This window comes from Bubalus bubalis, chromosome 5 (genome assembly GCF_019923935.1).
Source record: "Bubalus bubalis isolate 160015118507 breed Murrah chromosome 5, NDDB_SH_1, whole genome shotgun sequence".
NCBI classification, from domain to species: Eukaryota; Metazoa; Chordata; class Mammalia; order Artiodactyla; family Bovidae; genus Bubalus; species Bubalus bubalis.
The window spans coordinates 94,581,708-94,653,796 of NC_059161.1; the positions used below are offsets into that span (position 1 = coordinate 94,581,708).

The following is a 72,089-nucleotide window of genomic DNA, read 5'->3' on the forward strand; positions in this document are numbered from 1 at the left end:
AGAGGAACTCAAAAACCTCTTGATGAAAGTGAAAGAGGAGAGTGAAAAAGTTGGCTTAAAGCTCAACATTCAGAAAATAAAGATCATGGCATCCAGTCCCACCACTTCATGGGAAATAGATGGGGAAACAGTGGAAACAGTGTCAGACTTTATTTTTCTGGACTCCAAAATCACTACAGATGGTGACTGCAGCCATGAAATTAAAAGACGCTTACTCCTTGGAAGGAAAGTTATGACCAACCTAGATAGCATATTCAAAAGCAGAGACATTACTTTGCCAACAAAGGTTCGTCTAGTCAAGGCTATGGTTTTTCCTGTGGTCATGTATGGATGTGAGAATTGGACTGTGAAGAAGGCTGAGTGCCGAAGAATTGATGCTTTTGAACTGTGGTGTTGGAGAAGACTCTTGAGAGTCCCTTGGACTGCAAGGAGATCCAACCAGTCCATTCTGAAGGAGATCAGCCCTGGGATTTCTTTGGAAGGAATGATGCTAAAGCTGAAACTCCAGTACTTTGGCCACCTCATGCGAAGAGTTGACTCATTGGAAAAGACCCTGATGCTGGGAGGGATTGGGGGCAGGAGGAGAAGGGGATGACAGAGGATGAGATGGCTGGATGGCATCACCGACTCGATGGATGTGAGTCTGGGTGAACTCCGGGAGTTGGTGATGGACAAGGAGGCCTGGCGTGCTGCGATTCATGGGGTCGCAAAGAGTCGGACACGACTGATTGACTGATCTGACTTCAAGAGTAAATATTTACCAGGTAGCTAACATGTGACAAACACTGAAAAATTGAAGAGTACATTCATGACACAGAAGTCATAAAGAGAAATATTCCATGACTCAGAGAATTTAGTTTTACTTACTCACAGTCAAGCCATAAAGAGGAAGCCTGACCTTTTCTTCCTGCATCTATATCATAATGTTGGCACACATTAGATACTCAATAAATACCAAGTGGTTAACCAAATGAAGTAGAATATTTTAATAAAATTAATAGCTACCAGTTTTACATAGAACTTATTCGATGTAACAAATGGCTATGTGCTTTTTTAAGATAATCTTTTAAACCATTATAATAATGTATTTTTGTTGTTTAGTTGCTAAGCCATGTCCAAGTCTTTTGAAACCCCATGGACTGTAGGCCACCAGGCCCCTCTGTCCATGGGGTTTCCCAGGCAAGAATACTGGAGTGGGCTGCCATTTCCTTCTCTAGGGGATCTTCCCAACCCAGAGATTGAACTTATGTTTCCTTCACCACAGGCAGATTCTTTACCACTGAGCCACCAGGGAAGTCCCATAGTAACAACACCATTTTGTTATTAGTGTCTTCATTTTTCCAGATGACACACAGAAGCTCAGAGGAATTATTGTAACTGAGGTCACATTGATATTAGTACTGTTAACAGGTTTGAAGTAAAATGACTTGTTCTTAACCATGCATGATTGTTTCTTAATTTGAGAGAATTCATAGAGTTTCAATATATGCAGTGCTCAAGGCTATGGCAGCCCCCTCCAGTACTCTTGCCTGGAAAATCCCATGGGCGGAGGAGCCTGGTAGGCTGCAGTCCATGGGGTCACGAAGAGTCGGACACGACTGAGCAACTTCACTTTCACTTTTCACTTTCATGCATTGGAGAAGGAAATGGCAACCCACTCCAGTGTTCCTGCCTGGAGAATCCCAGGGATGGGGGAGCCTGGTGGGCTGCCGTCTTTGGGGTCACACAGAGTCAGACACGACTGAAGCGACTTAGCAGCAGTAGCAGCAGCAGCAAGGTCTGTTTATTTCCTTTGCATTAATTCATTTTCTTTAAAAATTTTTTTTAATTTATTTATTAATTGAAGGATAATTGCTTTACAATATTGTGATGGATTTTTGCTATACATCAACATGAATCAGCCATAGGTATATACATGTGTCCCCCCAAATCCTGAACCCCCACCTCCCACCTCTCTCCTTACCCTATCCCTTTGGGTTGACCCAGAGCATGGGTTTTGAGTGCCCTGCTTCAAGCATCAAACTTACACTGGGCATCTACTTTACATATGGTAATACCCATGTCTCAGTGTTCTTCTCTCAAATCATCCTACCCTTACCTCCACCCAGTGAGTCCAAAATTCTGTTCTTTATATCTGTGTCTCCTTTGCTTAGCAAAAATTTATTGAGTGCCCACTATATTGCTAGACTCTAGCTAATTCCTGTAGATATTTCAGTGAACAAAACACAGCACATCCCTTTACCCTGTATTTATTAAGTTTATAGTCTTCTCTTCTTCTTTATGGCAGCAACCAACTTACCTCTCCTTCTTTTCTTTTTTGGTGGCTCAGAGGTTAAAGCGTCTGCCTGCAATGCAGGAGACCAGGATTTGATCCCTGGGTTGGGAAGATCCCCTGGAGAAGGAAATGGCAACCCACTTCAGTATTCTTGCCTGGAGAATCCCATGGATGGAGGAGACTGGTGGGCTACAGTCCACAGGGTCGCAAAGAGTCAGACACAACTGAACGACTTCACTCATACTTCATTGCAGTATTTCTCTTCACAAGCACCTACTTTTCATCCTGATATGAATGTCACTAGCTGAGCTCTTGTTCTTTCTTATGCCACAAATACCTCATTTCCATCCTGTGCGTCTTCACTATTTCATGTAAGTTGATTGAAGTATTTTAATTATAAATTTGGTAATTGTAGTCAGTTCCACTGTTCACTGTTGCCACGCCTGCTAGCTCTCTGGCCAGAGATAGTTGTCATTAGTTGTCCTTCTTTAAATACATCATTCATAGTCATGAGGCAAGAGAAAGTCCTAAGTTCCAAATCCCCTGGGTATTTATGGGGAGAATTTCCAGGGTACTGAAATAGCATTATTTATTTAAAATGTGCATCATATTCTGAACCATATTCTACTTCTAAGAATCTGTCTTAAGGAAGATATCTCTTAGAGGAACACAAACAGCATTTGCTTTGTGGTTGTTATTGCTTTCTGTGGTCCACCTAGAAATCTTCGCCTTGCCATAGGTCATCTCATGCTTTCTACTAAAATTTTATGTCTGGCATTTCCACTTAGATGTCTGATCCATCTTAATTTAATTTAGTATACCTGTGAGAAAGTAAGAAGTTTTTTCCCCCTTCTTTTTGTAATGATAACCCATTCTTTAGCATCTATTATCAAAAATATTTTACTTTCAATTTGAGTTGATTGATGCCTTTGAGCAAATTACAAGTGTGGATCTGTTTATTGATTCTCTATTTGGTTGCAGTTTTATCTATTTAATAATTGTATACAAGTGCAAAGCTATCCTGATTACTGTAGCTTCATAGAAAAGCTGAAGTCAAATAGTATTTGTCCTAGAGCTTTATTATTCTTTTTTCATCTGTTTGGTCGATTCTGTTATTTGCATTTCCCTTCTCATATTAGATTTAGTTTATCAATTCCTATTAAAAATCCAGCAGTGATTATTATTGAGATTCCATCAAACCTATAGATTAATTACGGGTAATTTTCCATATTAGTAATATTTAGCTTTCTACTCCATGAGCACTTTCTGTCTGTCCTTTTATTTGGGTCTAATTTAGCAAAGCAGTATTTTGTATTTTTCGGTGTAATAATTTCCTCCTCCTTTGTTAAATTTATTTCACTGTACTTTACACATTTTGAAGCCATCTTGAATGTAAAAAAAAAATTTTTTTCCAACTGTTTGTTGTTTTTGGTGTGTAGAATACAATTGATCTTTTAAAAATGAACTTTCATTCTGGATCTTTGTAAATTGGCTTATTAATTTTAGGAATTTCTTTGTTAATTTTTAGGACTTTCTATGTAAACAATCATGTCTGAGATTAAGGATGGTACTAACACATCCCTTCTCATCCATATACTTTCATTACTTTTTCTGTTTGGTTCCCCCTCATTATGTAAAATACAAAGGATGAGGGAAAACCAAAACAACCCAAATGTTCATCAACCAGTGAACAGAAAAATAACTTATGATATATTCGTATAATACAATGCTACTTAGCAATAAAAAGAAATGAACGGTTGATACCTACAACACTATGCTTAAATCTCAAAAGCCTTTAGGTCCCTTGAAAGAAGTCAGAAAAATGAATACATAATGTATAAATTTAACTATGTAACATCCTGGAAAATGCAAATTCATCTCTAGTGAAAGAAATCAGATCAGTATTTGCCTGATGATGGAAGGAATTGTAGACAGAGGAAAGCAGGATGCAGGAAATACAAGGGTTGTAAGAAACTTTTCAAGGATGGGTGTATGATATACTTATTTTTTCGACTGAGGTGATGGTTTCCACTGGTATCATCAGATTTTTTTCAAATTTTATACTTCAAATGTAATTCCACCAGGGAAGCCCAATTTATTATAAATGAATTATAAATAATTATGACTGTAAAAATACTAAAAATGAATTGTGTGAAAATTAAAATTTTTCTACTGAACAATTTTTGGGCAAAAAGAAAATGTAAGTTGTTAAAAACATTATAATGCCTTTGTAAATAAAGGTTTATAGTACAGGTTGTTGATTAGACAGACTAATGCAATAAAATGACAAATTCAGAAATAGATACAAGCATATTTAGAAATACAGTATGTGACAAATTTGATATCTCAGTCACTAGATAAAAATATAATTTTAATCATTGTTGTTAGGACAACTGAATAGCCATTTGAAAAAAAATGCAATTATATCCATTCCTTATATTATACACAACTATAAGCTCCAAGTGAATCATAATTCAAAGTGAATCCATTAAAATAGTTCATATATCAATTTTACTCAGTGCTATTTCTGAGTAATACACTATGAGATAGGCTATCATTTAACTATTGTCTATTAATGTACATCATGGGTGTTTTCAATTTTTGACTATCATATATTAAACTTTTATAAACACTCATGTACACGCTTTTGTGTTTACATAAGTCTGTTTCTCTGGGATGTCCAGGAGTTCAGTTACTGTGTTGTTTGATAGCTATTAATCAATTTTAAAGCTAATATGAAGGTTAAAGACAAAAGTGGCTAAATATAACTATAATTACAACAATTAGTAAAGGTGTGTGCATGTTTAGTCACTAAGTCACGTCTGACTCTTTGCAACCCCATGGACTGTAGCCTGCCAGGCTTCTCTGGGATTTCCCAGGCAAGGATACTAGAGTGGGTTGCCATTTTCTTCTCTAATTAGTAAAGGTATACACAAAATAAAAAGGAAATAAAAGGTGACATAAAAGATAAAATGTGAGAAGGAGACTAAAAGTGTGCAGTTTTAGAATGTGGTTCAAACCTAACTTATTATCAACTTAAACCTTTTTACATATACAATTGATATAAGTGAGCCTCATGGTGACCACAAAGTAAAAATCTATAGTTAATACACATAAATAATGAGAATTGGATCTAAATGCAACACGAAAGAAAGGCATCAAACCACAAGGAAAGAGAGCAGAGAAAAAGGAACAGAGAATAACTACAAAACAACCTCCAAACAATCAAATGTCAGTAGGTATATACCTATACATATTTACTTTACATAGAAGTAACTAAATGCTTCAATGGATAAATAAAAAGTGGCTTAATGGATAAAACTACAAAACCCATTACATGCTGCCCGTGGAAAACTTCAGCTCTAAGGATATACACAGACTGAAAGTGAAGGGGTAGATAAAAACAGTCCATGCAAAAGGAAACCAGAAGCAAGCTTGGGGGAGCTATAAAATATCAGAAAGCAGACTTTAAAAAAAAAAAAAAACTGCAAAGAGATGCCATTTGGGCATTATATGAAAGGTCAGTCCAACAAGATATACCATGAATCTAATCATTAGAAAACATAAGACAAATGCAAAATTGGGAATAGTTTATTAAGAAACAAAGAGAGAAATTCTTCAAAATGCCATGAAAGCCAAAGAACAGTTATGGAATGTCTAGATTAAAGGAAACCAAAAAGACATGTCAGCTAAATGCAACAACTGACCCCAGATGGATCATTTAGAGGGAAAATTCTATGAAGAAAATGACTAGTTCAAGTGGTAAATTGGAAAATGGATAATAAATTAGATTAAGTCTGTATTAGTGTTAAATTTACTGAGGTTGATGAAAGTCCTTGATTATATAGAGAAATATCACTACTAATAAAATGTACAGTGAAATAATGACTAAAGGGGCATGATATATATATATATATTATCCTCAAATATCTCCTGTCTATCTCTCTCTTTCTGTCTATAGATCAAATTATAAAACAGATGGGTTAAATGCTGATGGTAGATAAATCTAAGCAAAGGACATTCAAGTATTTTGTATTATTCTTTTTCCCCTGTGACTTTCCTGCATGTTTGAAGTTATTCTCAAATTTTAAAGGTAAGCTTTTTTTGCTTTACAGGTCTCAGTCTTGCCATCCTCATCTATAAAATGGGGATCATACTATTATCATTTACCTCATAATATTGCTGTGAAGATGAAAAATATTAAAAAATTCAAAATGCTTAGAAAGTGCCTGGTAAGTAAAAAAGCACTCAGTAAATATTAGTTTTCGTTGTGTGTTTGCTGTGGTGGTGGCAGCGTGGTGGTCATTATCATTATCATTCCTATCATCACTGTGAGAGTCCAAAGCTCGGGAATCAGGAGACTTCATGCAGATCAGCCTGGTGCTGAGTACCCTGATTCTCATTTCTGCTTTTCTCTCCTGTGTTGCACATCTTGATGCGAGTTTGGTCTAATATTGCTAGGGCAGACTCTAAATTGAGGGAAGAGAATTCCAGCCTTTCATTCCTTTTTGCAGATAGAGGGCATGGTGAGCAATATATATTCAAGGGCAAGTTCCGTTCTGGCTTTATGGATGCATTGGTTCTAGAATCTGAAATCAAGGAGAATAGCTCCAAGTTCAGCAATGACACCTTTTATATCATTTAGAGATTAGACCCTTGGAAAGCTCCTTTGTGTCTCATAAGCCTTGTGCAATTTATTGGCAATTTAAAAAAATCTGTAATTTACGGTTTACAGTTAACCCTTTATGGTTTAAAAATATTTACATGTGCACTTTAAGTAACTAGCTCAGAGCACAAGACTTTCCCCATACTTGGCATTGGATTAGTGTTTAAAATAAAACCTAAAGTTTTCTTTAGGTTTGGAGTTGGATTGGAACTCAGAATCTGCCTCTAGTCAGAAACATTAACACTCATGACATAGAATCCCTGAGTTTGAAAGTACTTTATTAGTTTAAACCATCATGATTTGGTTTTTTACAAATCCAAGTCTGCATCTGATAGGTCTCTGTGCGATAAATATTTTGAATTGCCTTCTAGGTAAGAGCCTAATCCTGCTTAGGGAAACAATCTGGAAAGTGGTTTTTTGAGTGTTTTTTTTTTTTTTTTTTGCTTTTTAAACTTTTTTTTAAAAAAGTTTTTTTAACGTGTGAACTCATCCATTAGACTTTACGCTCAAGACACGGGAGCTTAAAGGGGAAAACAAAAATCAACTCTAAAATGTTGAATAGAGATATCTTTTTTTGTTATTAATCTCAGTGTTTATGAGGAAAGAACCCGTCTCTATTTAAGACTTGATCCCGTCTCCTTTATTTGATTGATTGTTAAATCTATTGATGAGTGAGTAGTTCATCCAGCATCCCCAGCAGCAAGGTCAGTGGAGTGATTCCTCAAGCCGGCAGGGGAGGATGGGGTCCTGGTAGAGGAGCCTCCTCCCTGCAGGAGCATTTTGAGTATGCAGAACACAGTGGCTCAGCCTGGAGCTGGCAGTTAGTGCTCACACACACACACACACACACGCAGCAGCGCTTTCCCCTTAAGTGAGGCGGCGTTAGTAACTGCAGTCCCGGCATCCTAGGCTGGGGACCAGCGGCTACTGGCTGGTCTGTTAGAGGACCCTGGAGCCCAGTTTCCGAGGGACCCGGTGACACGCCGCTGTCACAACTAGTGACAGGCAGCTATTTCTTCCCTGCTGCTTCCCCAGCTCCTGGCAAGAGGACACCCTCTTCCAAAAGCCAGGCAGCCTGGGGAGGAGGCTGCTCCCTGCAGAAGGTAAGCCCGCTTCCTAGTCATCTCTCCTAATGTGCCAGCGACCTCACCACCGCGTTCAGGTAGGCGCTTGCAATTTCTTCTTTTACGTAAGGAAAACGTTCTCAATCACAGCATTTACTCTGAGACTTTTTCACTAGGGGAAGCAGCACGGTAAAGGCTTGATAGTTCAGGAGTGGTTTTGCTGATTAAAGTTTGGATGCAGATGGTAACTCTACTGTCTCCCCACCCTTGCAGGATATTCTGCAAATATGGAACTCAATGTAGATTGAGCACGTGAGCATTTCTCACCTTTTGAGTTAGTTGACTATTGTTATGCAACTTTGCATGTGTGATTTAAAAACCTTTATTCGCATCTCCGGCTGTGATAAACATACCTCAGTCTTCAAAAATAAAAGCCAAGTGATTCAAACTCTTCCCTGGCATTTAACATTCAGTGATGTAGACAGGAGTGAAAGTTGCTGAATCACAGAAGTTTAATATTCATGCAAATTGCTGTATTTGTGAGAGAAAGGCAGCAAGCAAATGTCTTTTCATCTTTCTGAGCTCTTATACATATTGGGGTAATGTGGCTTTGAAGCCCAGAGTTTTGGGTTGAGATAAATCTGTCTGTTGTGATAAGCTGGGGAAATTAATTATTTGACAAGGTAAAGAATTAACTGGAGGAGATTTCTTCTCCTAAAATGAGCTCAGGTTCTAGGAGTGCATTCTAAACCTAACAGATCTATCTTTGTAAAACTTTAAACCGGACTGTGGTATCTTGATTTGAATACCCTCGTCTTAGTGATATTCATCTGTAGGTTATTGATCTTAACATTTCTTGACTTGTTTTGTTAGCCAAAATTCTTAACAAAAAAAAACTAACAGAAAAATTTCAACATTTTAACATCTCCATCCCTTAATATTCATTTTACTAGTTTCATGCACATCATCCCACAGGAAGTTTTGTGAGAGAATATTAGCCATAATTTAGGCAACTGAGTTGAAACAACCATAAGGAAAATGTTTTTTAGGAGACAGGCATCCTATATGCAAATCAGGCTCACAATACCTCTGAGTTATCATTGAATTCAAAAGTGAGGTTTGAAAGGAGTTTGTGTATAAGCAGAAAATTAGAGAATGTGAGGTTTTGTGACTGTTTTCACAGCGCTTTGTATTCTGCACTTATAAAAGTTTGTCTCTGTTTTATTACCCTCTGGAAAGTGCTGCTAAGCTACCTCATGTCTTGATGTCCTGTCTGTCTTGATGTGGATGACCTCATTTTTTATATGGGAGCATGGCGCGTGACTTTAGGCAGACCTAAGTTTATGCTTGAAAGTAAAGATCACATGTGGGCTCAGGAATTTTCAAGCTTGGCTAGCCAGATACTTTCCTTTGATAATCCTTTGAGAAAAATCCGAACTAACAAACCACTCCACAAAACAAAAACACACCCCCCTCCCCAAACCCAAAGCCTACCAAGCAAAAGCACGCAAAACACGTTTGAGACTATCTGCTGCTTCTTTTGAAGGCAGAGGGGAAACAGAGTCACCTTCTTCACCTGTCATTAATGTTTAAGGCAACTGATTCCTCTGAAGTGCTCAACAGAGATTTTTAGTTTGTGACAAATACTTAAATATCTTTCCTGTCATTGTTTTCGGTTCCCATAATATTGATGGCGTTTACATTGACTACTCTTAAAGAAATTTGGGAAATTAGATCCTACAAGGTGCTATCAAGTAACAAACGCACCAGGAAAGCAGGACTTTACTTTTGCTACTTCACAGTTGGACTCATATTCAAACTTGGAATAAACCTGTCATGTTACTTTTCCCATGCTGCTTATGGCAGTGGATGGCTCAGCCCAAGGTATTGCTATTACCCTAGTAAAGTCAGGCGATCAGAAGCAGCAAGGGTGTGAAGGACACATATATATACATTTTTTTCAGGTCATGTGAGTGGTGTGTCCTTGGAATGGAATCTTGGAGGGAGGAAGAGAACACTCTCTTTTTGTTTTTCTTTTGCCAGCGATGCCCAATTCAACAAGCAACGTAAGAGATCCAAAGATGGAATCTTAACCAGGCCTTCTGAGAAGGTGAAAGGTAATTTAAATCAGTTGTTGAGATATCTTTTTTCATTCTTGGTTTCCCCCAGCCCACCTCCTTTCTCACATAGCCTTGTGAGGCAGGTAAAGAGCTAGCCAGTTGCTTGCACATTATGGATCACCATTCAGAGCTGTCTCTGCTGAGAGGGAATCAATTTCATTTTATTTGGAGCCAGAGGTGATGATCCTCTGTCACTGCCTCCTCCTCGTCACGAAGCTTCTTAATTTTAAAACACTTTTTTCCTCCTCTGTATCTGATAGCCTTTCCTGGGTAGCCTGGTGAATCAGTGTCTTGGGAGATTTTCAAAACTAAAGGCCAGATGAACACCAGAGATTAATTCAAAGAAGCAGGTGAGTGTTCAGTGCTGCCACACCCCGTGCCTTGCGTTCTCGGCAGTCAGTGTGGAACGGTGGCTGGTGCTGTCCACAGGCATTTCTAAACATGCATGATGACTTTGCAGCCCTATGCTGACCAAGGCAAAATAAAGAGAAGGGAAAAGAAATACAAGCAAAACTTATAAGCGTTCACGAAATGCAAACAGGTGCTAAATAGCAAGAAAACCACATAGTTATATGTACAAGCTGATTTTCTCCAAATTGCCTTGGATTATACACTAGCTTGAACAATGGCATATTGTATGCACCCTTCAGGGCTGCACGGAGTGATAGCTGTAAATTAGAACGAGGAGAAGAAAATGCTCTACAGTTTCAATATTGAATAGAATTAGGATCCAGATGGTAAAGCTTTTTATAGCAATACATTGGATGGTGTTACAAGCTACTGTGGCTACTGTCCTATTATATTCTCTCTGCTAAAATGCTGTTCGATGGAGAAATTCATTGCAAAGAGCCATCTTGCAAAGCTAGGAAAGTGAATTTCCTCTCCATGTTAAATTTCCTATCTTGGCTTATTTTTATTTCCCCAATTCTTAACTTTTCTTCCACTCATATTTCAAATACAATTAAAAGTAAATAATGTGATTTTTTTAAACTTTAAAGTGGTACTTTTCGTTCTCTCTCTCACTCCTTTTTTCCTGCTGGGTATCTTCCTCAGAGTTTGAATGTATTTGAAAATATCTGGACATGGGTGTAGACTAGTTATTAGGTTTCCATCTGGCTTTCTAAATGTCTCTAGTCTAAGAACAACTCTTCCAATTACTCTGTTATGTAAAGTTAATTCCGATGGAAATTTATGGGGGGGGGAGTAGCCCAGATTATTTCCTTGTCAAGACTTTAATTTTGCTTTGAAGAGATCCTTTTTTTCTCCTTTCTATTCTCTCTAGTGAGAATCTCATTGCCTCTAACCTCCGGGGGCCACAGAGAAATCTCTGCTGAGACATAAATACAGAGAGTGAGCCACCTAGTGGTGATGAGAAGTAATTTTGATATTAGCCAAGCCTTCCAAATTGATGGACAGGGTATTGCTAATTTTCTATTATGTTGCAAAAGGGTGTTGGTTTTGTGAAAGCTTCCTTTAATAGTATTTTCTGCTTCTAAATCAGTCGTCCACTTATAATACAATTTTATTCACTTTATGCTTGATTCTTCTAACCTGATGTGACCTATATATATATATATATATATATATATATATATATATATCTTTTGCCTTACATTTTTGCTTCTTATATGCATATATCTTAAAAATGTACTTATGTTATTTTTCTTATATTTATTAATGCATACATTATACATGTTGAAGTATATTGATACTTGAATAAAGAAAATGCTTTATAAAGAAGCAATAAAATGACATGTTTCTGTAGGGTATTTACATTGCATTTTGAATAGCTTGTATATAAAAATAGGTTAATATATCAACACATTTATGCTTGAGAAAACATTCTTATATCTTTGAATATAAACATAGGAAGAGGATAAAAGACAAATATATATACATTTCAATGTATGCCACTGTTTTATATCAAAATAGGGCTATTAGGTGTCATTTCCTATAACTTTTTAAGACGCATCTAGCCGGTCAGTTATAAAGGCTACCACAGCCCATGCTTTATTTCCTTAGTCCTTTTTAGTTTAGCTCTTAGCCTTCTCTGTACTTTAGATCAGCACTGGCATTAGTATAGGAGGCCTACATGTTAGCCGGAAACAATTCTTTGGATAGGTTGTGACTGAGGGTTTGCCTTCAGGAAATGGAATTCTTCAAATATATACAGGAATGTGAAGGTACTATGCAAATAAGTATTGCTGCTGCTGCTGCTAAGTCACCTCAGTCGTGTCCGACTCTGTGCGACCCCGTAGACGGCAGTCCACCAGGCTCCCCTGTCCCTGGGATTCTCCAGGCAAGAACACTGGAGTGGGTTGCCATTGCCTTCTCCAAAGCATCAAAGTGAAAAGTGAAAGTGAACGCGCTCAGTTGTGTCCGACTCTGTGCGACCCCATAGACGGCAGCCCACCAGGCTCCCCCATCCATAGGATTTTCCGGGCAAGAGTACTGGAGTAGGGTGCCCTTGCCTTCTCCGGCAAATAAGTATTACAGGTGATTATTTTCAATTTGGAAGAACTGGGAACAGGTAGGGGAGATCTTGCTAAACTAGCATTTGTCTTAACTGCATTCTATTCTGAGTGAAAAGACAAAAAATCCAAGAAGTCCAATGATGGGTAATTAGATTAAAACTGTCAATTACAATTGAACAATGATGCTATCTAGAGAACATCTTGGTTACGATCAAGTGTGTGCATTTGCTTTCTAGGTCTTGAATCCCGTCTCCTAGGCAGTCCCCCGTCTTACCCATTCTGTTCTTTAACGTATTTACTGGGACACTCAGCTGGTATTAACTAATAACTCTCTGTGTGTATTCTTTTAAAACAAATAGCAGAAAGATATTGTTTTGAGAATTTTCCTTCTAAGGAAGTTATCTATAGCTTGAAGGAAGAATACAAACATAAGTTAATGATTCCTGATTTAATTTCAAGAAGTTATCAAGTAATGCTCCACTTGTTTGAAACCCAAATCCATATGTCTTATTCTATTTATTGTCCTTGAAGTATAATCAAGTAGAACAAAATGATTCCATTCATCAAGAGTCAACTCCTAAGTCATTGTGAGGAAATATAAAAAGTATATTAAAAGAGTTTAATGACCTTGAATATTCAAACCTCCAGAAAATTTCCACTAAATTAGGTATTCCTGTAAGTTATTTAAAAATGTGTGATTTATCTATGACTTTTCATTTGAGGTTTCCCCTGTGATGCATCAGTGATGGGAAGTGCAGTCTTGTGATTTCTCAGGCCAACATTCCTCTCCTTGTAACTCTCTAGACTAGAGCTCGGTGATACGTGTTAGGGCATGCACACAATACTGTAATCATTTTAACATATTTCAAGATGATGGATAGTAAGCAACATGAGTATTCACTCATAAAAAAATAGAGAAAAAGGAATAAAGAACTCATTATTTGAGTTTAGGATATGACTTTAGGATATGATGGAGAAGGAAATGGCAACCCACTCCAGTATCCTTGCCTGGAAAATCTCATGGACAGAGGAGCCCGGTGGGCTGCAGTCGATGGGGTCGCGAAGAAGCCAGGCACAACTGAGCGACTAACAACCCTTGGATATGAAGCATCCCAATGAAAGCACCCCCCAAACATACGCTTTCTCTGGTCTCTCCTTCCCATCCTCCCTCCCTCCTTTCTTCTTTCCTGTTTTCTATTTTCTCCTATCAACCCAAGATACTTATTTAACCTCCTAGTTTTCCATTTAAGGATCTAAAAGTCCTCAGCCAGCATCTGCTGTCTGCATTGTGATGTGTTTGGTTAATAATTTTCCACAGTGTCCTTTAAATGTATGTAAATTAGACTTTTGATGATTCTCTGCATAAATCACACCAGGTTAAAAAAAAATCAACGTGTTTAAGCAGCAGGATATTTTTGGACCTTCTTCAGTTGCTTCAGAGACTGAGGACGTCTCAGTGCTACCGCCTTCCCGTATATGCCTTCAGGGGCAGACGGCCTGCGCTTTTTTCCAAGAGCATATTCTTCCGTTTACTCCCTACTTTAATAAAAAAATTATTATATTTCTGTTGTGTCAGTTGAAGCTGTGACTGAGCTGGTGTGGCAATGTAAACTTTCTATTTTTCTAGGCTGCTTTTCCAAGGTAATGTTTATTTACGAATAGGTTTATATATTTTCTTTTATAATAATATTTAGTGGCATCATTATTATTTAATTAGAAACAATAATTCATAAAACCATCCCACTCTTCTCTCTATGCAGTGATCCAAAATGCATCCTTAAATGTGTACAGAGCATTCTCAAAGTGATTGTAAACTGTCTTATTGAAAACTCAAGTAATAAGATGGTGCTTAATAATTCTAAATAAATGTGTCATTTAGAACAACTTAACTGTCTTACATATTGTGGTTAAAAAGATTGTCAGACCATTTTATCCTGTTATCTTTTCAAATACCCGACAACACTGACTACATCTTCTATGCATGGTTTTCCTTAATTTGGGGCTGAAAATTTCCAATCCATATTTTTTCATCATAATGACTACTTTTTGTTCTTTTGTTCCTCCCCTATTATCACTGTTTTCTGCCTCCTTTATTATGCTCCTTGACTGTAATAACAATGTAAAAAACCACATTTTCCTTACACAAAAGAAAATCATATGCCCAATGCTACTTCACACTCTGGGCTTTTAATTTACAGGGATTGGATTGAAAATGGTTGCTGGGTAAATCCAAATAACAGTCCTGACTGTAGAGGGCGGAGATTTTGTGTTAACAGCACTCTTAGCAGGCTCAGTCAGACCTGCTGAATCTGATGACTGATCCTGTCCTTGATTCAGAGGATTGACCAAGAATACCCAAGGAATACTGAGTCTGTAGCTCAGGACTTGAGAAATAAAGTTAATCAGCCAAGGAGAATTGGAAATGCCATACCACTTTACAGACTCACCAACTTGGGTGTATCTCCATTTTCAGACTTCAGATGAGTGTCATCTTGTGCACAAGAATGATAGTTTCATGTCATTTTATCTGATTTCATTGACCTACTACTACTACTACCAAGTTGCTTCAGTCGTGTCCGACTCTTTGCGACCCCACAGACAGCAGCCCACCAGGCTCCCCCGTCCCTGGGATTCTCCAGGCAAGAACACTGGAGTGGGTTGCCATGTCCTTCTCCAATGCATGAAAGTGAAAAGTGAAAGTGAAGTCGCTCAGTCGTGTCCGACTCCTAGCAACCCCATGGACTGCAGCCTACCAGTCTCCCCCGTCCATGGGACTCTCCAGGTAAGAGTACTGGAGTGGGGTGCCATTGCCTTCTCCGTTCATTGACCACTTGGCCTTTTTATCCAAATTTTCCTATGCTCACACAGATTTCACAGTTGTAGTAAAGTGTAACTGATGTGTCTCAGATCATCTGGGCTACCTTTACTTTTGGTTTTGATTCAATAAATGAGTATATCCTTTAACCACATATTTAGGTTAAAAGAAAAACCACTGAGATGAACATTAAAAGGACACAGTCTCCCACCTGAAGTGTGACATCAGCCACTTTCATTTACCTTTAAAATAGATAGGGGGATAAATTAAAAAAAAATAAAAGATTTAAGTAGCAGTCACAATTTTGTCTTTGTTAACATCTCCAAGAAAAGTCACTTTTTAACATTTAGAATCCTTTCTGTATTTTGACTTTTTAATGTGTATAGCCATTTAATGTGTAATGTGTTTAGCCATTTAATATATGCAAAACTTTCACAAATATTTTATGAGTTACATCTTTTCCCCTCTACAAATTTCTTGAGGTTAACAACTATTTCCCATAGAACAGTATTACCACAAATCTTTATCATGATAAAAATTACCTGACATGCTTTAAAAAAGCAGTAGCTTTCCTATAACTGCCCACAGAAATTATTCTCATTTAGGGTTTCTAGAATGGCATACCAAAATTAGTATTTTTAGCTAATAATTTGTATAATCCCAATTGTGAAAGATTGGCAGACATTGACAGAGACCTGTGTGTGTTCCACTGTGCCTTGCATATGATGCTGCTGCTGCTAAGTCGCTTCAGTCGTGTCTGACTCTGTGTGACCCCAGAGACGGCAGCCCACCAGGCTCCCCTGTCCCTGGGACTCTCCAGGCAAGAACACTGGAGTGGGTTGCCATTTCCTTCTCCAATGCATGAAAGTGAAAAGTGAAAGTGAAGTCGCTCAGTTGTGTCCAACTCTTAGCGACCCCAAGGACTGCAGCCTACCAGGCTCCTCCGTCCATGGGATTTTCCATGCAAGAGTACTGGAGTGGGATGCCACTGCCTTCTCCAGTGCCTTGCATATAGTAGGCACTTAAAAACTTAACTAAATGATACCTAATTAGCTCTTTCCCAATGATGCCTTTTTAAACCTTGAATCAGTGATCCAACCTAATTAGCTTAGCCACTTTGCCCAGTATCATCAATGAGTATAATAAGTGAGTCTTCTATATTTTCTGCATTTTTACCTAAAGTGTTGAACAGGATGGAGTTCAACAACCTGCCAGAAGTCTCCCTCTAGTTTGGCACTGAAGCAATGATTCACGTTAACTGTGGTCTGTGCTTAAACTTTAAAGCCATCTAACGATACATCCTCTGTTCTACATGCTTTCATTCTATTAGTAAGGATCTGCCTCAATTGAGACTTACTGTCTTTAAAATAACACCTAAGGCGATCTGATTAAAAAGAAATTTTGTTGACACAATTTCTTATAAACCCATGTAGGCTTCTAATAATCACTATTTTTTTTTAATCTTTACAAAGTCTGCATAATAATCCATTATAGAATTGTGTTGTAGAGTTGGTGATAAACTTACAAATTCACTTTTCCTCATCTTCAGTCTTCAGGAAACTCTCCTGTTCTCTGAGATTTTTGAATAATTACCAACAGCAGTTTTATTGTCATAGCTGGTGAGCATCATGCTTACTATATGTTCCCATAATGGAAAAGAATCTGAAAAGAAAAAAAAAAATATGTACTACATCTCTACCTCTTATTGGTATATATCCAAGATGGACTACAAATGTGTTACTGTATTGTATATTGAGTAGTTTCTAAAAATATGTTATTTCATTTCTCCCTGTGGCTATTCCCTGGGGACAAGAGAGGAGATCTTTAGGTTGATAAATATTTGATTTGTTCTCAGTTGTACTTTCAGTTTGCTTTAGGGAGGGAAGACTCAGGACGTTGGAGGAAAGCATCAAGGGAATTTGAGTCACTGTTACATAGACTAAGACGTTGAATATTACTTGACTATGTAAAAACAAACCATTTTCTCTAAATCTGTCTCCTAGTATAAGTATTTCCTTCTCTTACAGCTCAAAATCACACAGTAAAACAGTCAGCTGAACATGTTTTCATAAGCTCTGGGGAGGATATAGTAAATTTGGCTTGTATTAAATTTACTCATTAGGGAATGTTGAAAGGCCACCAGTATCCTGACTTTGGTGGCCACAGAGGGATTTCTTTCTCTTAATCCAATAAGAGAGTTCTAATTAGGAGCCTTTACTCAGGGAAGGGAAGGAGAAAAGGTGCAAAAGGTTCTGTATGATTACGACCTAAGGACTGTTTCATAGGAGCAGAGGGTGAGTGTATCAGGGAAGTGTCTTTGGCTTCCTTTTATTGTCCTGTTGCTGGGTTGTGCATAATTTAAAACTCTTGCTTGGCTAGGCTTTTGTAGAGGAAAAAGCATTGAGTAAAATAGATGAGAGTTTAGGGGGGAAGAAGAAAATCTTAAGCTTAGAGAAAATATCTAAGATTGTGATTCAAGAATTCAGTACCTGATTGCCTTCCCTGCAGGAGCAGAAGAAATTGAGATCAGGGTCAGATTTCAGGGGTCTCGTGGATGTTCAGAACAAAGTGCTCACACAGCATCCTGAGTCACAGGATGTGAATCACTGGGCTAATATGACGTCTGAAGGACGGCCTTGGAAAGAGGTAATACAGAGAGTCTACAAGGAATTCGTAGGACTGCGTCACACAGCCTTGGTACTCAAGTTATTTTTAAAAAATGCCTGTAAGAATAAAGAGCACAATGCCCCGCCTTCCATTTTTTCCCAGTTCACTGCATCTCCCCTCTGTCGCCATGGTTGCCATGTGAACTCCTGCCCAGTCAAACGTGGCAGCGCAGAAAAAATCAGCAGAGGGAGGGCCAGTGTTTTCGGTTGTTTGGTTTGAACTCTACCTTTTTTGGTGGCAGATTCCGTGGTTAGCCTTTCATGAGTGTTGTCTAAATTTGTCTTCAAACCAGTCCCAGGAGATGAGGTCTGTGATTCGTTCCTTCTCAGATATGAGGAAATTGAAACCCTGGGACGTTATGAAAGGATCACAGAAATTTTAACTGGGAGACCTTGGCTTCATTGATAATTGGTAATATATTTAGGACCAGAATCTGTATATTCCTTTATCCTTTGATCTACCCCCAGCTCACCATTTTCTAGCTAATACTATAGCAAGTGCAACTAAGTGAATGCCTACTTCTAGACTACTAGATCCTTTTCCTGGGGCCTTTGAAAAGTGACAGAGTGTGGTGTTTGATTTCAAAAACCGGGTTTGTATCAAAATTTCTGTGTTCCAAATGAGTCACCTTAAGTAAGTTACTTAAGCTCTTAACTACTTAACATAATACAGTATTAAAATGGTATAATATTGTCTTCCTGATGAAGCTGATGCGACGATTGATTGTGTCCACATAGATATATAAAGCACTTAGCATGGTTCTGGACACATAGTGAGTACTTTCTGTTGGGATAATTTTGTCCTGTTTCCATCTCAATAAATGAAAAAAAAAATCTCATAGCTTCCAGACTTTTGCTTTTTACTTTCTGTTGTGTTTCATATAAGTTTTTATTCTATTAGAGCAGATGACAAAGATGTGTTTTCCAATTCTGCCTGCAATCCTAGGGCTGTGGAGAAGACTACAGCATGGTCCCTAAGCTCAGGAGCTTGAACAAGTGATAAAATACTTCGAAAACGTTTGGCGGGTGTTATAGCAAAGCTGAAACTCCAGTACTTTGGCCACCTCATGTGAAGAGTTGACTCATTCAAAAAGACTCTGATGCTGGGAGGGATTGGGGGCAGGAGGAGAAGGGGACGACAGAGGATGAGATGGCTGGATGGTATCACTGACCCCGATGGATGTGAGTCTGAGTGAACTCCGGGAGTTGGTGATGGACAGGGAGGCCTGGCGTGCTGCGATTCATGGGGTCGAGAAGAGTTGGACACGACTGAGCGACTGATCTGATCTGATCTGATCTGATAGCAACTAAGATACCATGGCAGTAATTACCCATTCTGCTGGAAGACATTTGCACAAAAGTTGCAACTTTTGACCTTGATTTTGATGGAGAAATTCACAATGTCAGAAATGTGAATGAATAAATGAATAGTGTTCCGGGCCCTAGGACCAATGCAACATTTATGGAGATATGAGAACAAATAATTTTGTTTTTTGTTTTCTTTTTTTTTTTTGATCTTGTTTTGTTTTTGAGAATAGGTAGGAAATAAATGCAGGGCAAAGATGGATGTGAGCAAGGATATGATATTGCAAGAGGCAAACAAGTGCCAAAATGGAGCGAAATTTTTATCTCATACTAAGAAGGTTTTAGTGAATTTTTAAGCCAGAGAGGGACATAGTGCTCAAAGGTATCAAAAAGCAATAATGCACTGTGGCAACATTAATTGCAAGGATGGCAAAGATGCCAATCTTCCAAAAAACATCATCTTTCTAAAATTAAAAATAATTGGATTTCATCTTATTGGAAAGAATAAAATGTTACCGTTCTTTCTGTGGCTACAGTTGTGATTCTCCATATATGCTCCTAGGGGTTCTCTGTGGGGAAAGAGACATTAAGGGAAGAATAATTTTGAACTGACGAAGAGTCAGATTCCTCCAAGGAGGTGTTACAAAATTCATCATTATGGTTACTAAGAGCCAGTGTGTGCAAGTGATAAATTATTCTATCCTTTTTCAATAGTAGATTACACTAATAACATTCCAACTTTATTTAGAGTCTGAAAATTGGTTCTGTGGGTAGTGGGGCTCACTACCTCCCATGGCTATCCTGTTGTCTGTGGCATCATTTTTAAACAATTATTAAAATTAAAGTAATATAATATAAAAATGTAATATATTCCAGATGACTTGAGGCTACAAAAGTAATAGAGGAGAATAAAAAATAGTTCATTTTTATTCCTATATTGGCTAAAACTCCTGTTCTTGGAAATTTGGTGATATCTAGGTTGTCACATATTTATTGGGTTATCAGATTGACTAAATCACTTGCTTTCCCCTATATATGAAGGACTTCATGTCCACATTCTCTTCCTTTCTCTTTTCATCACCATTGCTCTCTCTTTTGCCCTACAAACACAGTATTCTCATTATGTAGAAAACACTTTCACTCAGGATTTGACCTGGCTATGAATCCTGTATCCCTCATTGACTAGATGTGTGGCTTTAAAAGGTCATTAAAAGTTCTCGCTTTCCATTTCCTTATCTTCAAAACATAGGTAATATTTATGTTATAAATTTGTTGCAAAAGAAGTGAAATAATGTTAATATAATGAATTATCTAACTGAAATATCAGAAAAATTTAAACATTAATTGGTCCTTAATCCTAATTATGGTTTGCTTAAATATCCAGTGATGCTACAACTATTCATAACTTACCTTACCTTAAAAATTCTGAATTAAATTATCATAGACTTAGTCACTGAAATGAATGGATGAACTCTATATATGATTAAATTAAAAAAGTAATTTTATTACAATGATAATATGTTTCCCTGATGTCTTGGACTATGAATCTCTTGAGACATGGATATTGTCTTACTCATCTTTATATTCTCAAGGTGTGGCACCTTGACCATACTCATCCTAAGTGAAAAATGTATATTGAATGAGTTTTTTAAAATTGATGTACCTATTATACAGAGTGAAGTAAGCCAGAAAGAAAAACACCAATACAGTATACTAACGCATATATATGGAATTTAGAAAGATGGTAACAATAACCCTGTGTACGAGACAGCAAAAGAGACACTGATGTATAGAACAGTCTTATGGACTCTGTGGGAGAGGGAGAGGGTGGGAAGATTTGGGAGAATGGCATTGAAACATGTAAAATATCATGTATGAAATGAGTTGCCAGTCCAGGTTCGATGCACGATACTGGATGCTTGGGGCTGGTGCACTGGGACGACCCAGAGGGATGGAATGGGGAGGGAGGAGGGAGGAGGGTTCAGGATGGGGAACACATGTATACCTGTGGCGGATTCATTTTGATATTTGGCAAAACTAATACAGTTATGTAAAGTCTAAAAATAAAATAAAATTAAAAAAAAAAATAAATAAAAAATAAAACTAGGTGTCAAAAATAAATAAATAAAATTGATGTACCTTAGAAAAGACTATTTGGCCTTATTAAATCACATGGCATATAATCCATGCTGTTTACCTCAATGACTTAACATTTTTAAAGATGTTTTATTTTTAAATCATATTTCAGCACCATACCAAACTGATTACAGGTTAACTGTGTCATCTTTCAGTAACATTTTTATGAGCAATTAAATGGAACTATATATGATAATCATTGGAAAACTCTGTTTTTGTTGTTTTGCTTTGTTTTCAGGCATGAGGCCACATCTGCTATTAGCTGTAGCTAAGGTTACATAAGATGCAACCATGTAGAAAGATCTGAGATCAAATTTCTGATTCATGGTATAATGAAAAGTCAAGATATGATGGAATAGATCAACCATGACTCATTTCCAGATAATTTTGAGTTGAAAGTTAGTCCTGGAAGTTCCAAAAATGTCTCTAGGCAATGACATAGTAAATATATTCTTACATGAATGTTTTAAAGCTATATCCATATAAAGCTCAGTGAAGACCGCGGAATCGTGTACATATAGAAACTAATTTGTCTTACCTCTATTCGATTAATGCATTTGATACAGTTCAGCAAATATTTCAAATCACCTACTATGTGAAGATTTGGAATGTTTTTGTCTTTTCACTAACTGACTCTTGAGACAATTTATTTCTCTTATCTGTGCTTCAGATGTCTTATTAACAAAATGAAACAGCTGGAGTAAATTAGTTGATCAGATTTTTTCCTTACTCTCCTATCCCAATATCTCAAGTCTGTGATTGATTCCTTAATTAATAATATGTTGTATTCTTTAACCTTTGATTTTTTTTGTGAGACTATGTCTCTCATTTTTTATGCCTTCCAAACAACATAATTCTAAATCTAAAATATTAATAACCTCCTCTAATACATTGCTACCACTGCTGCTAAGTCACTTCAGTCGTGTCCGACTCTGTGCGACCCCAGAGACGGCAGCCCACCAGGCTCCCCCGTCCCTGGGACTCTCCAGGCAAGAACACTGGAGTGGGTTGCCATTTCCTTCTCCAATGCAAGAAAGTGAAAAGTGAAAGGGAAGTTGCTCAGTCGTGTCCGACTCTTAGAGACCCCATGGACTGCAGCCTACCAGGCTCCTCCATCCATGGGATTTTCCAGGCAAGAGTACTGGAGTGGGGTGCCATTGCCTTCTCCTCTAATACATACCACTTCTTAATATTTGACTCGTAATACTTTCTCATGAGTAACTATCCTAGTTGAAGTCATTGGAGCTACATAGATGCTAGATGAGTACCTGCAGATAGAGGGCCAGGAACTTACCTATTTTGTAAAGTAACTTGTGTCACCAGAGAATCTTCATGCTGAGAACACTTTGCAGAAAATCTAGTGCAGTGGTTCTTAGTTTTAGTGTATATAACATACACATAAGAGGCCTTGTTCAGATATAGATTGCTGGGGCCCACTCCCCTGTTTTCTAATTCAGTGGGTTTAGGTGGGGACCAATAATTTGCATTTTTAACAAGTTCTCAAATGATGATAATGATAATGGTCTGGAGCCAAAGAACCACTCCTTTAGGTCAACTCCCTTAACTAGGGCCAGGTAGTGACACCCCAAACTTATACAGCAGGTTAGTACCAAGTGAAGTCCAAGACAGGGCTATGGTACAATATAGGTGTGTCTCAAAGATATTGTGGGTTTGGTTCCAAATCAGTATAATAAAGGAAATGTTGTAATAAAGCAAGTCACATGGAGTTTTTGGTTTCCTAATGCATGCAAAAGTTATTTTTACATATACTATAGTCTATTAAATGTTCAATGCCACTTTGTCTAAAAAAAGTACATATCTTAATTACAAATACTTCATTGCTAAAAAATACTAATCATCATCTGTGCCTTTAGTGAGTCCTAAGAGTCCTAATCTTTTTGTTGGTAGAGGGTCTTTCCTTAATGTTGATGACTGTTGATTGATCAGAATGGTGGTTGCTGAAAGTTGGGTGACGTGACAGTTTCTTAAAATAAGACAGCAGTGAAATTTGCCACATTAATTGACTGTGCCTTTTGCGAATGGCTTCTCTTTAGCATGCAATGCACTTTGATAGAGTTTTACTGACAGAACTTCTTTCAAAATTAGAGTCAGTCCTCTCAAACCCTGTCACTGCTTTATCAACTAAGTTTCTTTTATCAACTAAATCCTTTGTTGTCATTTCAACAGTGTTCATACCATCTTCACCAGGAATAGATTCCATCTCAAGAAATCACTTTCTTTGCCCATCTCTAAGCAACTCCTGGAGAAGGCAATGGCAACCCACTCCAGTACTCCTGCCTGGAGAATCCCATGGATGGAGGCTGCAGTCCACGGGGTCGCTAAGAGTCGGATACAACTGAGCGACTTCACTTTTACTTTTCACTTTCATGCACTGGAGAAGGAAATGGCAACCCACTCCAGTGTTCTTGCCTGGAGAATCCCAGGGACAGGGGAGCCTGGTGGGCTGCCATCTATGGGGTCGCACAGAGTCGGACACGACTGACGCGACTTAGCAGCAGCAGCAAGTCTTATCATGAAATTACAGCCAATATCTTCAGGCTTTAATTCTGATTCTAGTTCTCTTACTATGTTTGGCATATCAACAGTTACTTCCTCCAATGAAGTCTTGAACCCCTCAAAGTCATCCATGAGGGCTGAAATCAACTTCTTCCAAACTTCTAATAATGCTGATATTTTGACCTAGTCCCATGAACCACAAACATTCTTCATGGCATGTAGAATGATGAATCCTTTCCAAAAGGTTTTCAACTTACTTTCCCCAGATCCATCATAAGGGTCACTATGGTAGCTATAGCCTTACAAAATGTATTTCTTAAATAATAAGACTTGAAAGTTGAAATCACTCCTTGATCCATAGGATGTGGAAAGGATGTTGTGTTAGCAGACATGAAGTAAACATTAATCTCATTCTATATCTCAATCAAAGCCCTTGGATTACCAGATTAATTGTAAACAAATGGTGTCATTTTGAAGGGACTCTTTATTCCTGAGCAGTCAGTCTCACAGTGGGGTTAAAATACTTGGTAAATCATATGAACATATGTGCTGTCCTCCAGACTTTGTTTTTCCAGTTACAGGGCTTGGACAGAGTCAATTTAGCATAATTCTTAAGGGCCCTGGGCTTTTCAGAATGGTAAATGAGCACTGACTTCAACATAAAGTCACTGGCTGCATTAGCCCCTAACAGCAGAGTCAGTCTGCCCTTTGAAATTTTGAAGCAGGCAATGACTTCTCCTCTCTAGCTATGAGAGTCCTAGATAACATCCTCTTTCAATATAAGGTGGTATTTGCCTACATTGCATTGTACTTCTGACATTAGTCAAAGGAAGGAATGCAGAGGATTAAGCCACTTCATCCTTCAGCTGTATTCCACAGATACAATGATACCTCCTAAAGATGGATTAGCACACTAAAAGGCTAAGATGAGGGTTTTGCTTTATGATTAGAAAGTATTGTTGCATTTTAAAAAATAGAGTTTGATAATTAACCAAAAGCTGATTATGTCACATGTTTTGAGAAAATCAAGTCTGTTTTGTCATACTTCTAGGTCATTTAAATATACTTTCATTGTCTCCATTCATTGTTTAGGTTGTCCCAACTGTTAAATATATTATCTGGTAAATATAAAGTGCCTGTGTGGGAGCTAAGTCTCTTTAGTCATGTCCAACTCTTTGCGAACCCATGGACTGTAGACCACCAGGCTCCTCTGTCCATGGGATTTTCCAGGCAAGAATATTGAGTGGGGTACCATGCTCTTCTCCAAAATATAAAGTATGTTCCATCAAAGGGAAATGTGAAACACTGTGATAGAATTTGTTATCCTTATGTTCTTTAAGGCCTTGTCAATGGTTCTTTATCAATTTTTTTTTTTTTTTTTGTAGTCAATTTTGAGTATCAGTTCAGTTCAGTTCAGTTCAGTTGCTCAGCCGTGTCTGACTCTTTGTGACCTCATGGAATGTAGCACACCAGGCTTCCCTGTCCATCACCAACTCCCAGAGCTTGCTCAAACTCATGTCCATTGAGTCAGTGATGCCATCCAACCATCTCATCCTGTCGTCCCCTTCTCCTCCTGCCTTCAATCTTTCCCAACATCTGGGTCTTTTCCAATGAGTCGGCTTTTTGCATCAGGTGGCCAAAGTATTGGAGCTTCAGCTTCAGCAACAGTCCTTCCAATGAATATTTAGGACTGATTCCTTTAGAATGGACTGGTTGGATCTCCTTGCAGTCCAAGGGACTCTCAAGAGTCTTCTCCATCACCACAGTTCAAAAGCATCATTTTTTCGGCACTCAGCTTTCTTTATACTCCAACTTTCACATCCATACAGGACTACTGGAAAAACCATAGCTTTGACTAGATGGAACTTTGTTGGCTAAGTAACATCTCTGCTTTTTAATATGCTGTTTAGGTTGGTCATGGCTTTTCTTCCAAGGAGCAAGCGTTTTTTAATTTCATGGGTGCAGTCACCATCTGCAGTGATTTTGGAGCCCCCCAAAAATAAAGTCTGACACTGTTTCCACTGTTTCCCCATCTATTTGCCATGAAGTGATGGGACCAGATGTCATGATTTAGTTTTCTGAATGTTGAGTTTTAAGCCAACTTTTTCACTCTCCTCTTTCACTTTCATCAAGAAGCTCTTTAATTCTTCTATACTTTCTGCCATATGTATGGGGTCATCTGCATATCTAAGGTTATTGATATTTCTCCTGGCAATCTTGATTCCAGCTTGTGCTTCATCCAGTCCAGCATTTCTCATGATGTACTCTGCATATAAGTTAAATAAGCAGGGTGGCAATATACAGCCTTGTCGTACTCCTTTCCCTATTTGGAACCAGTCTGTTGTTTCATGTCCAGTTCTAACTGCTGCTTCTTGACCTGCATACAGATTTCTCAGGAGGCAGGGAAGGTGGTCTCATATACCCATCTCTTTAAGAATTTTCCACAGTTTGTTGTGATCCACACAGCCAAATACTTTGGCATGGTCAATAAAGCAGAAGTAGATAGATGTTTTTCTGGACTCTTTTGCTTTCTTGATGATCCAACAGATGTTGGCAGTTTGATCTCTGGTTCTTCTGCCTTTTCTAAATCCAGCTTGAACATCTGGAATTTCATGGTTCATGTACTGTGGAAGCCTGGCTTGAAGAATTTTGAGCATTACTTTGCTAGTGGGTGAGATGAATGAAATAATGTGGTAGTTTGAGCATTCTTTGGCATTGCCTTTCTTGGGGATTGGAATGTAAACTGACCTTTTCCAGTCCTATGGCCACTGCCCAGTTTTCCAAATTTGCTGGCATATTCAGTGCAGCATTTTCACAGCATCATCTTTTAGGATTTGAAATAGCTCAACTGGAATTCCATCACTTCCACTAGCTTTGTTCATAGTGATGCTTTCTAAGGCCCACTTGACTTCACATTCCAGAATGTCTGGCTGTGAGTGATCACACCATCATGATTATCTTGGTCGTGAAGATCTTTTTTATACAGTTCTTCTGTGTATTCTTGCCACCTCTTCTTAATATCTCTGCTTCTGATAGGTCCATACTATTCCTGTCCTTTATTGTGCCCATCTTTGCATGAAATGTTACCTTGGTATCTCTGATTTTCTTAAAGAGATTCCTAGTCTTTCCCATTCTGTTGTTTTCCTCTATTTCTTTGCATTGATGGCTTGAGGAAGGTTTTTTTTTTTTAAAACCCCCCTTGGTATTCTTTGGAATTCTGCATTCAAATGGGTATATCTTTCCTTTTCTTCTTTGCCTTTTGCTTCGCTTCTTTTCACAGCTATTTGTAAGGCCTCCTCAGACAACCATTTTGCCTTTTAATATTTCTTTTTCTTGGGGATGATCTTGATCCCTGCCTCCTGTACAATATGAACCTCCGTCCATATTTCTGTAGGCACTCTGTCTATCCAATCTAACCCCTTGAATCTATTTGTTAATTCCACTGTATAATTGTGAGGTATTTGTTTAGGTCATACCTGAATGGTGTAGTGGTTTTCCCTACTTTCTTTCATTTATATCTGAATTTGGTCATGATCTGAGCCATAGTCAGCTCCTGGTCTTGTTTTTGCTGATTGTATAGAGCCTCTCCATCTTTGACTGCAAAGAATATTTTCAGTCTGATTTCTGTATTGACCATCTGGTGATATCCATGTGTAGAGTCTTCTCTGTGTTGTTGGAATAGGGTGTTTACTATGATTGGGCTACTATGACCGGTGCATTCTCTTGGCAAAACTCTATTAGCCTTTGTCCTGCTTCATTCTGTACCCCAAAACCAAATTTTCCTGTTACTCCATGTATTTCTTGACTTCCTACTTTTGCATTCCAGTCCCCGATAATGAAAAGGACATCTTTTTTGGTTGTTAGTTCTAGAAGGTCTTGTAGGTCATCATAGAACCATTCAACTTCAGCTTCTTCAGCATGACTTTTCAGGGCATAGACTTGGATTACTCTGATATTGAATGGTTTGCTTTGGAAATGAACAGAGATCATTCTGTTGTTTTTGAGATTGTATCCAAGTACTGCATTTTGGATTCTTTTGTTGACTATGAGGGCTACTCCATTTCTTCTAAGGGATTCTTGCCCAGAGTAGTAGATATAATGGTCATCTGAGTTAAATATTGGATAACAAATTACAGCAAGTCACATTGATTACTGATTTAATTCCATGCAGGTTTATTACAAAACACTCACCTTTCTTACATAGTATGGGATCTTGACTCAACTCCTCAGCCCTTGTGTGTGCTAGAGCTGAAGGACATCTGTTTGATGTCTGTGGCCTGCCCACACAGCTACTTGACTCCAGAATATGTACATCTTTATTGGTAACTTGGTCTTAGCACACACCCACACATTTCCTCTGAACAGTGCTCCAGGACTTGGAAGGACCATTTGCCTATTTATTTCTAAGATGTTTGAAGTCTAAATACCGTAGGAAGAAGATATAAGAATAATGTCACAGTGTGAAAAACACACAATTGCTATGAAAACTTCTGACAGCTTTTAGAATCCAAACTAAGCACATGGTAGATTCAAATTTCTGTAATATAAATTGGATCATGTGGCCCTTTCATTCAAAATGTCTTCAGTGGCATACTGTTGTATTCAGAAGGAAGCCCCAGCTCTTTAGGGTTCATCAGTCTCTCTCTGGTCTTGGTTGTGTTGACTTTTGGGTTTATATGCTATGACTTTCCCATGATCAACTATGTTTCTACCATAGGAAGTTTCCCACATTTTCTCCCAAGGCCATGGTCTCTTATCTTTGAACCTATGGTATTTCTTCCTTCTTAGGCTCCATCTTTTCCTTTAAGCATTGCTCAAGCATCATCACCTTTTCGAAGTATTCTTTGTCAACATTTATCTGGATTAGATACCATTATCTTTATTTCTCCTTATTCTTTCAAAGTGCCTTGTCATTGTCTGCAATCATTTTTCAATAGTATGCAAATTCCATGTCACATTCATTTCTGGGTCCATGAAGTCAATCAGAATATCTTGCACGTTGAAAATGCTCTGTAATTGTTCAAAAGGAGCAAATGCCTCTACTTATCCAATGTGAAGAATATTTCCTATGGTAAGTAGCCATTCTTAGCCCTTCTAATGTTTGATTTTTGGGAATGCCCCCTTCCCATCCTGTGACATCATTACTCCAAACTCCAAGTCACACTCAATATTAAAGAATGATATCGAAAGCGCATGGCTTGTGTTGTACTCTAACTTTGCCATTAGGTACTGTATTACCTAACAGAATAGGCCTGCTAAGGACATTCTTGGGTACCAGCAACAGTATTATTCTTTTAGGAAATTATATCTGTTATTCTAGGAAAAAAGTGATTATGGGGAAAAAAATGGTTGTTAGTTGACTTTCTTATATATCTAGTACAGTTTCATATTATTTTTAAGAAAAAACAATATGTACGAAGAAACGGCACACTAATTTTAAAGCTGAGAACTTCTAGAGGCCTAAACAGTCCCATTGTTACTAATTTACAAAGTTGAAGTATTCACTTTTCTACACCTCAACTTGATCTTATTTAGTAAATTAGTTAATAAAAGCTAACTCTCAAGGGATTTTGAAAAGTAAATGAATTAAAGTGTATGAACAAACATTGAGCAGTTGCTGACATACGTGAAATACTTTCTAAATGCCACCATTGATTACTAATTGATGTCTGCATTTCTTTCTGAAAATTAATATTTTAGTCATAGACATAAGATGGCCTTTGGGTATTCATTATCAACCCTGAGTTTGCATGTAGTGATGACCTGATGAATAAATCTACTTAAGTATCCTTGCCTGGAGAATCCGATGAACAAAGAGCCTGGCGGGTTATAGTCCATAATGTCGCGAAAGAGTCAGACACAACTGAAATGACTTAGCATGAGACTTTTCCTGTCTTCTTTGTCATGGAAACTACAAAGCATAAGACAATAACTTGTTATTAATACTAACAAATTCTCTGTAAATGATCGTGAGCATACATTATTTTTCTAGTCACACTTTGGGGCTTCCCTGGTGGCTCAGAGGGTAAAGAATCTGCCTGCAATGCGTGAGACCTGGGTTCAATCCCTGGGTTGGGAAGATCCCCTGTAGAAGGGAACGGCTACCCACTCCAGTATTCTTGCCTGGAGAATCCCATGGACAGAGGAGCTTGGTGGGCTACAGTCCATGGGGTCACAAAGTTGGACACGACTGAGCGACTTTTTTCACTTAAGCTTATGGGGAGTTCCATGGGGATCCATTCTGATATCTCAGGCTCATTTGGAAGACAAACAAGGGTAGCTCTACCCTGTATCTAGATGGAAGCTAGAGGAGATTGACCAAAACTAATAGTATAGTATCGACATATCGGATGGATCTCCCAGCCGAATCTCTAGAACTGACATCTGAAACCTGAAATAAAAGTAATAGTGAAAATGATAGCGGTGTTTCACTACAATCCTTATGGGACTTTTGAAATATAAGAGCCTGCAGATTGGTGCCAATAACTTTGGCTGAGGAGGAAGAGAATGGCACAGAGGCCAGAGGCCCTCACATAAGTAGCAGAGCTCTCAACCCTGACCTTTAGCAGTAATTTTCACACCAAAGTATTTAACCGCATGGACTTGTTTATTTATTTGCTTTTCAATCCTTAACAATCAGGATTGATTGAATAATCAGTTCAGTTCAGTTGCTCAGTCGTGTCTGACTCTTTGTGACCCCATGGACTGCAGCACGCCAGGCCTCCCTGTCTATCATCAACTCTGGGAGTTCACTCAAACTCATGTCCATTGAGTCGGTGATGCCATCCAACCATCTCATCCTCTGTCGTCCCCTTATCCTCCCATCTTCAATCTTTCCCAGCGTCAGGGTCTTTACAAATGAGTTAGCTCTTGCATCAGGTGGCCAAAGTATTGGAGTTTCAGCTTCAGCATCAGTCCCTCCAATGAACACCCAGGACTGATCTCCTTTAGGATGGACTGGTTGGATCTCCTTGCAGTCCAAGGGACTCTCAAGAGTCTTCTCCAACACCACAGTTCAAAAGCATCAATTCTTCGGTGCTCAGCTTTCTTCACAGTCAAACTCTCACATCCATACATGACCAATGGAAAAACCATAGCTTTGACTAGATGGACCTTTGTTGGCAAAGTAATGTCTCTGCTTTTTTTTTTTTTTTTTTTTTTTGTATTTCTTTTTTGTATTCATTTTTTGTTTGTTTGTTTGTTTGTGGCATGTGGGATCTTACCTCCTCTACCAGGGTTCACACCTGCACCCCCTGCATTGGAAGGGTGGTATCTTAACCACTGGACCACCAGGAAAGTCCTTCCTGAACAATAAAGGAAGACAATTTTGGTGAGATAAGCATTATGTAATGATAAGCAAATTAGTTCTAGAACACATGTGAAAACTCTACTGGTTATCAGGATTATTTAAAATAAACATTAAGGGCCAGAAAATTCCATAAAATGAATGAGAATTCAGGGAATGCTATTTGTGACTCTTACTATGAACTTATATTTATTTTCCTCATAGTGAGACTTATAAGCTACAAGTTATGCTCCCCCCAAAATTATAAAATACCTTTTACTTTTAAGATCCAGTGAAATCAACAGCCTCAGGTGTTTAGAACCTAGTACAGTAGTCATGTATGGATGTGAGAGTTGGACTATAAAGAAAGCTGAGTGCCAAATAATTGATGCTTTTGAACTGTGGTGTTGAAGATTCTTGAGAGTCCCTTGGACTGCAAGGAGATCCAACCAGTCCATCCTAAAGGAGATCAGTCCTGAGTGTTCATTGGACGGACTGATGCTAAAGCTGAAACTCCAGTCCTTAGGCCACCTGACGTGAAGAGCTAACTCATTTGAAAAGATCCTGATGCTGGGAAAGATTGAAGGCAGGAGGAAAAGGGGATGACAGAGGATGAGATGGTTAGATGGCATCACCGACTCAATGGACATGACTTTGAGTAAACTCCTGGAGTTGATGATGGACAGGGAGGCCTGGCATGCTGTGATCCATGGGATCTCGAAGAGTCGCGACTGAGCAACTGAACTGAACTGAACCGTATCTCTGGTCCAATGAGAACTTATGTTTGACTTGAAGAATCAACCAGAATTAGCTGTCCCCAGCTGTGCATGCTGTCGCTTCAGTCATGTCCAACCCTTTGTGACCCCTCCCTGGACTGTAGCCCACCAGTCTCCTGTGTTCATGGGATGTTCTTGGCAAGAATACTGGAATGGGTTCCCATGCCCTGCTCCAGAGGATCTTTCCAACCCAGAGATAGAATGCACATCTCCTTCATTGGCAGGCGGATTCTTTACCACTAGCACCACCTGGGAAGCTCCCATCACCAGCACTGCTACTCAACAACTACACAGATTTGGGAAATTCTCTGAGGCCAGTTTATTGATCTATAAAATGTACACAATCATCTTTGTATTAGTGGTTGTAACAAAGCCTAAATGAGATACTGTTCCACAACATTGGACAGAAGAACCTGAACAAACTTTTTGGCCAACCTAATACTTTTTAAACTTTTCAACAGTGTGTAAGGCTAACATTTTGCTGTTATACAAAGAACAATGAAAACCTACCATTCGGAACAACAGATCACTTGTATCAGAAGAAATGTGTTTACTTTGTACTTCAAACACTTGCAAATCACCTGCAAATTATTTCACAATGGAGATAATTAAAGCTTTCCCCACCTTAATTCCAAATATAGTAACTTTCTGGATTCCCACCTTGCCTACAGTCACATTTTAACAAGGATTATTACAAAACCCATTATGCATCTTCAAAGTCTGCTATATTTTGTTATTTTCACATGTTCACATTCATCCCCAAACATAAGAGCAACTGGATTCTAGTCTGGTCATGTTCAAAATACTTGTACAATCTTGGCCAAGCCCTGAAACTCTTAGATTAAAAGATGGTTTTGAATCTTTGGTTTTGGTCAAATTGGAGCAAAGGGCCTGTTTTTACTCTAAGATGTTATGATTGGATCATTCTCTGTTCTCTCCTGTCTCTTCTCCCTTCTCTCTTCTTCTCTCTCTTTCTCATCCTCTCCACATCCCTCCCTTTCCTGCCCACTCAATTTCTTAAGGATCTGGACTAGCCTTGTAACTCTGGAATGCAACGTCTGTGGACTCCAGGTTCTCCTGGTTAAACACCATGGTGTTTGACTGCCATATAATCGTGAGGCTAGGCTAATCACCTTTATCCAGCTGTGAGTCAGTGGTGGAGGTGTTGAAGTGAGCTGGTCAACCATATGGGTTTGAGTGTAAGAAGACTTGACTTCAGATTCTGGCTCCTCCTCTTCTTGGACTTCCCTGGTGGCTCAGAGGTAGCTTTGGCATATTATCAGCCCCTTCCCATGTCTCTATTCCATTCTTCTTCAACTTACCAAACTTCTTGAGTATTTCTTCATTTATCTTCCCCTCCATGTTCTAACATGTCATCTTTTCCCATTATTTTCTCTCGTTCAAGCTGACAGCCACCTGGACATATTCAATTTTTTAACATATCAAAATCTCTTCTGAGTCAAAAATGCTGTGTTTTTTGTCCCTTAGGCTTAGGTGGGTTTCCCTTATGCCTCAGTTGGTTAAGAATCCTCCTGCAATATGATAGACCTGGGTTAGATCACTGGGTTGGGAAGACCTCCTGGAGGAGGGCATGGCAACCCACTCCAGTATTTTGGCCTGTTGAACCCATGGACTGTATAGTCCATTGGGTCGCAAAGAGTCAGACACGACTGAGCGACTTTCACTTTCAGGCTTAGATGACCCTGCCACCAGCTCCTGGTAAGGAAAAGTCCTTTCCATGCTTCATACTTCAAGTTAAAATCTGACCTTTCCTGAGCACCTTTTCTAGACCCTCACACCATTTCCACCCAAAGTCCCACATTTCTTCTATAACAGCAAGATATTGCTTTTACACACCTTTCTCAAATACAAATCATAAATCTACATATTTGCTTATCTTTACTGTATTATAAGAGCCATGAAGAAAGGTCCATTGTCTACTAGGTTTACATCTCTTAGCAAGGTAGCAAATATAATATATAATAAATATAATAAAATATATTAAATAAAATATAATAAATATAATTCTTAACTCAGCTGGTTAAGAATCCACCTGCAATGCAGGAGACCCTGGTTTGACTCCAGGGTCAGGAATATTCCCTGGAGAAGAGATAGGCTCAGTCGTGTTCAACTTTTTGCAACCCTATGGACTGTAACCTGCCAGGCTCCTCTGTCTATGAGGATTCTCTCACATTAAATAGAATCTGTCTTCTCTTCATGTAAAAAAAAAAAAAAAAAAAAAAAAGAATACTGGAGTGAGTTGCCATGCCCTCATCCAGGGGATCTTACCAACCCAGGGATCAAAACAGATCTCCTGAACTGTGGCATATTCTTTACCATTTGAGCCACGAGGGAAGCCCAAGAATATTGGAAAGGGTAGCCTATCTCTTCTGTAAAATGGGAAGCATAACCCTTACCCCACAGTCATTTGAATATCTGGAATTAGGACTTGGTGGCCTCTGAATAACTGGTGCTTGTTATTTAACTGATAAGATCCAATTGATGAAATCAGAATGATTAATTTCACAGGCATATGAAAATGGAAAAGACACAAAAGGGCAAGGACCTGAATGTAATTTTTCTGTTACCTTCTACAATACTGTTCATATGATGCTATGGCTTCTTAGATCCAGCCTCTGAACTGAACTCCAAAGGCTGTTCACAGTGTCCAGATGGGCTCTTGGTCAGCTCCTCTGAGGTTCATCTCTGGAAACAGAAGGCATTTGGACCTGGAGCATAAAGCAGTTTATCTGTAGTGCCCTCTTTAGTTGTTCATGCCTTCTCTTTCCACACTCTTCCTCTGTAACATGATTTGCAGATTGGAACAGGGCTTATCTCTTCTTGAAACTAGTTTTCCCCATTTATTAAATTCAGTGTAATAAAATATCCACACTTGCATAAGATTGATGAGAACTGAATACCTACTCTGTCATGTATTGTCTGTATGATCCTAGGAAGCATTTTAGCCACACAAAACCTCAATTTCTACATGTGTGTGTGTGTGTGTGTCTGTTCTGTCACTTCAGTCCTGTCTGACTCTCCACCAGGCTCTTCTGTCCTTGGAACTCTCCAGGCAAGAATACTGAAGTGGGTTGTCATGCCCTCTGCCAGGGAGTCTTCCCAATCCAGGAATCGAACCCAGGTCTGTGCATCTCCTGCATTTCTGGTGGATTCTTCACAATTGAGCCACTGGGGAATCCCTCTAGATATGTAGGGTGGAGTGAAAATACTTAGTTCTTGTGCTTGGTGAAAAAAATTAATACAAAGTCTATGAAATTAAATTAGAACAGGTGGCTCAGCGGGTAAAGAATCTGCCTGCAATGCAGGAGACACAGGCAGACGTTTGATCCCTGGGTCAGGAAGATCCCCTGGAGGAGGGCATGGCAACCCACTCCAGTGTTCTTGCCTGGAAAATCCCCAAGGACAGAGGAGCGTGGTGGACTACAGTCCATGGGGTTGCAAAGGTCGGACATGACTGAAGCAAATTAGCACACACAGCACAACTATTTTTACTACCATCTAATCAGTATAGAAGCTTTCCCAAATCATGGTAGCTATTCTCTCTGTCTTCCTAAAGACCAGTCTGGGAAAATAACCAAGGTAGATATTTCATAATTACACAATACTTACAAACCGAAGTAAGTGACATAGATGAGGACTTGCTGGGGGGTTATCCATATGAATTGGAATATAAGGGGCACGTTCAGGGGTGGAGTTACATAGATTTGGTTGAGGGAAACAGGGGCACAAAAATAAGACCTCTGTTTGAAATCCATCAGGAGATGTGTTTTTGCTCAGTAAGGCCATCAGCCAGCTTGGTCATTTTTTTTTTTTTTCTAAATCTATCTTTCCTAGTTCTTTGACATAAATTGTGACCTTGATAGACTGAGTTATTTATCTAGAACTTTCTCATCACTGATTTAGCATAAGGTAGCCTACTTTTTTTTAAGCTATACCTCTTTTGAGAATTGGTTAATTAATGTTTGTATATTAACTAATTAGCATTACCAGATTTTTTTTTTCCTCAAAAACTCTGTGAAATATAAAGTGACTTCTGGGGTAAATCATGTCAGCCATACTAGGTAAGGAAGGGGATACAAGAGAGTCCCTGTGAACCCAGACTTGGATGTGGGCAAAGATTTTTCCAAGCAAGACAGAGCATGAGCTGTGGCTAGGCTAATGAAAAGCATCTTTGTCCTTCTGTAGGACAAACACAACTGGCTCTTTCCTCACCAGGAGTGGGTTCTCAATGACTGTTATGCCTGGATGTTAGAGAAGAGTCCCTCCAATTGACAAACGCTGATAGAAATAGGAAGGGCTTCGATTACAAGCTGCTGAGAATAACACTTTGTGCGCTGAGATGTGCTCTTTCAGCATCATCATTCATTGTAAAGGGAACTGTGTGAACAGGCTGAGAGCTGCAGTCTGTTGATTCCTGCTAGGTGTTCAGATTATACATGGGAGGTTATGACAGGTCCATTAGAACATAGCATATTGAGATCAGTAAAAAAATATAATCACTGTGAAAGATCAGTTTGTCATTAACATCACAATTGAATGGACTTCCCACTTTTAGATGAAAACAGTCATTTTATCTTAACAAGTGGAACTGCCTTTGTTTGGTGAATGGAGCCAGAAATATCCACCTCTTGATTTGTTGTGCGATTGAATGATGGAAGATACACAGATTGCCGGCACATAGAAGTTTCCCAATTAAGTGTGAGTTTAAGTCACTCTTTTCCTTTGGATTTAATATAAGATATACAGTATTCTCTTAGGAAGTGCTTGTTGAGTGAATAAGTTATCTGACCACCACACAGGTAAATAAATGCAAAGGGAAGAGTAGAGTTCAAGCCTGAACAGTGCTACATTTGAATTCATTTTTCTTAAAGAAATTGCTATAGTTTGTTTAGCTTGTTTTCATAAGACTGATTTTTGAGTGAGTAAACTGGAGGAAAGGTAGAACTGGACAGCATTTCCTTAGGTTTCAGGAACACAGTACCCCGTGCTCACTTATAACCTTCTGTTTCAGCAACAGTACACAGATTCAAGAATATGTGGATGTTTTCTTTCAAAAACCCAAAGTATAATATAGGAGATTTAAAATATATATATATATATATATATATATATATGCAGGACACATTTGCTGTACAGTTGAAAAAGCAAATGTATTACAGGGCTAGAGAAGGGTCAGATATTTTCCCAGGATTTCATCAGGCAAAGAAGTAGGTGAAAGATAGGAAATTGGCTCAGGTATGCTCACTGATCTATTTTATAGTCACAGAGACCCAGTCTCTTTGTATCAGTGTCAGGGCTGGCTGCATTATTTACAATGCACAGTATAGAATGAAAATGTGAAAACTGACCTCTGTTTAAAAATATAAAACTTTCCTTTTCTTCCAGGGACTCTTTCTCAACCTGTCATGGTGTTTCTTTATGTGCCATTAATGGTATCCTCCTTCAGGCTAGGGATGCTCCTGGGGCATAGGTAGACCTTCCCAGGCTCCCTGGCTCCACCCTGCAAATCAGCTCCTGTGCCCAGTCCACCAGCTGGAAGATCCCCCCTCCCACCAGCCATGCTCAGCCCGAGTGAGATGGCATCTCCCCTTTCCATGGATCTGTTGCCACCCCCGCCACCCCCATACCCAGTGATCTGCTCTGGGACATATACCTGACTAGGAGATGGGCAGAGGGTCATCTGCTGAACTGTGTTTAGCTAAAGGCAAGGAAGGATGATGTAATGCTTCAACTTATACTTAAGTATGGCTGTGGAGCACACATACTTAAACTTGACTCTCCCTGTAGGAGCCCAGGTTACTGAGTGGCATGGGAGAGGGCAGGTTGGATGGGACCTAGAAATGCCAGCTAGCAGAGGAACAGTCACTGGAAAACTCATTGCAGGGGAGAGAAAAGGTAGGCTGCCAGAGAAGGGATGTCCTTGAGCTGAGTCTTCAAACCCTGAAAGCCTGCTCCGTTACCCCACTGGAATTTACTACCAAAACACAAAGATATTAAGACTTTCAGGACAGTGACCGCAGAACGTTAAACCTAAACATAGAACCCTCTGGCTATGGAGACCTGTGTGACTGCTCTGGCTGTGCATCCGTGAGACCAACCTTGGCCGGGAGCAAATATTGGTGCTCGGGCGAAATATGAGAGAGAACAGGTATTGCACTCTTCTGGCAGGGAGGTGATTTCCAGAATTAAATGACCTTCAGAAGAGTGTGAAGCAATAGGGTGGAGTGAGGGAGAGCTAATCAACAGTTCTGATCTCAAAGTTGCAATCTTAAGTATTTCAAGGCAGATGAGCTAGTACTCAAGGGCTGCAGGGCAGTGGAGAGCTCAGGGGCAAGGTAACTCTAAAATGACTGGGATTTGGAGACTTTCTCCATTTCCCACAGATCTCAACATCCATTGTGTTTGGCTTTAACATATACCCAAAATGAAAAGGGATGTATCTGATCCAGTGTCACCAAAGGATTGAGAATAGTTCTCCCGATTAAAGGGCTTCATCTTAGCTCTGATTTTGTGACTATCTGACCATGGGAAATTTTTTCTGTACCTCCACGCTTTAGTTCTCATATTTGTAAAATGAGCATAGTAATCCCCTTGTAGGGTTCTTGGAGAGTTAAATGGAGTAAAATTTGTGAAAAATGCCTTATTACTTCAGGAAACTAATATTTATTTGAAGTAGTTGTTAGTTTCTTTCCTTTGTTCTGTTTCTTCCTTAGGGCATCTCTCAGGATGTAAGCTGATTGTTTAGTAAATCATTGAACGATTCATATAACTAAAAGATCAAAGTGTGTAGCTGTAAATTTAGAAAGAGTTTCATAGAAGTAGTGGCTCAAACAATAAACAATCTGCCTGCAGTGTAGGACACCTGGTTTGGTCCCTGGGTTGGGAAGATCCCCTGAAGGATGACACAGCAATCCACTCCAGTACTCTTGCCTGGAGAATCCCGTGGACAAATGAGCCTGGTGGGCTACAGTTCATGGGGCCACAAAGAGTCTGACACTACTGAGCGACTAACACTTTCACTTTGATAGCAACATATCTTATGAAATCAGTGATATATTGATAGAACCCTCAAGATGAGAAAGCCACAGGGTATAATAAAGCCCTTTTAGGCTGAAGACAATTCCTAAATGCATTTATGTGAACCTGGAAACTCATTCCCCAGTACAGGCAAAATAAATGCAATCAGAGACATATTGTTTGCTCAGTGGACGAAGTTTTGCAGGTGCTAACTTGGCCTGTATCTGTAATTTGGGGGTGATCATTAAATGTTTGGGGTATTGGAAAAGCTCTAGAAATCAGGTATATATCTGGGGGATGGCTACTATCTTGCCCTTGACTTTAAGCAAGTTTTTTCACACATCTGAACCTCCATGATTCATTAGGAATAGCAGGGATGAGCTTGGAAGAGGGAGGTGACCAATGTGTAACGGTATCACTCGTCTTGGATTCAGAGCAGAGGCAATCTGCAGGAAACGGCTACATAAAGGAGTGAGATGAACCTGATGATCTAATATCTAGTTTGGAAACATAATTGTACCATTGGAATAAACACTTTCAACCTTCCACTGGGTTCTCTCCATCTAATTTAATTTTTAGAGGATGATATATGTAAATAAACTGAAAGAAATTGCTTCTAGATTTCAAAACATCCTGTTACATACTGAATGTTTGGACCCTCCCAAAATTCCTATGTTGAAGCCCTCATTCCAATATGATGATATTTGGAGGTGAGGCCTCAGGGATATTTAGATGATGTTTGTAAGGATGGGGCTTCCACAATTCGATTAATGTCCTTCTAAGGAGAGAAAGAGAGTCAACTTTCTGTCTCTTCATCATATGAGGACAAAGAGAGAAGATGGCAGGAAGTTGTATACTCCACTGGGAACCATATCCACCAGCATCTACACCTTAGATTTCCCAGCCTTCACAGCTATGAGAAATAAATGTCTGTTGTGTAAGCCACCCAGTCTGTGGTATTTTATTATTGCCACCCAAGCTGATGAAGAGAATTCCCTAAAACTTTTTGAGAAGAGGATGGGGTTTGAACTAAGGTTTAATATCAGGTAAACTCAAATGAGTCCATGGAGTTGCAAAGAGTTGGACATGACTTAGCAACTGAACAACAGCAAAAACTCTAATTATATGATCTTTCATTGTTTCAGGCACAAGGAGAGTTTCTATAATTTAATGAGCTTTTACTGGATGAAATAATTGTCTTCTTATTAAACACAAAGTACAGACTATGAAACTTTATCTTAAAACTCAGGTGCAGAACTAAATGTTAGCCATATAAATTGTTTTGTAAAATTAGTTAATTCTGATGGTTGGCCCCTTCATTAGTGTTAATAATTGGGAGTTGACCAAATTCTTTTTTTTTTTTTTCCAAATTCTTTTTAAATGTAGCCTAAAATGAAGAAACTGTATGCTTTCTACCTAGATTTGCAAATTAATGATTAGCATTTGTTGAAATTCTTTACAAATCTTGATTATCTATAGAATGGAGATTTTTATAAGGGTAAAAATGCAGAAGCATGAAATGACTAACACCTTGAACATTGGATTCCCTGGTGGCTCAGACGGTAAAGCGTCTGCCTGCAATGAGGGAGACCTGGGTTCGATCCCTGGGTCAGGAAGATCCCCTGGAGAAGGAAATGGCAAGCCACTCCAGTACTCTTGCCTGGAAAATCCCATGGGCGGAGGAGCCTGGTAGGCTACAGTCCATGGGGTTGCAAAGAGTTGGACATGACTGAGTGACTTCACTTTCTTTCTTTCTTTTGAACATTGTAACTAGTATTTATTTAATTTGCATTTTAATATGCAATCAACAACCAAAGAGTAACTTTAAGGTTGCTGCTTTTGCATGTATAGTGTCAAGCCAGCTGTTAGTTAGACTAAGAGAATCTGTCTTATAACCACATAGATCTTTAGTCATCATCTTTTCTTGTGTTCTTCTGTTTTTCACTATTTGATACTAGGAGTGATTTAATGAATATATTTGTTGGACAAGTAGTTCTAATCAAAGATACATAATTCAATTTTTCAAGTATTATTGAAAATAAAATGTTATTCAAAAATACAATTCATTAATATAGCATTACTTTTCTCTCAAATATGGGCATTTGACCCTTAAACTCCATATAATATGATATAGGTATGCATATGGCTAATTTAGAAAATATACTAATTTGGGAAAAGGCATCTGGATATCCCCAAAACAAGAGGGAACACTGGACTCATGTTGCACAGTGGTGTGAAAACAGAATTGAATCATTCAGGCCATTAAAAAACAACCAGACAGAATGATTTAATGAAAATAAGATATCACACAGGACATGCTATTGAAATAAGACAGAGGAATGTTATTTATTTGACTTTTAAACACATTGAAATCCATTATATTGGATTTAGATCAAGGACCAGGTAATGGAATTGCAGGTTCCAAGAGATGCTGAGTGAGATTAGGCAGTGGTCTGGCACTGCAATTTGCAGACGCTTCCTTGATGGATGTTTGTTTTTCCTCATTGGGCACAGCATTTTCCACTGACTGCTGATACCAAAAACATCAAAATGTGTTACTGAGAAAATATCTATTGCAGTGATGTACCCTGTATATTTAAAATCCAAGATAGATCATTTTAACATGTTTACTTTTAGGAATAATCATGTAATAAAGTAAATAATGCTAATGGACAGAGAAGAAACATAGTGAAAATTTATCTTTATTAAACTTTCATTAGATTATAAATAATATAATCTTGCCAAACAAGTTGAAAACTACAGTTTTTAAAAAGGGAATTTTTTTTTTTTTGCTTTTGTTTTTTATTTTTATTTTTTTTGAGTTTATTTATTATTTTTTAATTTTATTTTATTTTTCAACTTTACAAAATTGTATTAGTTTTGCCAAATATCAAAATGAATCTGCCACAGGTATACATGTGTTCCCCATCCTGAACCCTCCTCCCTCCTCCCTCCCCATACCATCCCTCTGGGTCGTCCCAGTGCACTAGCCCCAAGCATCCAGTATCGTGCATCGAACCTGGACTGGCAACTCATTTCATACATGATATTATACATGTTTCAATGCCATTCTCCCAAATCTTCCCACCCTCACCCTCTCCAACAGAGTCCATAAGACTGTTCTATACATCAGTGTCTCTTTTGCTGTCTCGTACATAGGGTTATTGTTACCATCTTTCTAAATTCCATATATATGCATTAGTATACTGTATTGGTGTTTTTCTTTCTGGCTTACTTCACTCTGTATAATAGGCTCCAGTTTCATCCACCTCATTAGAACTGATTCAAATGTATTCTTTTTAATGGCTGAGTAATACTCCATTGTGTATATGTGCCATAGCTTTCTTATCCATTCATCTGCTGATGGACATCTAGGTTGCTTCCATGTCCTGGCTATTATAAACAGTGCTGCGATGAACATTGGGGTACACGTGTCTCTTTCCCTTCTGGTTTCCTCAGTGTGTATGCCCAGCAGTGGGATTGCTGGATCATTGAATGTATTTTTAAATTAATATATCTTTTTAGAAAAAGGAAAGAAAAAAACTCCTTATACCAGTATACTACTAGCATAGCAGAGTTGTATTGCCACGTCTATTTTCTAGCCCTAATTTTTATAAATTTGTCAATGAATGCATCAATATCAAGGTCCAATATTTGTAATCAATTGCCAGTATCACCAAATCTGATCTGTCAATTTGCTTCTGTTCATTGTTGATGAGAAAATACTTTATATTAATTTTTGAAAAATTTCTTTAACATGATATACATATATTTTCATATTATATATACATTTATTTTGCATAATATGCATGTACACTTATATATATTTCATACATGTACACACACACACACACACATATATATATATAAATGTGGGAAGAATGGAAGAGAGGAGAGTCTGGCAGAAATATACAACAGATCCCAGTTTAAAATGAATTCAAGGAATTTCAGTACTATCTGTATTTTATTTCTTAATAATAGACTTCAAAAACTTCAGATGTCTTTATCACTGAAAGAATTTAAACAAAAATATAAGACTCAAGTGACCACATAGAATGAATGATGGAACAAAAGTAACTCAAGTTGCATTTCTGTGCCTTTATAAATTCTCTGTGCTGTTATTGTTTATTTTGAGTCAATTGTTTAATATAGGAATAAGTACATAAAATGAAAATTAGCAGGACTAGTAGTGACCTTCAGGGTCACTCCCTTTTTTTCCCCCTTTCAATTTGTAGTATACTTATAATAGTAATGGACCTAACTACCTGGCAGAATTCTGTAAAGATAGAATGAGAGATGAGATGCAAAAGTTCTTTGATAAAATTAATAGGCCTAAACGCATTTAGGCCTATTGTTAATACTATTTCATAATAACTGCTGAAGAGAAATAAAAATAAATTGCATCATTAACTATTATGGATAAAAGTAAAACACATAAAAATGCTACCTTCCTGAGGGTTTTCTTTTGCTGATTACATGAAATTTTTAGCTTTTATAAATTGTATATTTATAAAAGAAATGCACATCTGTGGACTAAAATATAGACAAGTACATGGTAATAAAAATTTAAAAAAAAGCATCCACAAGTCTTCTTCCCTTCCCGGAGAAGGCTGTTGTTAACATTTTAATGTAGGGAAAGCTTTCCTGAAACTTATTAGGCTCAAAGACCAAACAAGCACAGATTCAGGGTGATTCTCTTTTTAGAAAGGAGTATATGTTGATTGTTCATATTCACATCTGAAGTTCAGAGTATCAGGTTGCCTCTGCTGGCTGTAAGAAATATCGATGGAGTGTAATTTGCCCACTGAATAAGAAGCATGGTGAGATAAGGCTTTCTGTATTCTCTGCAACTTGTGTTCAGAAATCTCACTATGAGACCCTGTAGGAAATGCTTTGGCTGGAAGATATCAGTGTCCAGTAGAAAAGTCAGCAGAAGATAATTTAGGGAGACCAGCGTGCAATCTGTGGCATTAGCCATGGCCTTGGAGAATGGTGAATTGGAAAGCTTATCTTGGAAATCTTACTGTCTCAATATATAGATGAGAAAACTAAGGCACAGGGAAGGTTAAGGGCTTCCTTAAATTCTCACAGACGACTGTGACAGCTAGAAAGTTTATCTCATTCTCTTGCTCTTCTTTCTGTTTAAAGAGCTATGTATGGAAGTGGATAGAAGTAACTGGGACAGAGTCATGTCTTGGTCAGCAGAGTATGAGGCCCAAAGAATGGACTGCTCACTATAGCAGTCCCCCTTATTGTGGGGGATATGTTCCAAGATCCCCAGCAGATGCCTGAGACCATGGATAGTACCACACTCCATGTGTACTAAGGTTTTTCCTAGACTTACATAGAGTAAATTTTAATTTATAAATTAGGTACAGTAAGATATTAACAATGACAACTAAGATGAAAATAGAATACAGTCACAAGAGTTCTCTCTCAAAATATCTTACTGTAAAATTTTAATGCTTCTTCCATCTTAACTAAGCACTTATGCACCTCAAACACCTCAAACTGTAAAAAGGGTCATGAATTTTGCAGTTTGAGGTATGACAGCCAAACTAGCATGAACTGCTTTTTAGTCACAATTTCACAGAAGATTCCTTCTTGTCATAGACTTCAGTGACTTCAGCATATGTTTGTTTGTTTGTTTTTTTCCTTATTAGACTAAGAGTTTTTACCTTTTCACTTAAATGAACCATGTTAAGGCTTCTCTTCAACATATCTGAGCTGCCAGTATCATGATTCTGGTACTTTGGTGGCACTATTAAGTAAAATAAGGATGACTTGAACTCAAACACTGCAATGCGATGACAGTCATCTGTGTAACCGAGGTGGCCACTGAGTGTCCAAAGGGCAGATTACACAAGAAAAGGGATCTGTCCTCAGGTAAAGCAGAGTGGGATACAGTGAGATAGTTTCATGCTACTCAAAGTGGAACACAATTTAAAATGTATGAATTGTTTATTTCTGAAATTTTCCATTTAATATTTTCAGACCATGTTTGACAGAGGTAACTGTGACTGTGGAAAGCTCAGCCGTGGATAAAGGAGGGTCACAGTATATGTGCTTCAGTTTTGCTTGGAGAATACAGTGAGTTGGGGAGTGAGTAATGCAATATTTGAGTAAATACAATATGAACAGTGATTCTATTTCCAGGGAATCAATAAATTTATGGGATTTGTGGTATAGCTGGGATACTAATTGAAAGTGAAATCCCTCAGTCATGTCCGACTCTTTGTGACCCATGGACTGTCGTCAGCCAAGCTCCTCCATCCATGGGATTTCCCAGGCAAGAATACTGGAGTGGGTTGCCATTTCCTTCTCCAGGGGATCTTCCTGACCCAGGGATCGAACCCAGGTCTCCTGCATTACAGGCAGACTCTTTACCGTCTGAGCCACCAGGGAATCATATACTAAATGGTAGCATGTTTTACATGATAATGTCCAGGTCAAAAGTCGTTTGTCTCCACTTCTGAGACTATTTTGAGACTCTTTCCCATTTCTCATTTATGATAGTAAAACTTGGTCAAGTATAAATGGATGTTGACAATTTATCTCCACATGCTAATTGATAGTAGCTTAATATTTGGCACTAAATATAAACATTCAACTGCTCTCTTTCTGGGAAGTTTCCTTGAATGAACAACTGTCAAAGGATTTTAGATTATCAGTCCTTTACCTATCTATCTTGGAGAAGGCAATGGCACCCCACTCCAGTACTCTTACCTGGAAAATCCCATGGATAGAGGAGCCTGGCAGGTTGAGGTCCATGGGGTCGCTAAGAGTCAGACACGACTGAGCGACTTTACGTTCACTTTTCACTTTCATGGATTGGAGAAGGAAATGGCAACCCATTCCAGTGTTCTTGCCTGGAGAATCCCAGGGGCGGGGTAGCCTGGTAGGCTGACATCTATGGGGTCGCACAGAGTTGGACACGACTGAAGTGACTTAGCAGCAATAGCATCATCTAGCTATCTATCTATCTATCTTCAGGAAGAATTGGGAAACTAAAGATTTACAGAAGAAATTTTTTATTTTTCAATTTAAGTATTGAAAACATTCATAGAATATTTCTAGGATGTAAGTCATACTAAAGAAGAATCAGGTCAGGGGCGGTGGCTGAGAGGAGCTACCCCATGCCTGAGGTCAGGGGCGGCGGCCGGGAGGAGCTACCCCATGTCCAAGGGGCGGTGGCTGCGCGGGCACAGGAGGGCTGGGAGAAGCTACTCCACGTTCAAGGTCAGGAGGGGCGACTCGTCCAAGGTAAGGAGCAGCGGCTGCACTTTGTGGAGCAGACGTGAAGAGATACCCCACGTCGAAGGTAAGAGAAATCCAAGGGGACAGTAGGTATTGCAAGAGGGCATCAGAGGGGAGACACACTGAAACCATAATCACAGAAAACTAGCCAATCTGATCACATGGACCACAGCCTTGTCTAACTCAATGAATCCAAGCCATGCTGTGTGGGGCCACCCAAGACGGACAGGTCATGGTGGGGAGGTCCACTGGAGAAGGGAATGGCAAACCACTTCAGTAGTCTTGCCTTGAGAACCCCATGAACAGTATGAAAAGGCAAAATGATAGGATACTGAAAGAGGAATTCCCCAGGTCTGTAAGTGTCCAATATGTTACTGGAGATCAATGGAGAAATAACTCCAGAAAGAATGAAGTGATGGAACCAAAGCAAAAACAATACCCAGTTGTGGATGTGACTGGTGATAGAAGCAAGGTCTGATGCTGTAAAGAGCAATATTGCATAGGAACCTGGAATGTTAGGTCCATGAATCAAGGCAAATTGGAAGTGGGCAAACAGGAGATGGCAAGAGTGAACATCGACATTCTAGGAATCAACGAAATAAAATAGACTGGCATGGGTGAATTTAACTCAGATGACCATTTTATCTACTAATGCAGGCCGGAATCTCTTAGAAGAAATGGAGTAGCCATCATGGTCAACAAAAGAGTCTGAAATGCAGTACTTGGAAGCAGTCTCAAAAACGACAGAATGATCTCTGTTCACTTCCAAGGCAAACCATTCAATATAACAGTAATCCAAGTCTATGTCCCAACCAGCAACGTTGAAGAAGCTGAAGTTGAATGGGTCTATGCAGACCTACAAGACCTTTTAGAACTAACACCCAAAAAAGATGTCCTTTTCATTATAGGGGACTGGAATGCAAAAGTAGGAAGTCAGGAAACACCTGGGGTAACAAGCAAATTTGGCCTTGGAGTACAGAATGAAGCAGGGCAAAGGCTAATAGCATTTTGCCAAAGGAACACCCTGGTCATAGCTAACACCCTCTTCCAACAACAGAAGCGAAGATTCCACACATGGATATCACCAGATGGTCAAGACTGAAATCAATTGATTATATTCTTTGCAGTCAAAGATGGAGAAGCTCTATATAGTCAGCCAAAAGAAGACCAGGAGCTGACTGTGGCTCAGATCATGAACTCCTTATTGACAAGTTCAGACTTAAATTGAAGAAAGAAGGGAAAGCCACTAGACTATTCAGGTATGACCTAAATCAAATCCCTTATGATTATACAGAGGAAGTGACAAATAGATTTAAGGGACTAGATCTGATAGAGTGCCGATGAACTATGGTTGGAGGTTCGTGACTTTGTACAGGAGACAGGGATCAAGACCATCCCCATGGAAAAGAAATGCAAAAAAGCAAAATAGCTGTCTGAGGAAGCCTTACAAATAGCTGTGAAAAGAAGAGAAGTAAAAAGCAAAGGAGAAAAGGAAAGATATAAGCATCTGAATGCAGGGTTCCAAAGAATAGCAAGGAGAGATAAGAAGGCCTTCAAATCAATGCAAAGAAATAGAGGAAAACAACAGAATGGAAAAAGACTCGAGATCTCTTCAAGAAAATCAGAGATACCAAGGGAACATTTCATGCAAAGATGGGCTTGATAAAGGACAGAAATGGTATGGACCTAACAGAAGCAGAAGATATTAAGAAGAGGTGGCAAGAATACACAGAAGACCTGTACAAAAAAGATTCTCATGACCCAGATAATCACAATATTGTGATCACTCACCTAGAGCCAGACATCCTGGAATGTGAAGTCAAGTGGGCCTTAGAAAGCATCACTATGAACAAAGCTAGTGGAGGTGATGGAATTCCAGTTGAGCTATTCCAAATCCTGAAAGATGATGCTGTGAAAGTGCTGCACTGAATATGCCAGCAACTTTGGAAAACTCAGCAGTGGCCACAGGACTGGAAAATGTGTTTTCATCCCAATCCCAAAGAAAGGCAATGCCAAAGAATGCTCAAACTACCGCACAATTGCACTCATCTCACACACTAGTAAAGTAATGCTCAAAATTCTCCTAGCCAGGCTTCAGCAATATGTGAACTATGAAATTCCAGATGTTCAAGCTGGTTTTAGAAAAGGCAGAGGAACCAGAGATCAAATTGCCAACATCCACCGCATCATGATGGGAATACCAGACCACCTGACCTGCCTCTTGAGAAACCTGTATGCAGGTCAGGAAGCAACAGTTAGAACTGGATATGGAACAACAGACTGGTCCCAAATAGGAAAAGGAGTACATCAAGGCTGTATATTGTCAGCCTGCTATTTAACTTATATGCAGAGTACATCATGAGAAACGCTGGGCTGGAAGAAGCACAAGCTGGAATCAAGATAGCTGGGAGAAATATCAATAACCTCAGATATGAAGATGACAACACCTTTATACCAGAAAGGGAAGAGGAGCTAAAAAGCCTCTTGATGAAAGTGAAAGAGGAGAGTGAAAAAGTTGGCTTAAAGCTCAACATTCAGAAAACGAAGATCATGGCATTCGGTGCCATCACTTCATGGCAAATAGATGGAGAAACAGTGGAAACAATGTCAGACTTTATTTTTCTGGGCTCCAAAATCACTGCAGATGGTGATTGCAGCCATGTAATTAAAAGACGCTTTCTTCTTGGAAGGAAAGTTATGACCAACCTAGATAGCATATTCAAAAGCAGAGACATTACTTTGCCAACAAAGGTGCGTCTAGTCAAGGCTATGGTTTTTCCAGAAGTCATGTATGGATGTGAGAGTTGGACTATGAAGAATGCTGAGTGCCGAAGAATTGATGCTCTTGAACTGTGGTTTTGGAGAAGACTCTTGAGAGTCCCTTGGACTGCATGGAGATCCAACCAGTCCATCCTAAAGGAGATCAGTCCTGGGTTTTCATTGGAAGGACTGATGCTGATGCTGAAACTCCAATATTTTGGCCACCTCATGCGAAGGATTGACTCATTGGCAAAGACTCTGACGCTGGGAGGGATTGGGGGCAGGAGGAGAAGGGGACGACAGAGGATGAGATGGCTGGATGACATCACTGACTGGATGAACATGAGTTTGGGTAAACTCCAGGAGTTGGTGATGGACCAGGAGCTCTGACGTGCTGTGATTTATGGGATCACAAAGAGTCGGACATGACTGAGCAACTGAAATGAACTGAAAGAAGAATCACAAAACATCCTGAAGATGTAACTGCAGCACAATTATTTTAAAATTATTTTGATTACCTGCTTAAAAATATAATGAGTATGAACTAATTTTTTAAAAATCATGTTGTTTTATGTAATTAATTACAGCAATAGCTTTTATGTAAACTATACAACGTACTTTTAAAAAATTTTTAATTTGGAAGATAATAGCTTTGCAATATGTGTTATTTCTGGCACATAAAAATGTGAATCAGTCATAAGTATACATATGTCCCCTTGCTCTTGAACCTCCCTGCCACCCCCCGCCATATCCCATCTCTCTAGGTTGTCACAGAGCACTGGACTGAACTTGGGTTAAGCAGCAACTTTGCACTAGCTATCTATTTTACATGTGGTGATGTGTATATTTCAATACTCCTCTCTCATTTGTCTCACCGTCTCCTCCCACCATGTCCACAGTCTGTTCTCTATATCTGCATCTCTATTCCTGCCCAGAAAATATGTTCATTAGTACCATTTTTTTTTTTTTGAGTTATTTCACTCTGTATAACAGGCTCTAAGTTCATACACCTCTCAACAACTGACTCCAATTTGTTCCTTTTTGTAACTAGCCTCTTGATGAAGGTGAAAGAGGAGAGTGAAAAAGGTGGTTTAAAGTTCAACATTCAGAAAAATAAGATCATGCCATCCGGTCCCATCACTTCATGGCAAATAGATGGGGAAACAATAAAAACAGTGACAGACTTTATTTTCTCGGGCTCCCAAATCACTGCAGATGGTGACTGCAGCCATGTAATTAAAAGACACTTGCTCCTTGGAAGAAAAGCTATGACCAACCTAGACAGCATATTGAAAAGCAGAGACATTACTTTGCCAACAAAAGTTTGTCTAGTCAAAGCTATGGTGTTTCTAGCAGTCATGTATGGATGTGAGAGTTGAACAATAAAGAAGGCTGAGCACCAACAAATTGATGCTTTTGAGCTGTGGTGTTGGAGAAGACTCTTGAGAGTCCCTTGGACAGGAAAGAGATCAAACCAATCAAGACTAGAGGAAATCATTCCTGAATATTCATTGGAAGGACTGATGCTAAAGCTGAAAGTCCAGTACTTTGGCCACCTGATGCAAAGAACTGACTCTTTGGAAAAGACCCTGATGCTGGGAAAGATCAAAGGCAGGAGGAGAAGGGCAAGACAGAGGATGGGATCATTGAATGACATCATCAATTCAATGGACATGTGCCGGGGTCCAGCCCCGGCTGATCCAGGGTATTCGAAGGAGAGACGGCATTGGCAACCTATTTATTTAAATAGTCATCAAAGATATAAAGAGTAATAGAATGAGGATAGCTCAGTGAGGAAATTTAGTGGAGAAAAGAGCCTGAAATAAGGATAGCTCAGTAGGAAAATTCAGTGAAGAAAAGAGGCTGAATAAAATTCCAAAGCAGGGAATTTACATCATCTACAAAGGCCACAGGCGTCCTCCTGTTCTCCCGAAGTAGAGACACTGAGGCCTCCCCGGTCAGATCTTAGAAGCCCAGGCAAAATTAGTAGGCTTGACGAGCTTCCCAGCCTCAGAGGAAAAATTCAGCCAGAAGGTGATGGAAAGAACGACACGGGGAGACCAAGTTTCGGTGAACAAGGCCCACACTTTATTTTCCAAAGTAGTTTTTATACCTTAAGTTATGCATAGAGGATAATGGGGGAAGGGGTAGAGTCATGCAGTAAGCCAGGCTTTCTTCCTGCAAACTTATCATATGCAAAAGTTTAGGTGATTTGCATCATCTTCTGGCCCAGAGGCCTGTTAACATTTTAAGAAACTTATTTTTCTTTAAAGGTGATTATTCTAAAGTCAGGCACCACCCTCTAAAAGCATTAGATACAGTTGCATTCCTATAGGGCAAAGGTGTGGTGGGCTCTAACAAGAAAAAGAATTAACTCAAGGGTCCAAGATTACAAACATTAAAGCTACTACTTACACCAATTATATTAATCAATACACTGCCAGGGACACAGCAGTTAAGGGATATAGAGACTTAGCAGCAAACATTGGCCCAACAAGTGAAAATCCCTTCACCAATACAATTTCTAATCAATCTTTTAACTGCTCAAAAGAATCTGTATTTAGACGGTTTAGAACATCTCATGCCTCTCACAGTTGGGAGGCTCTGAGCAATCACATGTGGCCGGAAAAACCTATGCAGGCAGGCTAGAGGATTTCCAAAGGAGTTTGTAGGTTGAAACACTGTCACACCCAGGAATTATTAACTGGAGCTGTAAGCTAACTCTTTTTTCAGAGAGAGGTAGTGGGGGACAGCCCCCCTGTAAAGTCAGAGGTGTAGGTGAGAGCACAAAGCAGAAAGTAGGTAGACTCTGGTTTGGAGGGTAGATGCTCGAGAATTTCCAGGGGGACTCCTGAGGCTCGATCCCACCTTTGCGTATGCCGAGCCTCCTTCCTCATGACCTTTGCCACAGGCGGAGTTCCTCATGCTGGCTCCTGGCAGTGATAGACTTCCAGTTGAGCTATTCCAGATCCTGAAAGATTATGCTGTGGAAAGTGCTGCACTCAATATGCAATATGCCGGGAGATGGCTCCTGGCAGACATGAGTTTGAGCAAGCTCTGGGAGATGGTGAAGGACAGGGAAGCCTGGCATGCTGCAGTCCATGGGGTCGCAAAGAGTTGGACATGACTGAGCAACTAAACAAGAACAACAACCATTATATGATGTGTTTTCCTTGGTCTTATTCAGTATCTGGAGGTATTAAATGGAAAAGTGAGATTAGTCTAGTGTTACTAGTGTTAATGCTACTTTAGTGCTTCTCTTTATCCTTGTTTCTTAGTGTATTTCCTAGTCATAGAAGGGCTCTAAATTGTTGGTTGATGGAATAATGAATAAATAAACGAGTGAATGACAGCAGGAACATCATTCTTCCTGTAAAAAGACAGCCATCAGGTGGACGACTCTGACAAACTTATAACATCAAGGAATTTATGAGTTTCCCCAATCTCACTTCACAGAAGGGGTGGGGGGGGAAAGAACAGGTTTGAGCAAGCTTGTGTGATTTGTTAAAGTTTTGTAGCAATAAATCTAATCCTATAATCCAAGTAAATGAGTAACCTGTAGCCTAATTTCCTGTTTATAAACAGTGCAGTTTTTATTCTGAAAACATCAGATAACTTTTAAAGTTCCACTTGTCCATCTCTCATATTTAGTGTAAGGTCATAATTCAGTAAAATGGCATATGGTATTTCTCTACACTACTGAAAACAATAAATACAAAGTAAAATTGAATTGTAAGAGGTGGTGGGAGACTAACATCTATTATCTACTCTTGCACTGTGTACTTAGTCTTAGCCTCATCCCCTCACTTTCACTGTGGTCATCAAGTTATTGGGGCAGTCCCACTATGTCTGGAATCTGATAATATTTTAATAAATTGTAGCTGCTCTTACACCATTAACCAATTTGGTTCAGAAACTGTATGCAATACATTTTAGCCAATAGTGTATAACATGACTCATCTAGCTCAAAATGGTTTTAGATGGCAACATGCCATTCCATTCTTATGGGGAAGGACAAGCTTCAATCTACCTATACACATCTGTATTGAGCACCTATGCACATCTCATATAGGGGGCACCTCTAGAGCTTGTAGCTCTGGAGACCAGAGGGGAGTGTGCTGCTGGAATGTATATGACATCTACAAAAGGCAACTTATCTGAGGTTTTTCAATGTAACCAACCTGCAAGAAACTTAGAAATAAAAACAGCAAGTCAGGCAAAATGAAATGAGAGAGGAACATGTTCCAAATGGAGGAAGAAGATAAAACCACAGCAAGAAGAAGTAAGTGCAGCAGAGACAGGCAATCTACTCAAAAAAGAGTTTGGGGGTAATAATATTAAAGATTGTAAAAAAAACTCAGGAAAAGAATGAATGCATAGAGTAAGAGGTAAGAAAATTTTAACAAAGAGTTGCAAAATATAAAGAACTACCAAACAGAGATGAAGGATACAATAACCGAAATGAAAAATACACTAGAAGGAATCAACAGCAGACTAAATGATTCAGAGGGATAGATGAGTGAGCTGGAAGACAGATGGAAATCACTGATGCTGAAAAGAAAGAAAGAAAAAGAAAGGGGATGATGACAGTTTAAGACACCTCTGGGACAAGATCAAGTGTACTAACAGTATTTTAGGGGCTCCAGAAGGAAAAGAGAAAGAGAGAAAGGGGCAGAGAGCATATCTGCGAAAGAAAACAAGAGATCTAACTCCAGGAAGCACAGAGTTCCACACAGGATCAGCCCAAAGAGGAGCACATCAAGATATATTATAATTAAAATGACAAAAATTAAACATAAGGATAGAATATTAAAAGCAGCAATAGAAAAGCAACAACTTACTTACAAGGGGCATGTATATAACTCCCATAAGGCTGACTTTTCAGCAGAAAGAGAAGATATTAGAGAAGAAATTGCATAGTATAGCACAATACATTTCAAGAGATGAAAGCGAAAAAAAAATCTATAACAAAGAATGGCTCTACCCAGTGAGTCTCTCATTCAGATTTGATGGAAAGATCAAAAGTTTTATAGACAAGCAAAAGCTATAAGAATTTAGCACCACCAAACCAGCTTTAAAGAAATGTTGAAGGAACATCTCTAAGCAAAAAAGAAAGGTCACAATTTAGAAACATGGAAATTACAAAAGACAAAAGCTTGTTGATAAAGACAGTAAAGATGGGAATCTATCATGTGCAAAGCTAGTGGGAAGGCTGAAAGACAAATGTAGTGAAATCATCAAAATCCACAATAAGCAGGTAAGGGATACACAAAACAATTAGACATAAAATATGATGTCAAAGGGCTTCTCCACTGGTTTAATGGTAAAGAATTCACATGCAAGGCCGGAGAGCTGGGTTCGATCCCTGGGTTGGGAAGATCCCCTGGAGGAGGTCATAGCAACCCACTCCAGTATTCTTCCCTGAAGAATCCCATGGACAGGGAGCCTGGTGGGCTACAGTCCATAGGGTCACAAATAGTCAGACATGACTGAAGCAACTGAGTATGCCTGCACATGATGTCAAAATCAGTAATCATGAGGGGAGGAGAGTGCCAATACAGAGATGTTAAAATGCATTTAAAGTTAAGCGATCAGCAATTTAAGATAGTCACATATATGGGTGGCTATAAAAAAACTTATGGTCACCACAAACCAAGATCTATAATAGAGAAAGACAAATACTGTATGTCATTACTTACATATGAAAACTAAAAAATAAAACACACAAATAAATAAAGCAAGAAAGAACCAGATTCCTAGATATAAAAAATGAACTAGTGGTTATCATCAGGGAGAGGAATTGAGGGAGGGACAAGATTAGGAGAGTGGATTAAAAGCTACAAACTACTATGTTTAAAATAAGTAAGATGAAAGGATATATTGTACAGTACAGAGAATACAACTACTACTTTATAATTACTATAGATTGAGTATAGTCTTTGAATGTTGTACACATTTCAGTACAAATTGTACACTTTCAGTATGTTGTACACCTTAAACATATAATATCATACATCAACTATACATCAAAAAAGGAAAAAAAGGTTTTAGCTTAAATCACAGAATAAAAGAGACTGGAGTTTATAAGATTTCAAGACACATTGAAATGCAGCTGAGCTATATTTTTTTTAATCAATGCTGAAAAATATTTTAAGTATTTATGCTTTATCAAGAGAGTCTTAGAACTTTATACCATTAATAATTTAACTGATATATATCAGAAATCTTACTAAGTACCGTTGGTTTGTTAAGCTCTCTCTGTACATTCCTTTATATATCTTCATGGGCAATCATATACCCGCTTCATAGAAGGAAAGTATTAACAAATAGGTTAGGTGATTTGTTCAAAATCAATAATGCTACTAATTAAAAGTTTAAAAAATGTGTTTTAAAAATCATTTTCTAGTGTTATTTTACTTATTTTTCCTGAAGAATGAATGCTACACTGGACTAATATAGACACAACTGAGCGACTGAACTGAACTGAATATTTTCCTATAAAATGAAGAATGTGTTCATTCCATAAATAAGCTATAATTAAGTAAAGAATATCTATGCAAAGATTTTCCTAACCTAGAAAAAAATTGGAGCTTCCCCGGTGGCTCAGCGGTAAAAGAATCTGCCTGCCAATATACGAGTCACAGGAGACACTGGTTTGATGCCTGTGTCAGGAAGATTTCCTGGGGAAGGAAATGGTGACCCACTCCAATATTCTTGCCTGGAGAAATCCATGGACAGAGGAAGCTGGCAGGCTAAAGTCCATGGGGTTGCAAACAGTTGGACATGACTAATCAGATATGCACACAGGAAAAAAAAAATTGCCAATGTTATTTTCTTCCAGGAAAGCGAATGTGTAACATTAAGGGATGATAGTGATAATAACAAATAACTATGGTGTATCTTGTATGTTTGTGTATGTGTGTGATGTAGGTACCCAGCATCCCTTCTTTCTTCTAGTAACGTTACCTCACCAGCTTTAGTTAATTGCAGGGTCTGGTGAGCTGAGCATGTGGTTCAGGTTAGCTAATCAGAACTTCATCCATCCATAGTGATTATTGGAGTCATAACACGGAGCTTAAGCTAGACTAACCAGATCTCCATGGTGGCCTGCCTATGTTTTCTCTGGATATGGAAATTGTATGGCTATTGGTAGATTGGGCCTGACAGTAGCAGTGTGAGGAGGCATAGACAGAGCATTTCTGAAAACAAGGCCAACCAGAGCACAAAAAGCTGGGAGAGAGAGAAAAACAGAATTCTGATTATATCACATGACCCCTAGATCCATCTAAGCCTAAAGCTAGTTCTATTCTGTAGCTTCCTCAATGCATAAGTCACAAATTCACTTTTGTCTTAAGATAGTTTGGGTTTCTATACCTTTAAAGTGAAGACATTCTTCCTGATATCCTGATTTAATTAATATTTGAGTAATCACCACACGCTAGAAGGTAGTCCGAGCTTCATGTGTATTCACAGTTTTCAATCTCACAAAACCCACACAATTTAGATGATGTTATTACCTTGAATTTGTGAATGAGGACATTTAAATGAAGGGAGCTAAATGATTAGCCCTAGTTCATACAATTAGTACTGTGGGAACCAATACTTTTAAAATCTTTTTATCTAAGTCAGAATCCTGTTTTCTTAATCATGTTGTCACAGATGCAAACGAACTTTACACTTTCCCCAACTTTCATGTGTCAGCAGTCTCAGCTGCCTTTCAGCATCTAAGATAATCCAAGGAGAGATATACTAACCCATTGAAGGTCAGAGACTTTACCTTTCAAGGTTCTCCATTAATCAGTTATTTACTAATGGGCTAATATATAAGATATACTGATGATTTGCAATCATAAGGCAATCTGATTATATAGTTTAGTGTTAATAAGTAATAGTAATTAGAGTAGCTATGATGTTTTTCTGAGGTGACATTATTAAATAATAGAAAGAAGAAAATACTCTCATTGAATTTCATGATTCAGATTTAAATCAGATCAATTACTAAATATTTGTGTGGTCAATTTACTTGAGTTCTTTCTGCTAATTATCTATAATTTTTTAAATAGAAAATAAAGATTTTGCACACTATAGATTTCAAACAACATCAGTTTTTACTTCCTGAGATTTCTACATCATTTACAAAGATAATTTCATTACATGAACTATTTTATGCATTGTCTGCCAATTAACTATTTCCATCATAATTGATCATCTTGTATTTGTGAGAAAAGAAAAGGAAACACAATGCGAAGCTAAAATTAAGCAAAAACAAAACCTTAAAAGTCCATAACCTAAATTCAGTTGTATTTGAATGTACTTGGGATATCATTGACACAACCTTAGTCTCTCCATATTCACGTCTCTATAATGGTGATGTTATTATCTCGGAGGAAACAATTTAATAAGCTGTTTTCAGTGTGGGGAAAAAAATGGCATGAAACCTGTTCGACTGTTTCTAAAAATCTCTAAAGGTCAATGCAATAGCAAACAGAGAACACCTAGATATCACACGCAAAATTGCCCTTTAGAAACAAAGAATATAGCCAATTAAATGGCTGCTGAATCTCAACTAAACTTTCATGTATGGTGACATCAATTTGATTTGAATAACTTTGAAAGAAGGACTACAATTTCCTCCTGGGTTGATTCCATAGACAGAATCTACAAAAACATATTATAGGGCACCAGTTTTTCTTTAATTGATTTTACATTTCTGATGTCTAGAATATTTGATTTCCTTATACTGTGAATTTTAGTGCAAAGTCTTTAGTCTCTATTGTCCAAATTAGGTACCTTTGCTTGATGCTGTTTTACTGAGTATCTGGGAAGACATGTTTTTGTTTGTTTCTTTCATTTTCTGGATATTTTGCCCAAAGGCAAACACCAGGTTCAACAGAACTTGATGTCTCTCCAAGTGACATATCAAGCTATATCCATTGTAGCAATTCATTTTATACAATGAAATCAAAGGTTACCTCAGCGGGAAGAGTGTCATTCCATTTCCCCTCTATTTATGCTGTAATATTTGCTAAATAGGCCCGGGTGTGATCAATATTTTACTGAATACACATGTTAGTAAACAAAACATGGACAGGGAGGCCTGGCATGCTACAGTCCATGGGGTCACAAAGAGTTGGACACAACTGAGAAACTGAACTGAACTGAAACAAAACCAAATATTGTACCTAAATTATAGTAGGTATACAGAAATATTCCATACCAAACTTCAATAAATATTGACAATGAATAAACATTTGTTAAATTGAATTAACCAATTTATTTCTTAATCAGTTTACTTACCTATTAAAAAAATGTATAAAGTCTCTCCAGGTCCTTTCCCCCAAAAATGCAAACATAGATTTCACAGAACATTTTGCAAATAATTTCAAGGGAGATATAGAATCTTTACAGTTTCATATACACAAATTTTTTTTAAAGGAAAAAAAGTAAAGGTTTAAAGAACTTACACAAAGTCAATAAATCCTCATAGCAATGTCTGCTTTTGAATAAACTGAATGTTGAGTTTATGATCCTCCACCATCTACAGTTTAGGCACCACCATAAATCATTTCAGATTTCTAATTCTATGGTGTTAGTGAACCAGGGCAAACAATTTTGCAAAGTCTGTTAGACAGTCACCAGATGGCTAGGAAATTGAACAATCTAGCAAAAAAACCCCAAAACATTTTATTTCTTATTTCTATTTTTCTCTTTTAAAATGTCTGCTGTCTTTGTCTCTATAAATGTGGCATAATGGACACTCATGTTCAATTCTTTTATTACTCAAATCAGGTACATTAGGCTCCCTGTTTTTAATATGTTCCCATCTTGTGGTGCTATAGTGTAAAGGGGGGGGCAAATGATAGAAAATGGTATAATTATAGGACATTTTTGGATTTTTTTTTGTTTTAGTAATATTTCACATCAATTTCATAAACATGTATTCATTAAAAAGGAGTTCTGAACCCTAATGTAAACTCTGGACTTTGGGCAGTTATGTTCATGTAGGTTCATCAGTTGTAACAGGTACTTCTCTGGTGGGAGATATTGCTTATAGTAGAGGCTATGCAAGTGGAGGGGCCAGGCAGGGGGGTATATAAGAAAGCTCTGTACTTCATTTTACCTTGCTGTGAACCAAAAACTACTTTTTAAATTTTAAAGAAAAAAATGGATTCTGAAAATAATTCTTTAGAGGCGAACCATGGAAGATTTTGTACAGAGATTCCACTGGAATTTAATGTAAAGATACTGACACGCAGCCCTTCATGGAAATAAATCTACTCAAAATAAAATCAATTTTAATTCTTTTATATTTATGAATTCCATTTATAAAATGGTTACTGTAGGCTTAACCAGGACTCAGAAGTTTAATTTTTATCTAGGCTTCCCAGGTGACTCTTGTGGTAAGGAATCTGCCTGCCAATGCAGGAGAGGATGGTTCAATCCCTGGATTGGGAAGATCTCCTGGAGAAGGAAATGGCAACCCACTCCAGTATTCCTGCCTGGAAAATCCCATGGACAGAGGAGCCTGGTGGGTTACAGTCCACAGAGTCGAGACATGACTGAACAACTGAACAAAAACATGAGAGAGAACTAACACTATTTATCTATTGTGCCAGCTGTTGGGGGAAAAAAAAAAAAAAAGCTCAGAGGGACTTCCCTGGCAGGCCAGTGGTTAAGACTCTGCTCTCCTAATTCAGGGGTCTTGAGTTCAATCAGGGAACTAAGATCCCACATGCTGCAAGGTGCAGCATTAAGAGAAAAAAAAATAGCTCATAAAATTTAACTTAACCTTCACAGAAACATAGAGTCTATCATCACAGGTAAAGAAACTGAGGCTCAGAAAGGATGACTGATGTGCCTGTCTTTCACAAAACTATACAACAGCAAAGCCAGGATTTGGACTCAGTCATACCATAGTGTGTAGCCCACATTCTCAAGTTATAGCATACGGTGTAGTCCACATTCCTGAAGCTAAGAAAGCGCCTCCTCCTCGGTTAGCCTGAGCTTGGCACTTTCAACACTTCTATCTTAATCAGTTCAGTTGAGTCGCTCAGTCGTGTCCGACTCTTTGCGACCCCATGAATCGCAGCACGCCAGGTCTCCCTGTCCATCACCAACTCCTGGAGTTCACTGAGACTCACGTCCATCGAGTCAGTGATGCCATCCAGCCATCTTATCCTCTGTCAACCCCTTCTCCTCCTGCCCCCAATCCCTCCCAGCGTCAGACTCTTTTCCAATGAGTCAACTCTTCGCATGAGGTGGCCAAAGTACTGGAGTTTCAGCTTTAGCATCATTCCTTCCAAAGAAATCCCAGGGCTGATCTCCTTCAGAATGGACTGGTTGGATCTCCTTGCAGTCCAAGGGACTCTCAAGAGTCTCCTCCAACACCACAGTTCAAAAGCATCAATTCTTCAGCACTCAGCTTTCTTCAGAGTCCAACTCTCACATCCATACATCTATCTTAATACTTTTGCCACGAGTCATTCATTCCAGGATGTTTCTACTGTCTTTTAAGAAACAGGATGAGAAATTCCAGGATTTTTTTTTTTTTTTACTTTCATTGCATTATTGTTACATCTCCGCAGGACTAAGAATGAAAGCTTTGCAGCAGAAGGAGGAATAGTTCCTGAGGAGTGAGGATCAGGCAGTGACACTGACTCAGATCACAGCCTAGATTTGACGTCCTCTTCCAACCCCATACTTAGTTGCTTTACTCTTTAGTTCTTTTTCAGCTTCACTTATTCTCTTTGTCACGAGTGAGGATATTTTTATTGTCCTGTCACATGAGTTTTCCTTACATTCCTCCACTTTTTTTTTTTTTTTTTTTGCTCTAAGGATTAGTTTTGGAGCTGTCACAGAAGAAATCAAATATGTCCTACAAACCTATTTTGGTAAAATGTATTTTCATGATCCCCACAGTCCAAAGGCCTGCAGAGAACAAAACATCTTTCCTGAGATGCACGCAGTTTGAATGCGTCAAGTTTCTTCACAGCCACAGGCAGTGGGGTGAGCTCTCTTCTACAGAGAGAAGGTGGCATTTCTGATGACCTTTTATGGGCTAATTAAAGCCTCTTCCTCCCTCTGTCCTCCATGGGGCTTTTTTGGCCTCCTTTTTGGTGCCTTTGTCTCTCGGCCTTTGCATCCTTTCCTCTCGCCGGGTGCAGCGGGCCTTTCTTTCCGTACAGGACAGTGCTTTCTTCTTGGTCTGCCTTGTTCTGGCTGCTTGCAGGCCTGATGATGCTCTGGCCCACACTGGCTGATGAATACTTATCTGCCTCCTCGTCCCTTTCAGTTCTTTCTCATCATATCTCTTCTCACCGGAGGCCTGGGACACTGGTTGGTGGTGACTATTCTCTGACTTTCTCAAGTCATCACCGGCATTTTAACATGCTGTGAGTCTTAACTAACTGTATTCTTCATAATGCTAAACTTAAGTTTGTCATTTCAATTTTTCTTCTTTCTTTCACCAGACCCTGTTTTGGTTACGTAGGCTGGTAGCACTTTCACTTGGTACAAAGTAGAGAGGGAGGTGGACTATGAGACTTAAATCAGCCACCAGATTTTTTCCTGGGTTTAAATCGTAATTCTGATAGTTGTGAGTTATGTGGATTTGAGGATGTTGTTTAAACACTTGGAGCCTCTGTTTCTCCTCTGTGAAATGAGAGTCCTAATAGTACCACGTCCTCCGTTGTTGTGAGAATTAAATGAGATAAACCATGTAAAAGACTCCTACTGGGAGGTTATAATATCTATCTTGTTTTTCTAAGTATATGAGTTTTACCATGTACTAAGGACTTTAACATCCACTGCCATAGTTATAAATTAAGCTTATACATTTGACAATTTGGAATCTGTCTTTCTTCAAAATGGTTCCACCTAATACTAATCTGCTTTGTTTTTGTTCTTTTCTGAAACCTTGGGCTGATAATGGCTCAGCAAACCAGTATTCATGTCAATTGTTTTATGGCCAGGGATGACATACTGTGCCATTCTATCTCAAAAATGCATATTGTGGGAGAGGGACCTGGTGCTCTCAGCCTTAAGGTGTTTTATTTATCTGATTAATAGCTTGCTAATGATGGCACACCACTCCAGTACTCTTGCCTGGAAAATCCCATGGACGGAGGAGCCTGGTAGGCTGCAGTCTTGACGGGGTCACCAAGAGTCAGACATGACTGAGCGACTTCACTTTCACTTTTCACTTTCATGTATTGGAGAAGGAAATGGCAACCCACTCCAGTGTTCTTGCCTGGAGAATCCCAGGGATGGGGGAGCCTGGTGAGCTTCTGTCTATGGGGTTGCACAGAGTCGGACATGACTGAAGTGACTTAGCAGCAGCAGCAACAGACAAAAAACGCCTTGCTAAAAAACTAGAAAGGGGGCATTCTTTCTGCCCCCTTCTGATGTCTATGTCAGAAGCTTTTCCTATCTCTTTTATACTTTAATAAAACTCTGTTGGACTGCAAGGAGATCCAACCAGTCAATCCTAAAGGAAATCAGCCCTGAATATTCGTTGGAAGGACTGATGCTGAAGCTGAAACTCCAATACCTTGGCCATCTGATGCAAAGAACTGACTCATCTGACAAGACCCTGATGCTGGGAAAGATTGAAGGCAGGAGGAGAAGGGGACAACAGAGGATGAGGTGGTTGGATGGCATCACCGACTCAATGGACATAAATTTGAGTTGGTGATGGACAGGTCCATGGGGTTGCAAAGAGTCAGACATGACTGAGTGACTGAACTGAACTGAACTGAACTGACTGAAGTGATTTGACAATTTGAGAATTCTTATTCTGCTTGGAAAAAGAGGAAGAAGGCTCAGAAATTAAAGCAACTTGCTTATAATTCTGTAGCCAATGTCATCTGTTAATATTGTGTGACCATGCTAGAACTAAAGCCTCCTTTTTGGGGTTGCCAGTTTAGCATGCTAAACATTGTGCATTTCCACTTGAGACTGATATCATGAGTCAGGCTTCTTTTGTCCATTTCAGTCTCTATCATCTGTTCTAGGGCTTGTAGGATACCATGTACATGGTCATTATCAATATATATTTCTTAAGTAAATGTATTGAGTGTCTTAAGTAAGAAAATATCCAGTTATATTTAAAAATGGGTTTCTAGCTATATTTCAAATCATGATAACAGTATTTCATCTCAATAATATTTATTGTCTTCTTAATCTGAGCATAAACTACAGCATGTAAAAGAGAAAAGGAAAAAATAATAGGTAAACTCGTTTTATTTTAACATGGCCCAAAATGCCCTTGGAGATGCAAGAGTCTGAATTTTTTTCCCTATATTAGTACCTGATATGCTTTATCTTACATTTCATGGTGTGAAGTTTTAAATTATTTCTATTCCCTGTACATATATTATGTATTTTTATGTCTGTGTTGATTCCTTTTCCAGTAATGCTCATTTTGTGGAAATAACCATCTATTCAATCATGAAGTGCTCAAGAAAAGAGACTGAGTTTATTCATCTCTAGACTTCAGTACCTGGCCTAGACCCTGGTACAATAGGCATGCAATAATTTAATTTTACCACATGTTTTGGTCCTTTATTTACTGATGTGTGTTCACTACTGGACTGTGTTCTATGTATGTCTTAAGCTTTTCCCTGTATGTTCTTCTGAAATCTTCACAACAGCCCTATCGTGGATGGCAGTATTATGCCCATTTGACAGATGCTACAGACTCAGACATGACAAGCTTGCCCAATTTAATATATATATTGCTAAGGGCAGAAGTAGAAAATAGATTCTATTACTCATTTACTTTTATACTGTCTTGGGTAGGAAGCACATGTTAATATCATCCACTTTGCCTTGCATATTCAGCTACTGATATTTCATGCTGTGTGTGATGTGTGTAGCATGTGTACATGTATTTATCATGTTTGTGAGGCTTACAATATAAGTGCACATATGAGGATATGACCAACACTACCATAGTAGATCTATGCAGCTTCTTAAATTCCTGTTTGGGACAGGAGTGTCTTGACATGCTACTACTCTGATTTTTATTTTACTTGCCAACTATCTTCAGTATATAAGCTGGCCGCAGACTGGCTGACAACTGTCACAGTTGCTCTACAACCACCTCTGAGAAATCAGAATGCTGTATATCTTTTTATTCTATGGAAAATGTATGCCATGTGCTGTAAAAACTTCTATACACATTCCAGTTCTCATAGTCTTCATGAATATGGTCAAGGAGTCCTCGTAGCCTGGGGATTGTGGCGAAGAGCCCAACTTTGTTAACTTTTACCCCAAAGTTATTGATGTAGCCCAAGATTTACAAATTAAACGAATAAAAATAATACATGAGAGACTATACCAAGCTCTTGAAAATCATAGCTATACAAAGGGTCTCTTGAATCTGAATCTACATTTAGACTGACCAACCTGGATTAGTGGTCTAATTTATGAGACTTCAATCATAAAAGAAAAAATTCTCATTTACAATGGGAGCCCCTGGACCGTTTACTGGGAATTTAGGTGCTGTGGTTGAATGGAGAACTTGGCATAACAATAATGATGCTTTGTGTTTTTATAGATTATTTGTAATATAACTTATAAATGGGTAGCTCGGTGGCAGTAAAAAGTGATGGGTTTGGGAGATGAATAAAATTGGATTTTAAGCCTGATAACCTCACTTCTTCCCTGTGTGATGCGGGGCGATTTTTAAAATCATGTCTAATGTGGACATGAGTCTGAGTGAACTCCAGGAGTTGGTGATGGACAGGGAGGCCTGGTGTGCTGCGATTCATGGAGTCGCAAAGAGTCGGACATGACTGAGCAACTGAACTGAACTGAATGTAAGTTTTGGAGAAGGAAATGGCAACCACTCCAGTATTCTCGCCTGGAGAATCCCATGGACAGAGGAGCCTGGCAGGCTACACAATCCATGGGGTTGCAAGAATCAGATATGACTTAGTGACTAAACCGCCACTGCCACCAATCTAAGTTTATTCACCTATAACACACGGCTAAAGATATACACCAGCTAGGGCTATTGTGATGATTATGGATAATGCATGTGACTAGCTTAATGCATGAAGAGTAAAGGATCTCCATACATATTTATAACTACCTTTATTATTTTCGGTATTCTTATGCTTCCTATTATAAAAGGTTCTATATTTAGGTGAAATAATGAATCCTGCTGCCCGAATGGAAGGTTTCTATGAAGCATGACAACAATGTGCGTGTATGTTCCATACTTCTTTGTGGAAGTTGTTATCTGTATAGAAGTACATTCTCAATTTGAAGGTTTATTAACAGAGATATTAAAAAAAAACTTTGCCCATATAATTCTACTCTAAACCTGTTCTCTGATTTTTATTCATCTCACATCAAGAACCTATATTTTTTCTTTTATTATTATTATTTTTTTTACTTTAAAATATTGTATTGGTTTTGCCATACATCAACATGCATCCGCCACGGGTATACACGTGTTCCCCATCCTGAACCCCCCCTCTCACCTCCTTCACTATACCATCCCTCTGGGTCATCCCAGTGCACCAGCCCCAAGCATCCTGTATCCTGCATTGAACCTGGACTGGCGATTTGTTTCTTATATGATATTATTTTTAAGAACCTATTTTTTAATGACAACATCTCAAGTGCACTAATTACCTTGTAAATAAACCTCATCAGCGATAAGATCAGCCTTTTCTAACTAAAACTATGCAGAAGAGTATTAAAAATACACTTCTATTCATGTTAGTCTCACGGAGGAAAAGAAAAACAGAATGACATTCACTTTAAAGATTTAAAATGATATAAGAATAAAGGTTTAAAAGATTGTACTTCAAAGATGACCTCAAAATTATATTAAGAACTTGAAATAGATGTCCTATTCTAGATCACTGAATATTGGTTAATATTTGAATCTAAACTCTCAAAAAAATGGTCTCATGCAAATGAAATTGGATTTCCATTGGGAAAATTAACTTAAAATGGTCTGGGAAAATTTATTTTGCTAGGTTTAGAACTGGATATCTCATTTTCTTCCTGTTATGCTGTGTAGAATCTTAGCATTAAGCCATTATGAAAATAGATGTTGACATTTGTGAAAAATCACATGACTCAGTTTGATTCAGCAGTCTCCTGTTAAAATCTGTTTCAAGACTGAAAATACATAAGTAAGTGAATGAAGAAGAAATGCTCTGTCTTGTAACAAATATTATGGACAGTGTTAGTGATTACCAGCAGAAATCAAATAGATTAGAAAGGATAAAAACAAGTCAATATGGTCCGAAGACAAAGCAAGAATTCAAGGAATCTAGAAACTATTTTTTAAGTTTTTAAATTGAAGTATAATTGCTTTACACTGTTGTATTAGTTTCTGCTATACATCCTTGTGAATCAGCTATATGTATACATATATTACCCTCCATCTGGAATCTCCCTCCCATGCCACCACTCAAATCCCACCCTTCTGGGTCATCACAGAGCACGGAGCTGAGTTCGGCTGATTACACATGGTAGTGTATATATGTCAATCCTATTTTCTCAATTCCTCACACCCTCTCCTTCCCACACTGTGTCTACAAGTCCATCCTCTAAGTCTGCATCTCTTTTCCCACCTTACAAATAGTAGAACCTTTTTTTAAGTGACTTTGCTTAGTCACCTTGATCAAATCATCCAAATCTCACTTTATCATTTTTGTTGCCATTTACACATAAGGACACTGCTGCTGCTGCTAAGTCACTTCAGTCATGTCCAACTCTGTGCAACCTCATAGATGGCAGCCCACCAGGCTCCCCCGTCCCTGGGATTCTCCAGGCAAGAACACTGGAGTGGGTTGCCTCTTCCTTCTCCAATGCATGAAAGTGAAAAGTGAAAGTGAAGTCGCTCAGTCGTGTCCGACTCTTAGCGACCCCATGGACTGCAGCCTACCAGGCTCCTCCGTCCATGGGATTTTCCAGGCAAGAGTACTGGAGTGGGGTGCCATTGCCTTCTCTGCATAAGGACACTATATACTAGTAAATAATGCTAACCCACTGTCATTTAAAAACTTAACATGCAGTACTGCAAGGATCTCAAAGAAAACTATTTCTATTACAGAAACATATTTTCAACTCAACATTTTTTTGCAAGCCCATTTTTTTCAGGTGTTGGATTAAGCAGATGGATGAAAAAACAAAGGTAAAGTACCATTGTACCCTTGAAGAATCCCCAAGCTAATGTAAGAAATGCTTTAATTGGGCAACATATCTACTTAATGCAAATCTCCTGCCACATAGAAATTTGCAATTTTATGAACAAGGAATCTATTTGTCACTTCCACTGTATAATCATAGGGATTTGATTTAGGTCATACCTGAATGGTCTAGTGGTTTTCCCTCCTTTCTTCAATTTATGTCTGAATTTGGCAATAAGGAGTTCATGATCTGAGCCACAGTCAGCTCTTGGTCTTGTTTTTGCTGAGTGTATAGAGCTTCTCCATCTTTGACTGCAAAGAGTATAATCAATATGATTTTGATATTGACCATCTGGTGATGTCCATATGTAGAGTCTTCACTTGTGTTTTTGGGAGAGGGTATTTGCTATGACCAGTGCATTCTCTTGGCAAAACTCTGTTAGCCTTTGCCCTGCTTCATTCTGTACTCCAAGGCCATATTTGCCTGTTACTCCAGGTATCTCTTGACTTCCTACTTTTGCATTCCAGTCCCCTATAATGAAAAGGACATCTTTTTTGGGTGTTAGTTCTAGAAGGTCTTGTTCTTCATAGAACTGTTCAGTTTCAGCTTCAACCAATATTGGTTGGGGCATAGACTTGATTTACTGTGGTATTGAACCATTTGCCTTAGAAATGAACACAGATCATTTTGTCATTTTTGTGATTGCATTCAATTACTGAATTTCAGACTCTTTTGTGAACTATGATGGCTACTCCATTCCTTCTTAGGGATTCTTGCCCACAGTAATAAATGTAATGGTCATCTGAGTTAGATTCACCCATTCCAGTCCATTTTAGTTCACTGATTCCTAAAGTGTCAATGTTCTTTCTTGCCATCTCCTGTTTGAACACTTTCAATTTATCTTGATTTATGGACTTAATAGCATATTGAAAAGCAGAGACATTACTTTGCCAACAAAGGTTCGTCTAGTCAAGGCTATGGTTTTTCCTGTGGTCATGTATGGATGTGAGAGTTGGACTGTGAAGAAGGCTGAGCTCCAAAGAATTGATGCTTTTGAACTGTGGTGTTGGAGAAGACTCTTGAGAGTCCCTTGGACTGCAAGGAGATCCAACCAGTCCATTCTGAAGGCGATCAGCCCTGGGATTTCTTTGGAAGGAATGATGCTGAAGCTGAAACTCCAGTACTTTGGCCACCTCATGCGAAGAGTTGACTCATTGGAAAAGACTCTGATGCTGGAAGGGATTGGGGGCAGGAGGAGAAGGGGACGACAGAGGATGAGATGGCTGGATGGCATCACTGACTCGATGGACGTGAGTCTGAGTGAACTCTAGGAGTTGGTGATGGACAGGGAGGCCTGGCATGCTGCGATTCATGGGGTCGCAAAGAGTCGGACATGACTGAGTGACTGATCTGATCTGATGGACTTAATGCGGAGAGGGCAATGGCACCCCACTCCAGTACTCTTGCCTGGAAAATCCCATGGATGGAGGAGCCTGATGGGCTGCAGTCCATGGGGTCGCTACAAGTTGGACACGACTGAGCAACTTCACTTTCACTTTTCACTTTCATACATTGGAGGAGGAAATGGCAACCCACTCCAGAATTCTTGCCTGGAGAATCCCAGGGACAGGGGAGCCTGGTGGGCTGCCGTCTATGGGGTCGCTCAGAGTTGGCCACGACTGAAGCGACTTAGCAGCAGCAGCATGGACTTAACACTCCAGGTTCCTATGCAATATTGTTCTTTACAGCATTGGAGTTTACTTCCATCACCAGTCACATACACAACCGGGTGTTGTTTTTGCTTTGGCTCTATCTCTTCGTTCTTTCTGGAGTTATTTCTTCACTGTTCTTTAGTAGCATCTTGGGCACCTACTGACCTGGGTAGTTTATCTTTCTGTGTCCTATCTTTTTGCCTTTTCATACATGGGGTTCTCAAGGCAGGAATACTGAAGTGGTTTGCCATTCCCTTCTCCAGTGAACCACGTTTTGTCCAAACTCTTCACCGTGACCCGTCTGCCTTGGGTGACCCTACACGGCATGGCTCATGGTTTCACTGAGTTAGACAAGGCTGTGGTTAATGTGAGCAGTTTGATTAGTTTTCTGTGACTGTGGTTTTCAGTCTGTCTGCCCTCTGATGGATAAGGATAAGAGGCTTATGGAAGCTCCCTGATGGGAGAGATTGACTGAAGGGGAAACTGGGTCTTGTAAGTTGAAATATATAATATATCTTAACTCTTGAAATATTCTGGCTATCTTTGTAAAACCAGATTCAATTTCAGATTGAACCAGAGGGAAAAAAATTTAAGTGCATTCCACAGCTCAGCCTATCTTTGACCATTTTCAGTCCTCTACATACTCATATGTTTGCAGTAGTGAGTTATGATTTGTATAATCTATTTCCCTTCAAATTTGCTTCTGGCAATTATTTTCCACACACAGAAAAACTCTGATACAATCAGGGGAAAGTCTGATTTTCATAACTGGGGGTTCCAAAGCCTTTCACATATTACACAGCCCATTCTTACATTTCTTGTTTCACTTCTTACCACTGTATCTTTCGAACTATTCACGCCAGATATTAGGGATCATGTATAATCATGTATAACTTCTGTCTCAGTCTATCATCTCCAGACTCTTGTTCAGACTGTTCATTGACTTGTAACATAGCAGGTCCTCTTTGCCTGAGGTTCTTCAAACCTCAGCTGAGATACTTCAAACCTCAGCTGAGATACTGCTTCCTTCAGAGTAATTTTTCCTGAGGATCATTTTGATGGTAAACAACTTCCTCCTGCTTTATGCACTCTGATCACTCTGTATATCTCCATCATCATGTGTCCTCAAGAGCTTGCAGTTGAGTGCTTATTATTTCTCTTATCTACCAGATGGCACATTCTTATGCCTTGTTCACTATTGTATCTTCAGCAATTGATTCAGCACATAGTAAAAGTCAAAAAATAATTATTTATATTATATGAAAAATCAAGATGTCAACATTGCATTTGTAAAGAACTTTATTATATTTTTGGAAGGTGTTATTCTCTTTCTGGTGTCATCCATATGAAAGACAAGTCAGTACCATACATCACTAAAGGATCTTTTCAATGTGAGAAATCAAGAGAGACATTTAAAAACATGAAGAGGTATCTAAAGCACCAGTGTATGTGTGTGTGTGTGTGTGTGTTAAGTCACTTCATTCGTGTCTGACTTTTTGCGACCCTATAGACTGTAGCCTGCCAAGCTCCTCTGTCCATGGAATTCTCCAGGCTAGAATACTGGAGTGGATTGCTATGCCCTTCTGCAGGAGATCTTCCCAACCCAGGGACTGAACCTGCGTTTCTTATGTCTCCTGCACTGGCAGATGGGCTCTTTACCTCTAGGGCCACCTGGGAAGCCCCTAAAACATCAGATGGATATTTAAAACATGATGAGTGATGTAGATATATTAAAAAATCAAGAAATATACCTGATATTTTTTCCATGGGAGATTTTTTTTAAAAAATCCCTAGATCATCTGAAAAACTGCATTTATATTTACAATGAGAAAGTTCATTTTTATTTTGGATTCAGTATTTGTCTGACAGCTCATATAAGGAAAATAAATGGAAAAGGAAATGTAAATTGCATCCTAATTATTTCAGCTTATAATATATACTGTTATATAGTATAGTGTCATACTATGGATTACTAATAGATATTGGAGGAGAAAGCTATCTTAGAATGATTGGACTCAACTCAATCAATTAGCAAAGTTATAAAACTAGGTGAAATTAGTCTCACAAGATCAGACAGCTGGCTTGTGGAAAAGCAGGAGCTGAAGCTGATTATCTTATCTCCCACTCTAGGGCATTGCATACCCCACTGCATACAACAATAGCAATAATAGGCATGTTTTTAGTGTTTTAGGTCTTGTAAATCGGTTTACCCATGTGGACGGATCTTGACTTTTATAGTAAGTGGATAAAAAAGGTAACTCTAGATATTTGTTCTTAAGGAATAGAAAAATCCTTGGAAAATGAATATATTTCTTCTTTGGAAGCAAAGTTTAAGAAAAGCTGTGTTAAGAAGACTGAACTCTCTGACTTATTTAGTATTAGGGTTATTATAAGCAATCTTGATATTCATTTTTTTCATTTATTTTTGAAAATCTACTGTATACAAAGCTTATGTCAGATGATATAAAGTCCAATGATAGAGGAAGATCCTTTATGTAATTAAAGTTCTTTGAGGTTAGTATAAAAGCATACTGCTACTGCTAAGTCACTTCAGTTGTGTCCGACTCGGTGCAACCCCATAGACGGCAGCCCACCAGGCTCCCCTGTCCCTGGGATTCTCCAGGCAAGAATACTGGAATGGGTTGCCATTTCCTTCTCCAATGCATGAAAGTGAAAGTGAAGTCACTCAGTCGTGTCCGACTCTTAGCGACCCCATGGACTGCAGCCCATCAGGCTCCTCCATCCATGGGATTTTCCAGGCAAGAGTACTGGAGTATAAATCACTTGTTAACTCAAAGTACAAGTCATTCCTATGTCTCCTATTGAATATGAATTAATTTTATATATACATTTATTTACTAAATATTAGATACTCTATGCATGTGGTTTATATATACAAATTTCTTGAGTTAATTTTTAGAGCCCTAGCAGTTAACATTTATACAACTACAATAATTACAATAGGGCAAAATCATATATAGGCTATAGAATAGGGCTGCAATTTCTTAACCTAAAATGTAAGTTCCTCTAAAATATATTCTAATGACTGATCTGAAAACATGCATAT

General features: G+C 38.7%; 1 long non-coding RNA gene across 1 annotated transcript; it reads left to right on the forward strand.

The window, feature by feature from the left end:
- The first annotated feature begins 7,763 nt into the window (after positions 1 to 7,763).
- LOC123333587 lies at positions 7,764 to 11,698 on the forward strand. Its single transcript, XR_006550962.2, has 4 exons — positions 7,764 to 8,044; positions 9,970 to 10,122; positions 10,386 to 10,475; positions 11,408 to 11,698. It is a non-coding gene; the product is annotated as an uncharacterized LOC123333587 (long non-coding RNA).
- The last annotated feature ends 60,391 nt before the right edge of the window (positions 11,699 to 72,089 follow it).